The following is a 63,584-nucleotide window of genomic DNA, read 5'->3' on the forward strand; positions in this document are numbered from 1 at the left end:
CAAAAGCATAGGAATTTTCAGGCTGTGGAGTAGCACATATTTGCCTTAGAGGAGGTGGACTGACAAGCTCTTTCCCTAAAGAAATCTGTGGGTGGGCTAGAAGCCTATCTCTCTAGGCTGATTTGGGACAAAGGGCCTGGAGGAGGGACTGCGATAAGGAGAAAGTTCCCTTCCTCCACTCCCAGAGTCTGGCTTCTGGGGGACTGGGGTGACAGCTACTGGCCCTGCCTCTTTAAGGGAACACATCTCAGCTTCTGTAGCAGGTCAGCTGCCTGTTTTCCTGGTGCCAGTCCCCAAACTCTGCCTCCACAGGCTTGCTAAGTGTCCATCAGACCCCTAAAGCAAAGAGACAATAGTACCGAGAGCTCCAGCCACCAAACCCCTGCAGGTCCCCAGCAGGGAGCCCAAATGCTTGGTGGGGGTGGGGGTGGGGGGGGCGGTGGTTATTGTATCTGTTAAGACCACAACAAGCACAGCTGGGTTAGAATCCCAACTGGATGACCTTTGGCAAATTAAATCTCTGCATCTCAATTTCTTTATCGGAAAACAGAGAGGGCAATCCCCACCTTGAAGGAAGAGGAGTTCCTCAGGACTGTGTGTAGGTTATGGCTAGACACACAGTGGATTGTCCAAACCTAGCAGCCTGCTGACCCTGCTTCCAGGGAGGACCTGTGCAACCGCCTTTGTTTTCTCATCCATAAAATGGGTAGACTAATTCCTGGCCTTTCAGCAGGACCCAGACACCCAGATACTGGTTAGTGGGGCCAGGCTGGCAAATGGTCCAGCACTTCCAGAACACGCTGAGTTGACTGGCATTGGCTGGGCACAGGGGAGGGCGTGGGAACTCACCATGTACTCCATGTTGGCCGCGGGTGGGTGCACACTGGCCCGGATGTGGTTGTGAAAATCCAGTAGGGCACTCATGTCCCCGGCAGAGATGTGCCGCTTCCGCCGGTACCGGGGCACCCCCAGGCCACTCAGGGGCCGCACTGCTGTGCCCTCGGTCCAGGCCAGTGCCACGGTGGCATTGGGCATCAAGGCATTCACTGTCTGGCCTGCCCAGAAAAGCAGGCCTGCCAGGCCCACGGTGCTGGGCAGCAGGGACATAGCTGGCTGGAAGGGTCACACGTCACCTTGTGCAGTCAGAGCTGGCTGCCTGGAGGGGGTGGGCATGAGGGCACCAAACCCTGAATGTTCAGCATTGCCACCCCAAGGATGCTTACCCCTGGGAACTTGGCAAAGATCTCCTGACTCAGCTCTAGTCCTAGTGCCCAACACCCCATCCTTCCCGCCCCGGTGCGCTTAGTGAATTGGGTGATGGAAGGAAATGCCTGGACAGTAACTAATCCGGATCAGGCCATGGGATGCAGATGGGGCCACCACTTCAAAGCCAGGACGCCCTCCCACCAGCCCAGGAGACAGACACCAGTCCTCTCCAGCTTGGGCACTCTCTTCTGCAAGCGGGCTCTGTCGATGCCCTCAGAGGGGCAGGGCCAACCTTCCCTGGGGCGGAGTGCAGCGCCCTCTGGTCCCTGAGTTGCTGCGTTTTGGGGGTTGAGAGTGAGACACAGGAAGAGCCAGATGGCAGAGGATGAAAGAGGAAAAGAAGAAGAGAAGCAGAGAGGAAGTAATGAGAGAGACCAAAAAGTCATCTGAATAAAAAGGTACAGAGCACAGGGATGATGGAAACGGAAAGGTGGAAAGATAAGGAAAGAATGGGAGACAGTGAAGGGGAGAAAGAAGGAATGTGGGAGAGACAGAGGCAGAGGGAGAGAGGAAAAAAAAAAAAAAAAACCAGGGGAGGGAAGGACACCAGGGGAAGAGAAGACAGGGAGAAACGAGCTGAAGAGAAGAGAGCCAGGGACCAGAGTGCAGGAGACCAGACAGCCGCTTCCCTTCCCGGGGGCGCGTACCCAGGCCGGGCTGCCCAGGTGGGTGGCAGCAGGCTCCGAGGACCCGGGGAACGAGGCAGACACCCTGGCCTGCCTGGCAGCGCAGCGACTTTAATGGTCCCCTGGGAGCTGATGGCATCTGCCCCCTCCCCTTGCATCCAGGCCAGACTTGGACCGAGGCTCCGCCTGCCCATCTGTGGGCTTTCCCCGCCCACCCTCTGGCACCTCTGCCGGTCCCTCTTCCACCCGGGGTGCGCGGGGCTGGGGCTGAGCCTCTGGCTGGGGTAGGGATATGGCAATGGCAGGGACTCCAGGAGGAAATACCACCCCTCCACCTCGGACACCCCAGAGGCAGAGGCTTTTCTCTGCCTTCCAGAGCCCAGCAGGGAGGCCCCCTTGCTTCTGGAGAATATTCTTGGACTGTTTTCCCTATAAAGCCGTCCAGCCTCAGAGTAGGTGATTAACTTGGCCCCATCTAACGAGCACCTATTATGTGCCAGGCCTGGGCTGAGTGCTTCACACACACACACAAGCTCAGCCAACCCTGAGGAAGCAGATACGATAGCTCCCCATTGAACAGATGAGAAAACTGAGCCTGGGAGATGAAGGGACAAGCCCCCAGCCAAGTCAGCTTGTCTGCAATAGAGACAGGATTCAAATACAAGTCTGACCTCCGAGCACTGTTAGTATGTTAAAAAGGTGCTGTTTTCATGACCAAACCAGTATTGATGCAAAGGGGAGAAGCCTAGGAGGGTAGTCACGACCCTGTTGCTCAAACACAGCACCCGGTAGCCTAATCAATTAAGTGCCAGATCTGGGTTCAAGTCCCCATGATTTCACTGGATAACTGGGTGCCCTTGAACAAGTTACTCAGTCATTCTCTGTCTCATCTGTAAAATGGAAGTAATAATGGTACCTATCTCAGAGCACTGTTAGGATTAAACAAAGTAACATTTGTGGAGCCCATACAACCGTGCCTGGCACTCAGTGTGTGTAATTGTATGTGTGCATGTGCGTGTGTGTGTCTGTACAGATACACGCACGGGAGCACTCAGTGTGTGTAATTGTAGGTGTGTGCGTGCGTGTCTGTACAGATACACGCATGAGCCTGCAGGTGTCTGTACGTGTGTTTGTGCATTGTGTGTTGTTAATACCCCTTCGGTCTCTGAGCTGCTTGTTTCTAGGTTAAGAAAGACTGTATCTCTTGTCTGATTACTTGCATTCTTCACAAGCAACAAGCGATACTTCTGTAACAGAAATGGTAGACTTAGAACGATGTTATATAAAAATCCGGAAGTGAAAGCATTGGTAAGCCTTCAGCTTCCTCTTCCAGTGACCCCTGAGAATCCCCAGGCAGCACCCAGCCTTGGGTGCCAATGAGCCAGGGGTCCGTGAAGGGCTGCAGGCTGGGGTTCTCCCCAGACACATGGAATTCCCGCCCTGGGCAGCCACCCAACCTCAGCCTCCCGGCACAGACAGTGCTGGCTGCCAAAGCACACACCATCCTGCTGGACGCCGGGGAAAGGGGGGCAGGCAGAGGCAGTGAGGGGTGGGGTGCCAAACCTGACCTGGACAGGCCTTTACCACCATGCCAGAAGGACAAGGATGCTTGGCTCCAGAGTGCTGGGTGTCCAGAGGTAAGGCCCTATCCCTCTCTGGGCATCAGATGTCCCAGGAGAGAAACTGGCCTCAGGGCTTCTGTGCCTACGGCAGGCTGGGACCTGCGGCACCCAGAGGGAACTCTGCAGCCCAAGGGGAGGCACACACGAACAGTCTGGGCTCTTACAAACCCAGAAGTGCCCACAATTATGCCCCACTCTGTCAGCAAGCTCAGCGGAGCTTCCCCCACTTGTACAGGCGCAGACTTCCCATCCGTGGAAGTGGTTCAGTGGTTTTCACGGCCGCCTGTGAGGTAGTAACCCCACCCACTGCACAGCTGGGGATACTGAGGCACAGGGAGCCTCAGGGACTTGTTCTGGGGCTGGGAGCTTGTTGGTGTGGCCACTGGGGTCCACAGTGAACAACCTCACGCGCTTACAGAATGCATGTACCTCGTGTGTGCACACACCACGCACCCGTACACGGACGCCCTCACACAAGCACATCTTCCTCCTACAAAGCACAGAAACGGCTCCTTCTGCCAGCCCCGTAGATCCCTTCTACCATGCACCCTCGGGTGCCCTCACAGGCATATACAGGAACTCACCCTTTACACATTTAATCCTCTGAAAACATGGAAGCCGGACGGATTTGCTCCTATCTCTGCGCCCAGTGCTATTTTAAGCCCTTACCTGGAGGAGCTCACTGAATCTTCAGGAAACCTCTATCAGGTTGGGACTATGATTGTCATCCTATCCATTTTCACATACATGAGGGAACTAAGGGGCAAACAGATGAGTCATTTTCTGGGGTCACATAGCCAGTGGGGTGGGGACCGGTGGGATGTGCACCCAGGCAGGCTGGTCATGCTGCCTCTGCCCAGAGACAGACAGACAGACAGACAGCTCTACACACAAAATCCCCATCTCCTAGTGCACAGGTTCACACATCCACAGAGACCCAGACAATGGCCCCGGGGTAGGTATGCAGCAACACCACGGGCCGCTCCACCGGTGGGAGCTCCTCTGCCATCCTGCTTATCTACACCCGTTCCCAGGTTCACTTGAGCAGGTTACCAGCAGATTGGAAGGGTCAGGGGGGTGGGGCAGGAAATAACCAGGGATGGCTCAGATTCACGCCCTGAGCTGGAACCTCACTTTAGGGTAGGGACACCGTCTCACCCCTGGATTTTATCACGCTGGATTCAGCTGTTGCTCCATCCTCACCCCTGCTGGAATTTTCTCTGGGCTTGGACAAGCAAAAGGGAAATTCTTCTAGGGAGTAGAAGCATTGAGGCAGGATCGCTCAGCTTTGGATCTAGACAGCCGAAGGTTCACAGCTGACTGTGTGGCGGTGGGCAAAGTCTTTAACTTTTCTGTGCCTCAGTTTCCTCATTTATAAAATGGGGCTTCCTCATGGCACTGTTGGGAGGATTAAATGAGTTAGTACATCTTCGGACACTGGACACAGGGCCTGGTACAGAGTAAGCAGTCCATGTATGGTAGCCTTAACAATAGCTAACAACAATAGCAGTAACAGTCAATGATTGTAAGGCCTGGCACGTACAAGGAGCCAGGTGTTAAATGCTTTACGGGCATGATCTTATGTAAGTCTTGCTCCAGTTTCATGGGTTAGGTACCAGAATCCCCATGCTATTGATGAAGAAGAGGAAACTCAGAGAGATTAAGTAATTTGCCCAAGTTCACAGGGCTCGTTCACAGGGCTCGTTCTGGAGGCTGGGTTCCAGAACCACGTCTCTCTGATCCTTACCCTGTAAAGTCGCTTTAGAGTAGAAACTACAGAGCAAAAGCCTGGTGTTTGAGGGAGGAGACTGAGAAAGCTGGAAGCTTTTGGGTGATCTGCCAGTTAAGGAAAGAAGTTCAGAGAGGTTAAGTGACTTATCTAAGGTCACATAGCAACTGGCAGACTGGGGAGCCCACATCTGTGTCATTCCACATCCAAGGAGGGGAGGAGGGAGCTGAAGGGAGGGGAGCCCACGTGAAAAATAAATGCTCCAGATTCTTCCAAAAGATAAACCAAGAAAATGCAAGGGATGAAGAGGGAATCAGTAGAAACTTAAAACTTAAAAGATACACATTGTATTTTTGTATACAGAGAAGACTAAACTATAGGGTCTAGGGATATGTCCTTGGGCAGTAAAACTGTAAGGAAACACAAAGAAATACTGTAAGTCAGGCTGTGACCAGGGTGGGACATTTGAGGGGTTCCTATTTTTTTTAATTTTCTATTTTTAGAGAGGGAGAATAGAGGGGAGGGACCTAAAGAGAATCTTAAGCAAGACACATGTCTGACCTGAAGCCCCCTGATGCAGAGACCCCCATCATGGAGCCCAATCTTACAACCTTGAGATCATGACTTGAGCCAACACCAAGATTCAGATGTTTAACTGACAGAGCCACCCAGGCACCCCAAGGGGCTCCTATTTCTTGATCTGACTGGTCGTTACAAGAGGTTTGCCTTATAGGGTCCCCATTGTTTTGTGGGACTTTCTGTACTTGTTCTATTTTACAATAAAAAGGTTTTCTAAAAAAATAATAGCCGTAGTCATCTACACATACACAGTGGCATCTCCTATCTGTTACCTACTTCATTAACCATGCATGAGGATTTTAATCTCCTTTAAACAATTGAAGATGTGAGGTTCAAAGGGGGAGGCGACTTGCCCCCAGTCACACAGTAAATAAGTCTGGGACCCGGGACTCGACCCCTGTGGCGTGGTGTGTCTCCGCAGCTCAGCGGTGGCTGGACGGCCGGTGGTAATTTCTGGCCCAGCAAGAATTGCAGACTTCTCATGACAGACACTGAGAAAGTGACTCCTTGGAAAATAAAGCACACTTGGGGCACCGGGGTGGCTCAGTTGTTAAGTATCTGCCTTCAGCTCAGGTCATGATCCCAGGATCCTGGGATCAAGCACCCCATCAGGCATACAGTGTGGCAGGAAGCCTGGTTCTCCCTCTCCCACTTCCCTCTGCTTGTGTTCTTCTCTCGCTGTCTCTCTTTGTCAAATAAATAAATAAAATCTTTAAAATAAATTAATTAATTAAGCACACTCCCCAGCACCTCTGGTCTCCCTCTTTTGCTCCCTCTGCACCAGACGACAGAGTCTCCCTGTTGGCACGTTACCCAGAAGGAGGCAGGATGGTCTAGTAGTGAGTGAGGCACAGATCCATGGTGTCAGGTGACCAGGCTCGAACGCTCTCTGAGCCTCAGTCTCCTTCTCTGTAAAATGGGAACAATGAAGAGGTGCTGCCTTATTTGGCTATTATGAGGAATTCAATGAGATATATGTTAGCACACAAAGCAAAATTTGTTCAGTGTTAGCTGTTAACCTCCCCCAACACAAACACTGTGAGTGCATTGCCAATCTGCTCATGAACAAGTAAAATGAATTTAAGGTAACAGAAGCTAGAAGTGGCTAGCATGTGCGGTACGGATGGGAGCTTCTGCTGAGGGGCTGTATCTGCCTTATATTTTGATCCAAGACACAGGGCGAATGTGTGTCAGAATTCATCTAGTTGCATACTTGAGATGTCAGCACTTAAACTTAAGTTACACCTTAATAAAAAAATTTAGAGTTATATGTGCTTTAAAAAAAAAAAAACTTTGTTTAAAAGAGTTCTTTCAACAAGTATAAAATGAAATCCTATAGAAGAAAAAACACACACCAGCAGAAATATAACATTCTTGTCTCCCCAATAACACATACTTCCTCCGCAGTACACAGGAATAACCCTGCATCCACCCACCCAAACCCCAACACTCTACACATGTAGCCAAAGACCCCAACACCAACACAGACAGACGTCACCATCCAACAGAGCAGACACGTTTGCATTTCACTCAACCTCACAGCACATCCATCTTCAAATATAGATGTTTTTCTACTTTGGGTGAGCGGAAACACACCCTCCACGCAAACACACAAACTGAGACACACATAAGCCAAACCCACAGACCAAACTGACTCAATGAGTAAATTCGTGTGTCATACAGACAACACCACTTCCTCACTAGTGGGACCTGTAATTCCTCTGAGGTCATGTAATTCCTCTGATCCTCAGTCTCCTCATCTGCAAAATGGGCCCAATGAGGTCTTCCTCTCATGAAATGAAATCAAATAAAAAGGAAGATGATGAGCAAATCCGCTTTGAGGAAGGAGTTGTGTGATTTGTGTCTCTATCTTCAGTGACTCGCATCACATCATTTTTAATGAACTTGGATGCGTTGCCAGTTCTCACCAGATTAATCTTTAGATTCAATACAGTCTTAACCAAAATTCCAAGTTTTCTGGAGGAAGTTGGCAAGCTGCTTCTAACCCTCATGCAGAAGAGTCATGGCCCAAGAACGTGTAAGACCCGCCACAAGCGGTAATGACAGACATGATAATGGAGCAGAAGCAGGAACATGAGCGGAGGGTGAAGCTGGGACCGAGGGGTGGGGGTGGGGGACAACAGCACAAGGCAGTGGACAGTAGTGCGAGCTGGGAGACAGCAGCGCAAGACGGGAGACAGCAGTGCAAGGCGGGAGACAGCAGTGCAAGGCGGGAGGACAGTATGAGCAAAGGCTCTGAGGCAGGCGGGAATTTGGTCCATGGGAAGTGAAGAAAAGGCAGGATAGGGAAGACTCTGGGGATAAGAGAGTGTAAGAAGGAGGTTGAGAGATGGGATCAGAGGTAAGCAGAGGCTTTTTCTTGCTGAGGGGGAGGCCTTGGATGCCACACCAGCTGCAGGGCGGGGGAGGACCTGAGATCAGCCTTTGTGCTTCGCCCTCTGTCCAGTCCTGCCAGGGGGTTGGGGACTGGGGTGTGGGGGTTGGGGACTGGGAGGGAGAGCAGACCAGGACTCAGCCCTTTAGGGAAGGGGTTCATCCCAGTCCAACCTTCTAGGAGCTGATTTCCCACAGACCCCCAGAACCCTGAAACCAAAAGGATGCCCTTGAAGTTCCCTCCTGGTCCTCTCCCTCCCACTAAAGATTCTAAACAGGTTCACAGGGGCTGAGCCGAGAAGCCCCTCACCACCTGGGTGTCGGAGAGGACTTGTCCCACCCAAAAAAAAGTGGGGGGAAACTGGAGGCTGGGACTGGCCAGGCAAGCTTTAGCCCAGGGGGGCACCCCATGCTCCTGTGCCCTGGCCCACAGTCCCAGCGTGAAGCCTCCTGTCTGAGAAGAGAGTGAGGCCACTAGAGGCCAAGGCCATGCCCTCGGGGAGCCTGCGGCCCCAGGACTGGGCAATCGTGCTCAGGGTCCAGTCTGAACAGCTGCACGACCAGGTGTGGTCACGGAATTTGCTGTGTCGCCGGCCAGCGCAGCTGGAGCGGAAAAGCCTCAGTGTCAGCGCCCGTCGCCTGGCCACCACCGCCGAGGCGCCCCACATTCCTGTGCAGGGCGGGAGTCCAGCCCCGCGGCCACTTCCGGGCTGCTGCTGGACCTTAAGAGTTCAGCAGTGTAAGGAAGGGAAGGGACCAGGGGGAACCTCTGGGCCTCCTGGCTCCTCCATGGCCTGAGAACAGAGTCAGACTTCTTATCTGTTCAGTCGGGACGGTGACCCTTTGCTGTGTCTGTCTCGAAAGTTACTGAGCAGACATAGATGAGCATCTTTATTTCAAAGGTGAGCGCCTATTGTGTGCCTCCTGTATGCACCACACCCAGCACAGTCAGTTTTCGCTTATTTATCTGGGCAACAAAGCTGGCACTATAGGGATCTCATTTTTCAGACGAAGAAACAGAGAGGTAAGTGACTCATCCTAGAGGCATATACTGACCCTGGTCTGAAACCCGGTCGGATGGATTGCCAGCTGTGTGACCTTGGCTAAGTTTCTTAGCTTCTCTGTGCCAGCATTTGCAAAATGAAGTAATAGCAGTACTTGCCTTAGTTGTGAGAAGAAAGAGCCAAATTCAATAAAGCACTTAGCACAGTGCCGGACACTTAATTAAGGCTCAGTAACCGGTTCTCCTTAGAACCTAGGTATTTTATTCTCAGTTAGGTGTTCTTTTTAAAAATATATACCATCTCATATATTGTGAAATGTAATAAGTGTACTCGATTTATAACATATAAATATATAGTTTAATCAATTTTTTTAAAGAAAACATCTGACTACCCCCCAGGTAAAGAACTAGAACTTTGTCTATACTCCTTCCGTTCCCAGTGCCCTCCCTTCATCTACCACACTGGGATACCCAGTGCCTGGCCTTTCTTTCCAGTTTTACCAGCGTTTTTTCCGGACAGCAAAACCTCAGCCCCAAAGCCTGAGATCAGAGGGTCTCGGTTGAGAGAGACTGTGCGTGGGGGTGGAGGAGGGAGCAGGATTGGTGAGGTTGGGGTAGGGTCCAAGGGAGCCCCTCCTGCGGCTTTCCCTGGGGCCCTCAGATGAGCGAGACCTGGTCCCTGGACCTCCTCCCCCAGCCCTTCTGCCTCAGTGCCCACATGCTGAGCAGCCTGGCTAGTGTGTGCTGGGACACCCCCACCACCCCCAGCCAGAGGACACAGCCCCCTCCCACTCAGCAGGCAGGGAGCCTGGCCTCTGGCAGACACAGGCTTTGATCAGCTGCCTCACCCCAGGGAGTGGCTCGTTGTCCCCTCCAGCCAGAAAGAGGTATCCAGAGGTTAAGAATGGGGGAGGCATTGAAGAAAGAGCTCAGGAGGAAGGGATTGGTGCCAGCAGGCCAGGAGTGGTGGACAGAGCGGGCTGCCCATGGGGAGAATTACTGGGCTGCCTGCCCCCGCCCTATCCCACAGTGAATTATTTCACCCACATCAGCCAACAAAAGGACACCTGCTGGTCACTCTTCCTGGAACGTCGGCTTCCCACTGTTCTTCTGGACAACCCCTGAGCCCACTTAGAAATCATCTCCTCCAAGAACTCTTCTCTGATCCTTTCTTGGTCCTATGGAGTCTTCTCCTCAGTGGCCCCAAGCATTCTCGATCTAAACCACTGTCACTCGACTGCAGCATCATTCCCACTTTATGGACCAGAAAATCCCTTTCCTGGTGATTTACAATCTTGGAAACCCCTGCATATTAAAAAAATAATAATTTCATAATTATTATTCTGTCATCCCTTCAGTTTATTTTTTAAAAGCCACTTTAGGGGCACCTGGGTGGCTCAGTTGTTAAGCATCTGCCTTCAGGTCAGGTCATGATTCCAGGGTCCTGGGATGGAGCCCCGCATCTGGCTCCTTGCTCTGCGGGAAGCCTGCTTTGCCCTGTCCCCTTCCCCCTGCTTGTGTTCCCTCTCTCGCTGTGTCTATCTCTGTCAAATAAATAAATGAAATTTTTTTTAAAAGCCATTTTAATTTTAAATAACTTCCTTTACATCAGCATATTAATGATGATTCATAAATTTATTTAACAACATCCAAAGAGAGTGCTTAGTAGATGCCAGCCACGGTTCTAGACACTTGGGATGCATCCATGAACGAGAAAAGTAATGTTCCCTGCCCTCTGGAGTCGACATTCAAGTAGGGGAGACAGAAATAAACAAACAAGTAAATTATAAAGTGTATTTTATTTTGTATTTTTTAAAGTGCATTTTATTTTTAAACATTTTTTTAGTTTTTTAAAGATTTATTTATTTTTACTTGAGAGAGAGAGAGAGAGCTGGGGCTGGGCACGAGGTGGTGCTAGCAGAGGCAGAGGGTGAGGGAGAGTCCCAAGCAGACTCCACACTGAGCATGGAGCCCAGCACAGGACTCAACCTCATGACCCCGAGATGACAACCCCAGTGGAAACCAAGAGTCGGATGCCTAACCCACTGCACCAGCCAGACACCCCTAAAATGTATTTTATAAAGGACCTTTAACGATACTCCTAATTCATAAAGACCTCTTATTCTCTGCCATTTAGTCAAGTGATTCAGGCCAATATACTTGAAAACAGACCAAAATCATTGTCAAAATAAAGACCTCTTTTCCAATGGAAACAAACACTCAAGACTTTTATGTATTCTATTCTGGCAGAATGTAATCTCCTTATAAATCAGTGGCACTATAGTGTAATGTGGTTATAAAAAAGAAAAATTCTTTCCGAGAAGGCAGCACAAACTTACATTTCCTTTTATTTAACGCTTAGCTTATATATGTGCATGTCCAACCTGGCCAAAGGCACTATGGTGACCTCAGATGATTTCCATGCAACCATTCCACAGACTTAGTGAGTCTGCCTCCAACGAGGGAAACTGTGGTTTTAAAGGGGGATAAAATATCAGTTATTAAGGAAACTCACCTACTCAACACTTTGGAAGTCCTAACATCTAGCCCAATGCTTGATGCATAGCAAATTAATAAATGTTGCTTGGCTGAGTAAATGAATGATTATCACCTTCACTAGATTTTAAATGCTTTGAGACCCACTTGTAACAACAGTTGCTGAATAAAGGAGGCATGAAACTAGCCACTAGGTGGTACCAGGGAAGGTTCAGGCGGACAGAATGCTGGTTTCTGTGGTCTTGTATCACCCTCTGGTGGGAAAGGGAAGAGCACGGTCCTTAAAATCGCGTGATTTTCAAACTACAGATCCCCCCCACCCATTCTTGAGTTGTAAAATCAGTTCAGCGGGTCATGACCAGCATTTCTAAAAATTTATAATGAAACAGAAAATATCAGAGCATCTCATGCATAGCAGAGGTATATTCTGTCACGAACTATCATAAAGCTCTGTTTACAGGTATGTCTATGTATCTATTAGCATGCACATTCGCTCATATGCTACAGGTATATATATATATTTTTAAAGATTTTATTTATTTATTTGACAGAGAGAAATCACAAGTAGATGGAGAGGCAGGCAGAGAGAGAGAGGGAAGCAGGCTCCCTGCTGAGCAGAGAGCCCGATGCGGGCCTCGATCCCAGGACCCTGAGATCATGACCCAAGCCGAAGGCAGCGGCCCAACCCACTGAGCCACCCAGGTGCCCAACTACAGGTATATTTTTAAGTGTATGCTAGACTACAGTGTGATTTATCAATACATGTTCAACAATGAGCTCTCTAAGACAATGTATAAGTATATATGTGCACAGGTTTATCATAAGGGTTTCTTTTTTATTTTTTTTTAAAGATTTTATTTATTTATTTGACAGAGAGAGATCACAAATAGGCAGAGAGGCAGACAGAGAGAGAGAGGAGGAAGCAGGATCCCTGCTGAGCAGAGAGCCCGATGCGGGGCTCGATCCCAGGACCCTGAGATCATGACCTGAGCCGAAGGCAGCGGCTTAACCCACTGAGCCACCCAGGCGCCCCTATCATAAGGGTTTCTTAACACACAGTGTGTAGCACAGATTTTACAAATCACGACATGCACAAATATTTTTTACTATAAATTTCAGATAGTAAATTGATTCCCATAGGTTGCTTTCACTGATTTTTGCTGGACTCTTGTATCTATAAACACCTTAGAGTGTCAGTTCAATCGTGACAAATGAAATTGCATCTCTATCTAGACAATCAACAAACCAGACAAAGCCCCGGTTTATCGTGATTGCCAGTTTCTCTGGTGTAGACTTCCATTGCAGCTGGTTTTAAGCTCCCCGTGTGGTGTTGCTGAACCCACAGCTGGGAAAACCGGCCTGGAACATACCATACAGATACAGTGGGTGCAAGTCATTCTAAGAGCAAAGGTAAATAAGGACATATAGTAAACTAAGTAGAAAATAATGAGTTTTGAATATTTATGTTGAGTTTAGTTGTTCGTTTATATAATGTAATTTTAAATAATGGCCGTGTTTAATGATCAGCTTGCAAAAGCCGTGAAAACCTAATGCTCTGCTCTCACAGGCCTGAATGGGTTGGCTCCAGCACACTGTTGGACTCAGGACAGAAACACGGATTTTTCTAATATGGGTTGAAGTAGAAGGAAAGGAAAGAAAAAAGAAAAGAAAGAAGGAAGGAAGGAAGGAGGAAAGGGAGGGAAAGAAAGAAAGAAAGAAAGAAAGAAAAAAGGAAGGAAGGAGGGAGGAAGGAAGAAAAGAAACTTCTCTAGAGACAATTTTTCAGGTCTGGGTTTAACCTCATCTTCCAAATTCTCCAGGGATGAAGCTGCACGGGTCTTAAGTAGATCAAACCAAAATCCTTTCTTTTCTTTTTTTTTTTCCCCTAAAGATTTTATTTATTTGACAGAGAGATCACAAGTAGGCAGAGAGGCAGGCAGAGAGAGAGAGAGAGGGAAGCAGGCTCCCTGCTGAGCAGAGAGCCCGATGCGGGGCTCAATCCCAGGACCCTGAGATCATGACCTGAGCTGAAGGCAGAGGCTTAACCCACTGAGCCACCCAGGCGCCCCAAACCCAAATCCTTTCTACAGAAATACAGATCCTGGGCGCCTGGGTGGCTTAGTTGGTTAAGTGCCTGTCTTCAGCTCAGATCATGATCTCGGGATCCTGGGATTGAGCCCCACATCTCTTCCCTCTCTCCTCCCTCTTCCTCTGCCTGCTGCTCCCCCTGCTTGCACTCTCTTTCAATATAAATAAATAAAATCTTAAAAAAAAAAAAAGAAATACAAACTCTGAAAGTTTCAGGAGGTACATTTTTGAAAGTTTGGTTAGGATGATGTCTAGAATTTTTGTTCACCCAGCACCCTTTTCCCTTTTCTTGGGGTGGGGGTCAGCATCTGTATTTTCACTGATGAAACATTTTAACAATGTCCAGTGTACCTCCCTGTTCTTAACCGTTGTGCAGTTTGCTATGGGAAGTAACAATAACTGAGCACCTGCCAACCTTCAGAAGCTAGAGATGGTTTCAGGTATTATCCACAAGCTGCCTTCACAAATAACATCTTTCTAGCTATGTCGTTTTTATTACCAATCATGAAGAACCAAACTGGTGTGATTGCCACTATATTTTCTTTTTTAAATGTAACTTTTTGAGGGCCCAGAGGCATCTTGCTATGGAAGAACCCTGATTAGGTAAATACAAATTAACAGATATGAAGATCATCTTGAGGTGGTTAAGGGATTAATGCTTTTATTCTCATTAGCTTATTAATTCTCTGCACGAGAGACTTTAAACATCAGCCCATTCTAGGCATAAATCAGGCCAGTGTTCCCCGAAGTTTGGTAGCTATCCTTGATTTAAGTGCGTGAAATTATTTTAGGCGGCTGGTGATGATGAATATTTCAATATAAATGTTTTATTTGTAATAGAATAAATACAACTGGCACACAGAATCCATGATTTCAAGGATATTTTTGGCTTGAGAGGCTGTTTGGGAGGTATTTAAGTTTGAAGCATGTGCTGTTTAAAGAAAAGCTTTAAGTAAATAATAGTATTTGGTGGTGTATGGACATAGAACAATCAGTTAAGGTGTTTATAATGGCTTGAAGAGTGACCTCTAAAAAGATGTGTCTTAACCCCTGGAACCTGGGAATGCGACCTTATTTGGAAATAGGGTCTTTGCTGACATAACTAAGGATTGTCTCAAGATAATTCTGGATTTAGGGTAGATCCGAAATCCAAGGACTATTGTCCTGATAAGAGACAGAAGGAGAAAGACACACAGAGGGGAGAAGACCACGTGCTGCTGTTGGAGGCAGAGACCCGAGCTATAAAGTTACAAGCCAAAAACCACCAAAAATTGCCCACAGGCACCAGAAGTGGGGAGAGAGGCATGGGCAGGAGTGTCTCCAGAGCCTCTAGAAGGAACTGATCCTGCCAATCCCTTGGGATTTCTGGCTTCCAGAACAGTGAAAAAATAAATATCTGGTGTTCTAAGCCAAAAAGTAGCCGGGGCTCCTGGGTGGCTCAGTCGGTTAAGCAGCTGCCTTCAGCTCAGGTCATGATCTCAGGACATAATCAAGCCCCACACCCAGCTCCCTGCTCAGTGGGGAGCTGGCTTCTCCCTCTCCTTCCCACCTATGCTCTCTTGCTATCTCTGTCCCTTTCTCTCAAATAAATAAATAAATAAAAATTTTAAAAAAGAACATTAGAGACACCTGGGCGGCTCAGTCCACCCGGAGTCATGATCTCAGGGGCCTGGGGTAGAGCCCTGCTTCAGGCTCCCTGCTCAGCAGGAAGTCTGCTTCTCCCTCTCTCTCCCTCTTGCTCATGCCCTCGCTCTCTCAAGTAAATAAAATCTTTATAAATAAATAAATAAATAAATAAATGAAATTTAAAAAGAAGTTTGTAGTAATTTGTTATGGCAGTCCTATGAGACTGATACAATGCGGGGAGGGGGAGGTGAGGAGCCTGAAATTTGGGAAACACTGAGTTAGGAACCCAGCCACGATGGGGGGGGGGGGGGTCAGAGGGTTTAGCTCTGTGATAAACCGAGTGACTGAGTCACCACACCGTTATCTGATCCTAACCCCCAGAGTCCAGCATTTTCACTCAGGACAATAGTTGTTTTAAAAGCTTTCTTTAAAAATCTAATAACTAAACATTTAAATTGAGTGATTATTTTGTGCACTTCTTTTCTAATAAAATTAAATCTCATCTCCCTATACCTGGATCACCCTGATGACCTCGGGTTCATTCGCTAACTCTTGCGAAGGGTTGAGCTCCTCCTGTCTCCCCATTTTACAGAGGAGAAAACTAAGGCGCGGATGGAGGCGGTGTCTCCAAGCTTTTAGGAGAGACTAAATGGTGCTATGACCGCTTCTCTAATTCCCACAGCACTGCATTTACCCTTCCCCATCTCCAGCAAATACTCCCCCGAGAGCTTCTCCCCAGACCCAGAACAAGACTCCTCGCCTGCCGCCTGGCGGCGGGACTGCAAGGAGAAGAGGGCCGGCGTTCGGGAGTGGACGCGCTGCAGAGGCCGCCAGTGGCCGGGAGGGGGAGCGCGAGCGCGGGCGCTCCGGGAGGGGTGGGGCTCGCGGGCGGCGCGCATGCGTCCAAAGGGACGCCGCGGCTTCTTCCGAGCGCAGGGCACGACGGTGGCCGAGAGGATTCGGGGAGGCGGACGGTGGCCGACGAGGTCGGGCATGGAGCGTCTGGAGTGCTGCGCGAGGCTCCTCCGGGGAACGCTGGTGCACGCGGCCGTGCGGCGCTACCTGCCCTGGGCGCTGGCGGCCGGCATGCTGGCGGGCTCCCTCCTCAAGGAGCTCTCCCCGCTGCCCGAGAGCTACCTCAGCAACAAGCGCAACGTCTTCAACGTGTGAGTACGCCCCGGGTCCTCTCCTGTCCCTGCCCTAGCCGACCCCCCCGTCGTCTCGTCCATAGAGCAGGGGCTTAGCTGCCCTGATGGACGAGCCATGGGACCGGGAGGCCCTCTTCATTGTGACAGCTGCATCTGCACGCGTGTCGCGCCCGAGGAACCCCGAATGGCTGTGTCACTAGCAGTTGATGTCTGCACGCCCAGACGAGCCGGCTTGAGTTGACTGGGCAGGGAGTGCCGGGCAGGGCTGTGTGTGTTGCGCGCGCGCGTGCGGGGCTCGGGGGGGTGGGGATGGGGCGTTGAATTAACCTCTGTCGCGGCGCCCCCCACCTCCCCTTGGAGTTAGGAGTAAGCCCCGGACCTGCTTGGAGATGCCACCTTCCTCCTGCCTGTCTGCGTCAGACCCCGCGCGGAGTCCGACCCCATGCCCACCTCGCCCCTATCCCCGGCTTGTGACAGAATCCCGTCACCACCTGTGCCGTCTCGCCCTGACACCCCCTGACCTTTGCGAGCCTCCCCCCCGCCTATGATGGGACCCCCGCTCCGAGATAGCCCCCGGGGAGCGGAGTCCTCCAGCCTCTGACCTTTACCCTGGATCTCCTTGGACCTTCTCAGCCACTCAAAGTTCGTGGCAGTGGCCCAGGGAAGCAAGCCCGGTTGTGCTCTTTGAGACACCTCCTTAACTCCACCCACTCGCGCCTTTTTTCTTTATTGTTTTTAACTCCTGGATTTCAAGGGTTTTGCACAAAAACACTTGCAGTAGTAAAGTAGTAAAATTTTATCTGAAGGATAAAACTTCTGCCTTGAAGTGAGCTTAGATTCTTTAGAACTAGAGTGTCAGCAAGATCTCCCCAAAAAATCAGCCCAACTTTGGTTATCTACTTAAAACCCTGGTTTCTCTCCCCAGCAGGGACAGATCATGCATGTCAGTTCCCGGGGAAGATGTGAATGACAGGCTGTTGGGTGGTGACTGAGTGGCCCTGGGAACCCAGGAAAAAGTCATCCTGTCCTTGGCCCCCCCCTTCCTTCCTCACCCATCGGTGGTGGCTGGGCTAAGAATAGATGGTGATGAGTGTGGTTGTAGCCCCAAGCCTCTTGCATGTGTGTTTCCCATGGCTGGTCCCCAGGTCAGCCACCTTTGACGAAGGAGGGGAGGCAGACAGGCAGCTGCTGCTTTATCTACTGCTTTATCTACTGCTGCTTTATTTACCCCGGGTGGGCTGGGAGCCAAGTGGCCTGGCAGACAAGCCCCTGTTGTTTGTGGGTAACCATGACCATGGATTCTGACATTTTGTTCCAAACCTCTGTGTTAATTGGAGGGAACAGCGGAATCGTTGGCTCTGGGAGGGATTTTAAAACTCATTTGTTGGGGTGCCTGGATGGTGGCTCAGTGGGTTAATGCCTCTGCCTTTGGCTGGGGCCGTGATCTCAGGGTCCTGGGATCGGGCCCTGCATCGGGCTCTCTGCTCGGCAGGGAGCCTGCTTCCCTCTCTCTCTGCCTGCCTCTTTGCCTACTTGTGATCTCTGTCTGTCAAATAAATAAACAAAATCTTTATAAAAAAAAAAAACAAAACCTCATTTGTTCTTCTCAGCTCTATTTTACAGCTGGGGAAACTGAGGCCTGGAGACGTGTGGTAACAGGTTGAGTCAGAGTCAGGATTTGAACCTGGTCTTCTAGCTTGAACTCAAACTGTTCTGAGATCATTGCTGCCATGGAGGAAGGAGCCACGATGTAGAAAAAACACGCACTTTGGGGCTGGCCAAACCTTGATTTACTCTGGGCTCGCTGATAGTGTGATTGTGACACTGGGCAAGTTACGGAACTTTTCTGAGCCTTGCATTCTCTATGAAATGGAGCAAATGAGACCTTCTTCCCAGGGTCACCATGAGTGTTCTCTGTGTCGACTTTCCCAGGCCCTGGATCACAGATTAAGATCACAGGCTTTGTGGGATTTGAATCCCAGCTCCACCACTTAGGACCTCTACTTTGGGCATGATACTTCTATACCTCAGTTTTCTTATCTGTAAAATGGGGATAATAATAAGGATTTAGGAGTTATTCCATTTGAAATTTAGTAAGTGAAGTTGTTATCTGTAGCTTTTTATCAACTTTGCTTGTTTCCCCTCCCTTGAGAGTCTAGAGACCCGAGTCATGACCTTGTCTCCTCTCCGCCATGTCCCCTGTCTTCACTTCCACTTTCATCTTCTGCCAGGTATTTTGTCAAACTGGCCTGGGCCTGGACCTTCTGTCTCCTCCTGCCTTTCATTGCCCTCACCAACTACCACCTGACAGGCAAGGCCGGCCTGGTCCTGCGGCGGCTGAGTACCCTGCTGGTGGGCACGGCCATCTGGTATGTCTGCACAGCCCTCTTCTCTAACATCGAACACTACACAGGCAGCTGCTACCAGTCGCCCTCCCTGGAGGGGGTCAGAAAGGAGCACCAGAATAAGCAGCAGTGCCACGGGGGAGGAGGCTTTTGGCATGGCTTTGACATCTCAGGCCACTCCTTCCTGCTGACCTTCTGCGCCCTTATGATTGTGGAGGAGATGGCCGTGCTGCACGAGGTGAAGACGGACCGGAGCCACTGCCTGCACACGGCCATCACCAGCCTGGTGGTGGCCCTGGGCTGCCTGACCTTCATCTGGGTGTGTATGTTTCTGTGCACAGCCGTTTACTTCCACAACTTGAGCCAGAAGGTGTTCGGCACCCTGTTTGGTCTGCTGAGCTGGTATGGGACCTATGGATTTTGGTATCTGAAGGCTTTTTCCCCAGGACTGCCTCCCCAGAGCTCTAGTTTGAATTTGAAGCGAGACAGTTACAAGGAATAAAAGAGAAACAAAAGGGGTGATGGCAGGACAATGGCTAATGTATTTTTTCATTGTTTTTCTTAGTTATTTAACTAAATTATTGACTGTACTTCAAAGAGGAAGCTTACCAGGAAGCTTTGGTGAGTGGTGGTGGAGTCTGGGGACTGAGTTTAATCCCCACACTTCTTGTCACAAGCACCGCCATTCCCAGTCGGGCACTTTTTGTCCCTGGCAAGGCTTGACCTTAATCTGTAATGTTCCTTTTGTCCCTGGAGGGCAGGGCTAACGCTCAGTGAGAGTACAGAACTAGGAAAGCCTCTGTTGTGTGGCTGAAGGGGAGGCCCGGGCCTCGGGACCCTTCTCTGCTGCCATCATTCTCTCCCTGGTCCTGGAGTCTGGTATTGTTAATGCTGTGGTTGAACAGTATTACCCTCGGGTCAGTTTTGCATAAGCGTTTATTTCCAGCAGGGTTCTTTATAAACCAGCCAAATGCCTGAAAGACGCTCTCTGGTGGAGATATTTGCTTATCCTCCAAATGTTATATATTGCAACTGACTTGTGATTAGCTACCAAAACAGTGACACTGGAGTGCCTCTCTGGCTGAGTGTTGCTGGAGTGCCTCTCTGGCTGAGTGTTGGATAATATTTATGTAATGAACATTGCTAGTTTTCTGTGTGTATTGTCTATTATGTATTGGTTTTTAGAGCAATAAGGTTGCCTTTTTTTCCTACAGTTTTGAGCAAATGCTTTATTGTTTTTAATAACAACTATGGCATTTGTTTTTTGCTGACAAAACCCCCCAAAATAACCCAGAACTTCAATGCTGCCCTTTGGTACGTGTGTAGATAGCTTTGAGGTTTGTTTGGGTTTTTTGCTTTTTATTTTTTTTAGAACACTGATTTACTTTTTATAATCAAAACTCTTGGCTTATAGTATTAAATTCCACCTCACTTCAGGGGTTGTTTTCTCTATAAAGAATAAAATCCGAAAGCAGACGTTTTCATGACAACTGAATGAATTTTAAGCTGAGTCAGAGTAATTTTGCAAAATACATTCTTGGCACTGAAACTTTCCTGACCACGCATCGGCGGTTAATCTAAACAGCATGTTAGTAAGTACATCGATCAGTCTGCTCTGGCCCAAGGGACTTTTACATTTTGGATGAGATTTGGATAAATCAGAAGTGAAGGAAAATGCTTCCATTGCCTCTGATGGCAAGAAGCCAACCTGTTTGCAAAAATGTCCTTATTAAATATCGGAGTGACTTTCGCCCCATCCTCCTACTTGTACCAGCACCAGACCAACCCTGGGCCTGTTCAGCTGGCCTTGAAATCCATCTTTTCTTTCCCCATTGCACACTGCCCGATGTCTGACCTTGTCCTTCTGTGGCTTGTCACCTCCACCCACGAAGGTGCGGTTCCAGCTCTGTGACAGGACACCCTCCCACCCCCCATGTCCCTGCAGGCTGCGTCCTGTACCCAGCCCCTTGCACTTTGTATAATCATTCTGGAAGCTTCCTTGATGATCCTCCTCTCCCCCCAAGTTAAGCCTGATAATAGCATTAACCGACAAGCACTACACTTGACTGCCTTAACTCAAGCTTAGATTGTTAAGAGCTTGAGGCCCAGAAAATCTTCAGGGTAAACTGTCTTTCCTATAAAGTTGTATTTAAAACCTGTAGCTGGTATCCCATCCGGCTGCATGTTAATTCGTATCCATGAAAATGGGAGTTGTGACCCACTGTACCCAGAGGTGGCAGAAACACTGGCGCTGAGATCCCAGAGGTGTCACCGGGCTGCTCTAGGAGCCTTGGCCAGATGTCACAGGCCCCGTTAGAAATTTTTTGCCCTCTGGAGTTTCCGTCTGTGAATGGAGAGTGGAAGAGGCTGGTTGAAGGGGTTGGGTGGGCTCTCTCCTAAGTTCGTGTTCAGCACCAAAAGGCAGCAGGCACTAGGTGACTCCACATGTTCATTGGCCGCATGTAAATCTCCAGCCGTTTCTCTTTCGCGGTTGGAATTCAGGCTCAGCATTAAGTTAACTCTGTGCAAAGTGTCCGTGACTGACCCTCGTGTATCGAGTGGTCGTTCACCACTTCCTGTTCGGTCTTAGCACCCTCACCTTTCTCCTGGGGACATGCCCTGTATCCCCGAGTGAGAGTGCCTGGCGTAGCTGAGAGTGTGGGCTTCGGGAAACCCAAGATGTGGGTTCCAGTGTTGGCACCGCCGCTTCGTGGCCACATCTCGACCACGGAGGAGATGAAACTAGGAGGATTACGGGCAGGGATGTAGGTAAAATGCCCCGCACCTGTGCTCAGCAGACGAAAATCCCTTGTCTCCCTTTTTGCCCTGCAAGCCTTTAAACTTCTTGGCTCCTCGGGGAAGGCAGGGAAACAAGCATCTACTTTTGAGTACCATTTGGGGTCTGGGTCTCCCATTGAAATAGTCGTGCATCATCTTCTGGAAAGTGTCTGTTGTCTCCAGGTGCTGAACAGGAAGCTTTTAAGGGCATCTGGGACCCCAGAACTCTGCCATGCTTGCTTTGCCTCACTTGCTGAGGTTCATTCACTGACGCCTCATTTTCCATGTGCCTCTGTCGTCATCTGAGCAGCAGATTGTATTTAGAGAATGGCTTTTGCCACTGTTATGCACACACAGATCATGTGTGTAAACAAGCAAATTCAGTAAACTGGAGATAATGAAATTCCACATTCCATGTCTCGTGTGTTCTTTTCTAAAACCCTTAAGAAGCCCAGAACCGGGGAAGCTCAGCCTACCTGAGGACAGTGGTGTAGTTCTTATGGGAGCTGCTCGCTGTGTAGGGTGTTTACTCTTTTTATTTCCTCCCACATCCTATAAGCTAAGTTTGGTTTATGCCCAGTCACATATTTCCTAACTCGAGTGACTCCTTCCCTCTGTGCCATATCCTGGGGTCTGGATTGAGCAGATTGGGGAGTTTTCCTGGCAGAAAGAGAAGAGCTGAGCCTCACGGGAGTTGTGCTGGAGAGTGGTTACAGAGTTCACTCCCATGAGGTCACCTGGGAGAGTGCCCTGTGCCCTATGCCCTGTGCCCTGGAGACCTGGACACATATGAGGGCTTTCTGTGCCTTCTCGTGCCCACTCATTTGTCAGCCTGACCTGCTTGGCACCACCAGGCAGTGTCTGTCGAAAGCGCCACAGCTCCAGGATTAGAAGCTCCTCATACTGCAAAACTTCCTTCAGCGGCACCAAACTCCTACGGGGAGCCAGGAGCTGATGGGGTAGGATAAACTCCCTCCCCGCCTGCGTTGGTGGTCCAAAGTCCGTGCCCTTGGAGCTAACGGTGTGTGCTGGGGAGAATTTGATCCATCTGTGCGCTCAAGGAATGGAAGATCTTGTGGAGAAGACATGAAAGGAGCCAGTAAGCACCGTCCAGTGTTCTGAGCCCTGGGGCAAGGTCACGGCCTGCAACCAGAGAGTGGAGGACAAGCGGCTGCCCTGGGGAGTGAGGGGGTGTTTTCACTAAACATAACCAGTTAGGCAGAGAAGGGAACCCCCAGGAGGGGAGAACAGGATGCACAAAAGCACAGATATGCTATGGGGATTTTTATCCAGACATTCCCTTTTCAAGAAACCTGCCGTTCTGCCCATTTTTAGGAGCAACAGAGCATGAAGAAAGCTAGACTTAAAGAAGGACCCTCAGCAGAGGTGATGGACGGGCCCTGCTCTGATAGGAAGAGCTCCCAGCTAGAAGTCAGGCCGCCTGGCTCCGAGCGGGATTCTGCCATTGCTTCTGTTCCTTTCCCGTGTTCCTTTGAATTCCTCGCTCACCAGCGCGGGCTCTCACTTTCCTTATCTGATAAATGATAGCAGTGGACTGAGTAATCTCACCAAATCTTCTGGTCTGTTCCTCCGTTCTGCTGGGCGAAGCTTCCCAAGCTGGTTACGACTCCTATTTTAGGAAACCACATGAAAAGAAACTCCTACTCAGAGCCTAGGTGGCAGCTGGTTTTCTAGCGAGTGACGGAGGAACGTACCTCTGCATGCTCCTTATCGCCCCTCCCCCCGCCTTTAGTCTGCATTAGTAGCCTAGTGCACCTCGGTCCTGACGGCACGTGTTTAATGGACTTGTGGGACGTTGGGAGCTGAGCCTTATTCCCAGAGGGGTGAGCTGCAGAAGGCTTTTAAAAAAAAGTCTCAATACCCAAGCCATTTCTGACACCTGTCCAGGAGAAGGGAGGTTCTGTTAAGAGAAATCCTGTGCACCTTCAGAACTTGTCCCAGAAACCCCTCATACGGTCCCTGAAGGGTTTTTAAAGTTGAACACACACAGCACAGAAAGCAGGGACTCTTGTAGCCTGGGGAGACAGGAGATGGTAAATTGGGGCCGCGTGTTGAGAAAGTAACCTAGTAGTGTCCAGACTTAAAATGTGCAGACCCAATGATCCCAGCCTAGGACTGCGGGCTGAGGAAGTGGGCAAACAAGTCAAAAGACTTCCTTGCAGCTCCTTGTAATAGTGAAAGGTTGTCAAGTTTTGTTTAACTGATGCCAATCAGTTAATATAATGCCCTCACTACAGTATAACGCCCTCACTACTAAAGAATCAGTGCTGTAGGGCACCTGAGTGGCTCAGTGGGTTAAGCCGCTGCCTTCGGCTCAGGTCATGATCTCAGGGTCCTGGGATCGAGGCCCACATCGGGCTCCCTGCTCAGCAGGGAGCCTGCTTCCCTCCCTCCCTCTCTGCCTGCCTCTCTGTCTACTTGTGATCTCTCTCTGTCAAATAAATAAATAAAATATTAAAAAAAAAAAAAAAAGAATCAGTGCTGTAGTATTTGGCGTGGAGGCCCTTGGATGCCCGGTGACCAGAACTTACAGCGTGGCCTCAATCACCTCTGTCTGAGCCCCTGTTCCTGAAGCAGAGGGTCAGGATGCTGCTACCTTTCCTCCCTCAACATTCACGGCTCCCATATTCCAGGAGCACCGGGGGAACCAGGCACTGTGGCCGGCACAGTGTTCATTCAGAGACATGAGCCTTTCGGGGGTTCATCTAGCTGGGTGCAGGCGATGAGTAGAGCAACTCCAGACTGTGCTGAACATCTAACACGGGGTGTGCCCCCCACCTACGCTGACCAGCCACAGCTCAGGCAGAGATGGTTTGCAGAAAGCACTTAGAGGAGCAAAGGAGGAAGGAGACTGGCCTCCGGCCAGACAGCCTGGGTTCAAATTCTGGCTCTGACACGCGCTCAAGCACACACACACACACACACACTCACACCCACATTGGCTTTGTGACCTTGAACAAGTTCCTTAACCTCTGGCCTCAATTTCCTCATTTGTAAAATGGAGATAATAGGAGTACCCACCTCATAGGGTTGTTGTGAGGATTAAGTGAATTGATGCTTGCAAAGTGCTTAGACCAGGACCTAATATGTGGGAATTCTGGACGAATGCGTTCAAGTGCACAGAGTCTCTCCTGCACCATCGTCACCATGACTTACTTTACAACCAGGAGAAACCCCGTACATGTCAGTGTTTTCATTTTGATCAACTCAGAAGTAATTAAAATGTACAGTTAATGAATGTAGAAGGCCTTGTGCCGGTGACCTAGCATGGGAATGGAGTCTCTGAGTCTAACACCTGCTTTCAAGTTGGGGGGGTGGTGATTGAGGGAAAACAAGAGAGGTGTTCTCTGTTTATCTGGGGGGCTTGGGGGCAAGGTAAAGTAGGTCTCCCCGTTTGAGGCGCTGTCCACACACAGGCAAGCCAAAGTCTGGCTCACCCCGGTATCCAGGCAGCTGATTTTGGGGAACTGGGCTGGATGCCTTATCAGGGAGCCCTGTTGCATGGCTTGTCTTCTCTGCCAGGGTGTGGCCACCTGGGGTGTGTGTGGCTGAGATGGGCTGAGTGCTTGGGAGATCAATAGGTAGAGAAGCCTGGGCGCAGCCCCTGATTAGCATCTAAGTTTCTGGAGCAAAGTTGTTCGGGCCCTGCCCAAACAGGCTGCTGTCCTCCATTGCCCACAGCCCCCTCTTTCCATCTCTTTTTGACTTCTGCTTGCATTTCCTGAGCACTCTATGTCTGCCAGATACTACCATGCTCCTGGGGACTAATGCAGGGGTGAATGGCTAACTCTGATCCAGAGTTATTAGAAGCTTTGGATTGGAGCAAGCAGGCTCCGTTCAAATCCTGCCTGTCCACGCCTCAGTTTGGGTGATCTTAGGCAAGTCACTTAGCCCCTCTGGGCTTATTACTCATCTGTGAGGTGGGGATAATACTTTTTTTTTCTACCTCTCTAGTCTTTGATTGGTGTAATGAAATCATGGATGGGAAGATATTTTAGAAGTTTTAAAATATCAGGCCCCTTTGAGGGCTGCTCGTTACTGAAGACATTTACCTTTGTCTAGTCGATGTCTGTCTCAGAAGCCTGGGCACTGTGACTCCTACACGTCCCCAGCAACCCTGAAATGACTCAGCGTCATCAATGTACTCTTGAAAATGCAACATTGAATACAATGAATAACAAGTAGCATTTGTTCTGAATATTTTAATCTGACACCTGACATTTTTATTATAGGATCTCAACTGTAATTCCCAGTGACCTTGGTCCTGGAGAAAACAGGAAGGCCTCTGGTTTCTAGGGTCTTTGGCTTCCAGTCCCAGCTCTGCCACTGTATCAGTCAATGACTGCTGTAATAATGCTTTGTAACAAACCTCCCCCAACATGACGGCTTCTGACCACAGATGCTCACAGGTCACAGACAGGGGCCGGCCTGAACACATAAGCTCCGTTCTAGGCCACAAGCTGGGCTCAGGTCCGTTCTACTTTCATTCTGGGGCCCAGACGAAAAGGCCAGCAACGACCTGGGACGTGGTTTTCTTGTGATGATCACCAGGGCACAAAAGCTAAGACAAACAGAACAGGACATTAAAACCTCTGCTTGTGTCCAATCCTTCCACCAACATTCCACTGCTCCAAGGTGGTAGCAGGGGCCAGCCCGGCACCATGGCACAGGGAGCGAGCTCCGCGCACAGTGGGACCTGCTCGAGTCGCACAGCAAGGGCTGTGGACGTAGCATCCTGTGAGAGAGTCCAGTAACCCAAATTGCCCCTTGTACCTTGGGTAGTTAACTCTCTGAGCCTCTGTCTCTTCATCATTGTAACACAAAAATCGATGTTTTGCAGAGTTAAGAATAATTCATGTGAATTTCCTAAGGCATAGTTAGTGTTTACTGGATGGCAGCTAGCAGTATCATCAGCTCCATTTTAGAGATGGGAAAACTGAGGCCTTTAGCCAATATGGGCCCAGGTTGCGGGGGGACGACCAGACAGGTCTTCGGGGATGTGCTGGAGTGACCTGGACAGGTGATTCTGTGCCTTTGGTAGTGAAAAGCCAGTGAGCGGAAGAAAGTCTGACCTTAACTGTGCTCCCCACCACAGATCTTTCTGTGGAACGGTGGAAATTCGGGGAAGCCCATTCCCACAGTGCAGGGGGTGGTGCTGAGAGCCCCACATCAGCTTCATCCCTTCATCCCTCCATGGCACTGCACAGAAAGTTCGGCAGCTGACGGATTCTGAGCAAATGTCTGCATGTTCTCTCTTCCTGTCCTCCTCCCTAGGTTCTCTCCCTGGCGTTCCAAGACACAGGATGGGACCAGGGAAAGGACTCTTGGCTCTAGCTCACTCATAGTGGGAGCCTGACATGACCCAACCGGACACCAGTCTATGTAGGGCCTCAGTTTCCCCATATGTGGAATAAGTGAGTGGAGGTTCACGGCATCTTCCGGTCCAGACTTGGAGTCTGATTTTCTCCAGCCGTCTGCCTGTGCCTCTCCTCATTCAGTTATCCCTCGGGTGAGAGGCTGCTAGCTGTTCGCCAACTTCTGCTCTCTCCTTCCTCAGCAATAGGCTGCCCAACCAGATGGCATTTCCCAGCCATTAAATTCATACCCATGGAATGTGAGTGGACGTTCCGTGACCCTCTGCCCAGTGTAGGTCTTAAACTACTGGACGCATGCCCTTCCATCCTCTCTTCCCCTTCCGAGCAGATAAAACCAGGGTATCAAGGGCCCTGTGGATGAAAACAATGTCCCAGAGGAAGGTGGGGCAACAGCATGGAAGGAGTCTAGGTCCTTGAAACATTCCGGGGCAGTTTCTACCACTCACCTCGCGAATGGGAGAACACTGAACACCCACGCTCCGGAGTCCTTGATGTCTCTCCCCTCTTATTAAAAACCGCTTGGTATGCACCGTAGCAATTCTTCATTCCTCACCTGCTATACTCCTTCTCCTTCTTTATTCCCACTTCTCCAGGCCTGACTTCCTTGCCGTCCAGCCAGCTGCCCTGGGAAAAGCTGGAATGTGTTAGGCATTGGGTGGAGACACAGCTCGGCTGGGCATCAGTCTCCCTGCAGGTGCTAAGCAGAGCTGCCAGCTCTCGTAACAGCCGAGGACCCTCCCTGTCTCCAAACTGAGACTGGCTTGGCTGTCTTTGCCATGGGCAGGCACCTCAGAGTCTCAGCAGCCCCAGACAGACCTCCGCCTCCTGCGGCTGGTCAGTCACCCTCTTCTCCGGTCCCCAGTAATCCAGGCTAAGCCTCCACTTAGCTCCTGGGCCAAAGTTGTGTGTTAAGCCCATCCCAGCATTCCTGTCTCCCTATTTAGGTAGAAGGGCTATTTGGATAGATGAAGGGAAGGCTCCTAGAACTCGCCACCGCGCCCACACACTAGACTAGTTTCCACACTGTACAGTGGACAGGACCTGGAGAATGTTTTGTTGAACTCCATGGGGTGGTGACTCAGACCGCTGCGTTTCCAGATGTGGTTTCTTCACTAAAGCAAATCGATGCAGCGTGTGTCTTTGAGTTCAGCTTCTGGGCCGGAGTGTTGCTTTCTGTGTCGTTTAGTAAGGACCGCCAAAAGCCATTTGCTTCCAGTTGGCAGGGCAGCAGTTCTTTTTTTTTTTTTTTTTTTTTAAGATTTTATTTATTTATTTGACAGGGAGAGAGATCACGTAGGCAGAGAGGCAGGCAGAGAGAGAGGGGGAAGCAGGCTCTCTGCTGAGCAGAGAGCCCGACACGGGGCTCGATCCCAGGACCCTGAGATCCTGACCTGAGCTGAAGGCAGAGGTTTTAACCCACTGAGCCGCCCAGGCGCCCCGGCAGCAGTTCTTAACATGGGGCTATGTCAGCTTTTTTGTTCTCCATCATAGCTTGACCTGTAGAGACCTTTAATCTGTATAACAGAACGCTGATGCACAACGCTGATGACATCGGGCTGTGCCCAGTGAACAGGAAATAACGAGTGCACCAGATGCCTTGGCGAGACCTGTGCCCACCATAGGGTGTGGTCTAAACCCCAGGGACATTCAGGGCCTGTAACCGGGGTGAAATTTGTAGGGCCGCAGGGTTTAGGAAATGTCAGGCTGTCCCCTGCAAGTGAAAGACAGGTTGCTACGCCTACTGCTAAGATCGAAGCAGTGCAGTTGGTGACCCCCTTCGGATTTGAGAGCAGCGTGGGCTGCTCCAGACCGTTCGCTGAGTCAGCTCTAGACTGCTGGGTTTGGACGGCTCCCAAAGCAGATTCGGGCTGCAGTGCAAGGTGCTCTGCCCGTCGAGACTCATGTTCCAAGCCCTCATGTTCCAGGCCCAACAGTGTTTAAATAGTCTGGGATTTAGACATGGTGTGTGGAGCCTCCCGCCAGCCCTAGTGCACGATCTCACTGCACACTCCTAGCACCCGGAACAAAGTCATGCTCGTCTGCAAATAACAGTTTACAACTGGAAAACTAGTTTCTGGTCTGCTCCTGGGCCCTGGTAGAACTGAACACAGCCATGAGACACCCAGTGACGAGGCAGCCTGAGCTGCGTGTCCTGAACCGGGTGGGATCCATTCAGCCGCAGAGCTAGGTATGTTCAGCCCCATTCTATCAGGTGGAAGTGAAATAGCTCAGACTCTGCCAGCTCTTCCTGCCACACTGTCACCTCTCCCTCACCCAACACCTAAGGCCCTGTGACGAACTCCCTAGGATCCAATGATGGAAGAAGAAAAACCTCCGTCCTGGTACCAGCTGGGAGTGGGTGGCCGCAGCACCACGGGACAGCCTCAGAGACATCGGAGAAGGAAAACCTCTTGGCAGACAGGACTTCAAGCAGTGCCTGTGGTTGTCCGCTCTATCGAGATGGACACAGAAGTCCAGAAATGCGGATCTGCACGTACTCATGGGGTGGCTGGTTTGGCTGGATGCTCAAGAATGCAAACGGAAGATTGGTAACAAGGAGACCTGTGAGGGAGAGGCTGCGGCCGGACCTGTAACAAGGGGCACGGAGAGAGAGGATGTCTGTATTCTCTGCGGATATCCCCGCCAGAAGGACTCACTGTAGAGGAGACTCTCAACACATAGACGGACATGACTTGTTCTGTAGACATAAGCCCTTCCCTCCCCCAGCTACCCTAGTGCTTGCTCAACGGGCTCAAATACAAAAAGGGGCAGATGGAGGGGCACAAATTTTGTATTCTATGTATGGATTTGCCGCCTTTGACCTTCACGCCCATGGACACCTTGGATCCAGTCTTGGTATTCCATACAACATTGCTTCTGGCCAAGGAGTTGATATCACAGCAGAAGAATGTGGCAGTACAATTATACCTATGGGACCTTCTGGTCTTACTAGGTCTGTTATCTAGAAGCAGCCAGACTTCTAGAGCATTGAAATGGCCTCCTGCACCAGGCAGGATCACCAGGGGGTGATGTCCTGCAGGATGTAGTCTACACTTTGCACAGACTACGGTGCTGTTTCTCCCACACCCAGAACACACAGATCCAGCAATGCTGAGGTGCAAATGGAAGACTAGCCCTCACTCCTGCACGTAATAACCCATTCACAAAAATGCTACTTCCCATCCCTGAATCTTTGCACTTTGATGGGTAGAGATTATGGTTCCTAAGGAAGGAATGCTTTTGTTGGGGAATACATCAGTGGCTCAGCTGAATTAGAAGTTGAGGTTGCCATTTAGCCATTTTGATCTCATACCATTGAAACTAGAGGCAAAAAAGGGTCCTCTACAGACTACGGGGATTGGTCCTGATCACCGAGGGTACGTGGGCTTGCTTCTGCAATGGTGGCCTGGGACACTGTATAGGAAGTTGAGGATTCTCCGGGATGCCCCACAGTATTTCCATGGCCAGTAGTAAAAGAGTAATGGGAAACCACAGCAGCGAAAGGACCACCAAAGTCTGAGTCCTTTCACCAGATAAAATACCCCAACCACGAATTGTTGGTTGAGGACAAAGAGAATCTAGAATAGCTAGTGGGGAAGAGAGAAATGATCAATATCAACAATGGCCTTGGGATCAGTTACAGAAATGAGGACTCTGGCAGCTCTGTGGACTTCCTTCCTTGCTTATCATGTGTGTATACATTGTGCATCAGGAATGCCAGTGATGGCTGAACTGATGTTTTAATCTGTAGGTTATAATCTATCAAGGAGTGCCTGTGACCTCTAGAAGTAGAGGAACAAGAAGAGAATCCAACATCATCCAGAATGGTGTTATTGATGAGGCATTTTGAGTCTCATTTTGGAGAGAGGGTGAGAGCAGGAGACCAGTCAACCCCATCGGGGTGAAGCATGATGTTTCTGTTCTTGAGGGGAGTTTAATTATGAGTGGAGAGTCTGCGTGGATGTTTGACCAGCCCAAGGAGGGAACAGCGCCAGATGGTGACTCTGCTGTCATGTTCTGTGCTTGCCCTATCTGGGCCCTGGCTATTTTTTTTCTTTCCATCTTGATGAACAAAACAAAACAGAACAAAACAAAACAAAGGTAAATTATTATACATTTTTGCAAAAATCAATAAACTGTGCTTTATGTTCTACAAGTTATATCCCTGGTTTAATGTTCTTTAGACATCTTAGCCCATTTTTCCCTCTGAGGGACCGTGGGGCATGTGCCCTGGGTGTACCACAGGGAGGACCACATCTAGGTTAACATGAGCAGATGGCTGTGAGCATGCTTTATAAACTGGGAAGCCCTGTGTCCAAGTGAGGTGGGTGTAGGCCAAGGTCAGAGCATTGCAAAGTCCATCCAGAAGCCATCCCCACAACCAGAAACCTGAGCTCTGGACTCAACTCTGAGTCTGAACCTCATGTCTCTGCATCTCCGGCCCCAGACTCTGGAAATGAGAGATGGATGGAAAACACATGTTTAGAAATGAAAAGCAAATGCTCCTCCTGAATGCTTTATTGGGGGCTTTCAGTGGTTTCTAAGCATGAGCGGCAGTGACACCCAGACCCTCTCCCAACATGCAAAAGGCACAGGAAAGTGAGACACGACCAGGGAGGGCAGCAGGGATGCAGGCACCTCCCCTTCTCCACGTGGTGTGTTGGAGCACGGGTGGGCCCACAAGAGATGGGGAAGGTGAGCATTAAACGAGGTGGCTTTGGCATAGGCAGAGAGAGACGGACCCTAGTCCATCCACCTCCAGACCCACCCCTGCACTCAGGCCAGGACTGACCTTCTGAAGAAGGTCAAACGGGGCCCTCGCTGAAAGGCCACCTCCCGTGTTGGGAAATGTCAACCCCAGGTGTGAAAAGGATGACGGATGGTCGCTGCCTCCAGGGACTTCTGGTTAGTGTCAAAGCAAACCCACTGGCCAAATCAGGAGGGGAACGAGAGGGTGTGCTCATGGGGTCGGTCCCAGGCATGACCTGGTGGTTGGCTGCCACTGCCTTGGCTGGAGCCAGTGCTGTCTCCGTCCATGTACAGGAGAGTGGAGCCCCTTCGGGTCTTCAGGGGCCTCCCCGGGGTCTGCGGTCTCCAGCCCCACCCGGAGGCACCGCTTAGAAAAGTCAGTGTTGATGTTGGCTTTGTCCTGTGGAAGAATTCCCTGGGCAAGAGGGAAGGGGAGGCGCGGGGTCAGGCCCTCCGAGCCCCAAGCACCTCCCAGAATCTGGGCCCTGGTGGACGAAACAGCCTGGGACTCACCTCAGATCCTAACCAGTCCCCACAGTTCCATCTTGAGACCTTGAATTAAAAGAAAAGGCATTCGTGTTTCGTTTCTGTTCTCTCTCCCTCTCTCTCTCTCTCTCTTTCTCTCTCACACTCACTCTTTCTCTCCTTCAGTAGAGCCGTGGCCTCAACTCACGGCATTGGCAACGTCTACTTCTAAACTATGGAATGTTTTCACATTGACGATAGAATTACTCCAAACGGGGCAGGGAGTGGCTGTCCGAGTGTTCATGAGACAGTGTCTGACTGAGAGCTTGCTGGGAGTCACACAGTACAGAGACACCGACAGGCACCAAGCCTGGGCCTGGCTCTAGATGTATTTTTTCTTGAGGTACCAGTAGGCAAAGTAGCCCATCCCCCCCAGAGAGCCCATGAGGAAGGACGCCCCAAAGAAAGATGGGGGTTTCCGCTTGACCAGCCGGAACGCATTGGGGATGACAGCCGACAGCAGGGTGGTGTGGATGTCGCCGAGGACTTTCCGGAAGGCCAGGCGCTTCTGGACTCTCTCGAAGAAGGACTGCAGGTTGGGCCGGCTGCCGTCTTCCCAGTACTTCTTGGACAGTCCCAGGAACTTGAGGCGGTGCAGGGTGGCTCCCAGGAGGACGTCGGCGAGGGTGAAGGCACAGCCGCAGAGCCACAGCTCACACTTCTGCCCTGGAGAGGAAGGGAGAGGAGATGGGGGTGGTGGGACTCACATCTCCGCCACTGACACCTCTGGCCTCTGCCGGCTCCCACGGCCGCCGGGCCGCCCGCTCCTACTGCTTGAATCACTTCTGCCCAAGGCTTATACTACCTCTGTTAGTACTTCTTCTTTAAATCAACTGACTTTGAAGTGCAAATACACGTGTCTAACGTCCAGCCTCCCGTGTCTAACTGCCCGCTCGTTCAGCAGCCTCCGCTCGGATATCCACCGTGCACTTCAAACCCGGTATGTCCAAAACCGAGTTCCTGATTGTCACCCCTAAACCCACCACGCTCATCCCCAACGTCTGCTACCCCGTGTCCACCCTGTCGGTTGCTTGGGCCGAAGCCCCATGTCACGGCGAGTCCTTTTCCTTCCATCCTCCACATGTAGTGTGTCTGCAATTCCTGTCAGCTTCTCTTCCAAACACAGCCAGAATGTGAGGTCACCTCTGCGGCTACCAGCCCGGTCCAAACCATCCTCTCTCACTGGAATTTTCAGAATGTCCCCTTGATGATTTCCCATCTCTACCCTTGACTTCCTTGAGTCGGCTCTCAACACAGCAGCCGGAGGGACTGGAAATGGGCATGGCTTGCCTGGGGGTGCCCAGGGAGCAGGGAGTGATTCATGAAAAGTCAAGATTAGAGAAGTAGATGGAGACACACTGGGAAAAATCTTAGAAGTTCCACAAAGGAGTATGGACATGACATGGTCAGTGGGGAAGAACTTCAGGGTTTTGAACCAAGACATGATGTAGGAGACCAAAGGAGCTCCATGTCCACCTCTGGGCCTTTGCCCCTGCTGGGTCTCATGCCTGGAATGCACCCCCCGCTGCCCACTTCCTGTGAGGTCTGCTGTCCCGGGAGGCTGGCTTCTGCATCTTTGAGCCAGGGTTCCTTTCAACTCAGAGATGTCCTGAATCTGATGCCCTCCAGCATCAAAGCCTGAGCCCCTCCATCCCTCTCACTCTGCGGCTTCTTGTTCATTCATTTATTCATTCACCCAACACATGTTTATCTAGTATGTGCTGGGCATGAAGACCTGACAGGACAAGACAGACAGAGTGTCCTCAGAGGCTCGTGCTTTCACAGGACAGGGAAGTAAAGTGCAAGGAATGCTCTAATCCAGAGTTTGTTCTTGACACATAACCTTCAAGATGCCTGTTGGATCTCCAAGGGAGATGGTGAATCAGCAGTTAGAGGTACGTATATCTAGTTCAAGTGTGCATCATCAGCATGGAGTTGGGAGGACATTAGCAAGGGTCGTCTACACTCAGATCTGAGTGTAGACAGATCTGAGAATAGGACCAGGGACTGAGCTTTGCGGCTTCGGAGAGTCAGATGTTGGGCAACAGGAAGAAACCAGCAGAGGAGCATGAGAAGGAGCACCCATGAGATAAGAGATGAACCACGAGAGGGCGTGATCCTGGAAGCCAAGATAAGAAAGTGTTTCAAGGAGAAGCAGGGAGGTATTCGAATGCTGCAGAAAGGTCAAGTAGGAGCCAGAGAACTATGGTGGCATTAGGTGACTGGTGACCTTGACAAGAGCAGTGGGAGTGGATGCTGATGCTGAACTCCTGATTGGAGGGTGTCCAAGAGAGAAAGGAAGGAGAGGAACTGGAGACCGTGAGCGAGAATCCCTCTGTCAAGGAGTTTGCTGTGATGGGAAGGACACGCCAATAATGCGAGACAGGCCAAGGGTGTCTTTGCAAGCGGGGAGGGAAAACCCAGCATGCTGATGGGGATGACCCTGCAGAGAGGGGGAAATGATGCTACCGAGGACAGTGGAGAGAATTACCACCACAAGTGCTTGAGCAGATGGACGTCTAGTACACAAGGGCAGGGGTTGCTGGTTCAAGGACAGCTCAGGCTCTGGAATTCGAGGGAGTGTACGGCACTCTATCTGGAATGGAAGACAGCCACCCCGCAGAGAACAAGTGGTGCCAATTCGACTTTGTGAGAAACATTCCAATTTCAGAGATGTTACGATGTGCTGTAACAAAAAAAACCTGGTAAAATGTGTGCATAGGACGGATGGGTACAGCACAGAGGCTGGTAGGGGGGCGCTGTGGGGTTCGAGCACTGTGGTGTCCTCAGTGAGTGAGGGGAGGGCTGGGGACAGCGGGGGGAAGTTGAGGAGGAAGGAGAAGGTATTAAGCAGTCACCTGGAAAGGGGACCAGGATGGGGTTGGGGGGGACCCTCGGGCAGCAGGAGAGCCATCTAAGCCTCATGGTCATGAATTCAAAGTGAGACCAGCCGGCACATGTGTGTTTCTCCAGCCACACTTGGGTCCACGGGCGCAGGAACTACTAGGCAGAGAGCGGAGGTAACCACTTAAGGTTTTGTGAAATGTGATAAAGCCAGAGGCGGGCAAGGAAGCCAACGGTGCAGGCAAAAAAAGAGTGTTCTTCCTCGTGGAGGGGGGAGTTACTGCCAGCTCTGGAGCAAGATGAGGTCAGGATGGGGGTGAGGGGCTGTGAAAAAAGGCAGGATTGGGGCCCGTGGTCCCCAGCGACAGATTAGAGAAGACAGATTTGAGAATAGGACCAAGGACTGAGCCCCGGGCAGGACAAGGTTTAGGTGATGGACAAGGAGAAACCAGCAGAGGTGCAGGGGAGGGAACAGTCTGTGGGGTGGGAGAGGCACCCAAATGTGAGGTGTCATCCCCCCACTCCTCACAACAACCCTGTCTGGTAGGTGCTATTATTATCCCCACATTACACATGAGGACACTGAAGCACAGAAAGGTTAAGTAACTCAGCCAAAGCCACGCAGGTAGGACGTGTCCGAGCAGATCCTGGATTTGAGCCCAGGTTCCAGAGTCTGTGCGTAACCTCTAGAGAACACGGCCCCGTCCCCATGCAGAGGCGCATGCGAACAGGCATCGATCGCCACAGACGCTCGGGCCCCTTTCGGTAAGCGCGTTTTCTGTAGGGTGTGCAGATCTGTGTGTCTGCCTCATGCGTGCTGTGTCTGTTTGCCCCTGTGTGCGCCTGCTCAAGTCCATGCACCAACTGTGTTTACACACGTGGCTATCCGCACGTGGGCACTGCGTCCATGTGTGGAACCCCAGATGCATTAAGTGCAGTGATGCCCACGTCCACTGGGCTGTTTGGCTGCAGACAGACATTCCCAAGCTTGTATGCATATGTCGTTGTCTGAGTGTGTCCACGCCTATATTTCTGTCTGTGGGCAGATGCCGAGAGCCACAACCATCATGTACCCGGACATGTGTGGCTGCCTGGCGGGTCGCCCTTCCGTTTGCCCCTCTCCTCCAGCTTTGTGTATATAGGAAAACAGTAACACTTATCTTAACACTTTTATCACTGTTTATAATGCTGTTTTTACTTTGAAAAGCCCCCAGCCCTGGACAAACTCTATCTTTTGCCTCCCCTGAGTCTGCCAGCTCAGTGTGCTGGAGACACTTACACGGACCAGTTAGTAGGCTTCAAGTTCATGAGTACAAAGCCCAAGAGGGTACTCAGCCACGCCCGGGCATCTGTGAGTCCCAGAGTAGGCTGGCTTCCCCACGGCCTGCGGACACAGCCACACAGCTTTCGCCTCTCCTCACACCGGGTCCCTAGGCCTCACTCAGCCTGGGACACCACCCCGTGCGGCATTCAGAAAACAGGAGCTTTCAGGCAGAAAAGACTTCACTCTGGCCATGAACCCTGCAAAGCCGAGCACACGCACCCTGCCTTCGGCCACCTCCTCTCAAGGCCGGACCCCTGCCGTTCTCTGCACCATCCAAGGCTGCACGTCTCCCCTTTGCCTTCTAGATCCGCCCTCCTCCCTTCTCCATGCTGCTCTGTGCCCCAGGAGGACAACTGGACAGATTCCCACCCCAGTGGGGCTCCATCCAGCCCTCAGGCTCCAGTCGGGTCCGGCCGTTGGGGAGCAGAGGCAGGAGGTAGGAGGGTGGGTGGGTGAGAGTGAGGTGGGAGTCCTCTCTGCGGGTCGCCATGGGCTCCTGCCTGGCCGTCCCCCCCGCACACACAGCCTCTTTGTCCCGGCTCCTGCCACGGCTCCCACCCCTCACAACCTCAGACCCCGGCCACCCCGTCTTTCCTTGTGCTCTCCCCACGTCCTGCCCACACATTTGTGAATGGTCCCTTGATGAAGTCCTCTTTAACCTACCCCATTTGAAGGTGCCTTGTTTCCCTTGGGGCCCTGGCCGGTAGGACGCCTCTCGCGTCCTCTCCCGGACTCCAGGACTCAGTCTGAAAACCCGCTTGTATCTCCCGTCTTCACCCCGCATTCGTCCTCGGGCAACATCCCATCTCTCTACTCCCTTCCACGGCTAAAGGTCTCCCAAGAGGGGCCCACACCTGCTGCCTTCCTCCCTCACCGGCCGTCCACCCCCGCATTCCAGTGAAACTGCCCTCGGCAAGGTCACCGACAGTCGTGAGACAATGTCCAGGGGACGCCTTTCTGTCCTTGCTTCTCTGACTCCCAGCAGCATTTGACACTGTTCTCTCCTTAAAGCACAATCCTTTCTAAATCTCATGGACACAAGGGTCCTCCTGCTGCCCTGGTGACTCTCTGCCGGCTTTGCTGGCGCCTCCGCCTCTACCGCCCCCCCTACATGGGGGGACCTCAGGGCAGGGAGGCAGTTTTAAAATGCACTCACCAGCCACTCAGTACATCTCTGATGGAGCCCGATCTCCCTCCCCTTGAATACGGACTGTATTTTGTCCCTTGCTTCCAGTGAACAGAATGTGGCAGAAGTGACAATGGCCTCCAGCAGCAGGCTGGAGGAAATCACTGTGGAGGAAGTAACAGTGGCCTCCAGCAGCAGGCTGTGGAAATCACTGTGGCCGCCTCTCTCACTCTCCGCCGCACTGGTTCCAGGAAGAGCCGGCAGCCATGTTGTGAGGACACTCAAGCGGCGCCATTGAGAAGCGCAGGTCGTGAGCAACTGGGGCCTCCTGCCAACCGCCAGCAGGGGCCAGAGACTTCCAGTCACCAACGGTGTGAACGAGCCGTCTTGGCTGTGGATTCTCCAGCTCAAACGACTGCAGCTCCAGCCGACAGCTTGAGCGCAGCCCGCATCATACAACCCTAAATTAGAAGCACCCAGCCCCCCCCTCCAGAAGTCGTGAGCCACAGAAGATGTGTGATGTAATCAATGTGCATTTTGTTGCAGCTTCAGCCGCTAATTCATGGGCAATTTGCTGTGCAGCAAGAGGACACATCAGGCCTGACTCTGTTTTGTTCCCCCCCTTGATGAATCACCCAGTTCTGTGGCTTTAAATACCACATAGAGATGCTGGAGACTCACACATCTCTCTCCAAAGTCTGACCTCTCCTTTACAAGGCAGACTAGAATACCTAGTAACTTATATGACACCCCTTCTTGGGTGTCTGAAAGGTCTTTTGAACACACTGAGTCCCCAATCAAACACTCGCACCTGCCACCCATCCATATCAGGAAATGGCACACCCAATAACTCAGACCAAAACCCAGTAGGCATCTTGGATTCCATTCCCTTACTCTTCCCTCCTCATAAGACCACTCCGGAAGTACCGATCCATTCTGTCTCCAAAATGCCTCTCGAGTCCCTCCATGCCTTCCCATCTTCCCTGCCACCTCCTCGGCCCAAGTCAGCATCATCCCTCCTGGGCTGCTGTGACAGCCTCCACTCTGTCTCCCTTGAAGTCCATTCTCACTGCAACCAAAGTGCTCCTAAGATCAGAACATCTCACCCTGGGTGGACCCAATGCCTCCCAGTCCTGTGTGCATGTGGCTTTGCTGCTTCTGCCAACAGGTGGTGAATGTCAATTATCACCCCTTTAACCCAGACTTGCTTTAGCTAATGGGACTCTAGTAGACTCCACACAAATAAAAGCTTGAAAGGTGTTTGCCTTGAAAATTCTTTGCTCCCTTGCTGTTCTCAGAGACCCTGTAGCCACCACCATATGAATGAGCATGGGTTAGCCTGCTGGATGATGACCAACATGTGGCCCACTGGCCAGGCTGATGGAGAGCCATCTGCTGGACATGCCAGTGAGGTCTACCAGCTGGTTACAGATACCTGAGTGATGCCACCACCAGCATGTGGGACAGAGAGAAGCTCCCAGCTGAGCCCAGCCCAAACTGCCAAACCACAAATCATGAACAGATAAAAGGTTCTTTTAAGTGACTCAGAATTAGAGTTTATTTGTTATATGGCAAAAGCTAACTGATGCAATCCCTTTCTCGCAATCCTCCAAGGAGTTCCCATTGGATGGATTGTACATAGGACAGAATCTAAATTCTAAATATAGACTAGATTTAACTCTTAATAAAATATAAATACGGGAAGAATGGAACTCGACCATTCTCTTACACTATACACAAAGATAAACTCAAAATGGATAAAAGACCTCAACATGATACAGGAATCCATCAGAATCCTAGAGGAGAACATAGGATTTAAGATAAATCTTAAATACAGGTCCATGAGCTTGCATCTCTCTGGCTCTGTCCAACCTCACTTACGCCACTTTTGCCATTACTGACCACACAGTAGCCAGTTACCAAAGAGTTCCCAGCTATGCCCTCACCGTGGTGTCCCCTCAGCCTAGGACACACCCGTCCTGGTTCTTCACTAGGCTGGCCCTTCCATATCCTTCAGGTCTCATTTGAAACATCACTTCTTCAGAGAAGCTTTATCAAATTTGCCAGACTCTTTTTACTATCAGTCTTAACCCGTATCACTGTTTATAATTCTGTTTTTACTGATGGGATTATTTGACTAATGTCTTTCTTCTCTACCAGACTATAAACTACATGAGAGCAAGAACAACGTCTTGTTTTTACTTAATTTTATCCTCAGGACCTGGCACACAATCGGTGTCCAAGAAATATTTCAATAAATGAATGAAGAAGAATGGTAATGGTTATTATTTTGAAAGCGCTATTTCTAGAACATTCTACCTTTAGCCAGGTACTGTGGAGAGTGACCAACACCCATTATCTTTATGAACCCTTGCAACCTAGAATCTAACCTCACAAGTGAGAGTCTATTATTATCCACATTTTGATGAGCTCACCGAAGTGAAGTGAATTCTACAAGGTCACAGAACTAGGAGGTAGCTGACCAAGAATCCATGTCCGTGTCATCTGGCTCCATTCTAGAGGTCTTAACTGTGACATTGTAACACTTCCCAACCCTGGGTTCTGCCTCAGAAGGGGACAAGTGCAGGGTGTAAGCACTACTCCCAGGAAAGTTTCGGGGTGCCCCAGTGGGTGAATGAGATCATGTGGGCCCAGCCACCTCCCCAGACCTCCGCTGCCTCCCACAGCCATGGAGGGACACAAGGATCTCCATCTGGAACAATCCCAGTCATCTTGCCTTGGGACACTGCAATGCTGCCTCCTCTTGGAAGAGCTCAGGACCAAAACAGAGCCTGAGGTCAGGAGGCTCCCTATCTACAGATCACATGAGGAATGAGCATTCACAGCTGTTCTCCAGGACCTTCAACTCTGCCCTCCATCTAGGTCACACTCTGTGTCTCCCTTGATCGTATCAGCAGCTAATATGTGTGGACATTTCCATACCGTGTGCCAGGTCATGTGCTTATTCCCTTACCCTCACTTTCTCACTGAGCCTCACAACAGCCCTGTGAAGTGGGCTTTCACTTTATCACCCCTTTACAGAACGGAAGAAGCAGCAGAGCTAGCACTTAAAAACTGAAGACTCTGGGAGCCAGGGTTTGAATCTAGCCTTCACCATTTCTATCTGTGTGACCTTGGGAAGGTTACTGAACCTCTCTGTGCCTTAGTTTCCTCATCTGTTTAAATAGGATTACTCATATTACTTACGTCCTAGAGTTGCTAGGGGCATTAAATGCATTAAACTATGTGAAACACTTAGTTGTGCCTGGCCCACAGGAAGTGTTGTTAAAAGATATGTTGTCTAGGCTGAATTGTGTCCTTCCAAATTTCGTATGTTGAAGCCCTAATCTCTAGTATCTCAAATGTGACTATATTTTGACAAAGGGCCTTTAAAGAGGTAAGTAAGTTAAAATGAGGTCATCAGGGTGGGCCCTAACTAATCTAGTGTCCTTATACGGAGAGGACATTTTGCCACACAGACACCAGGAGCATGCACTCAGAGCAAAGCATGCATGGAGACACAGCAAGAATGCAGCCTAGTGAGCCCAAGAGAGATCTTGAAAGAACCAAACCTGCCAACACTTTGATCTTTGACTCCAGACTCCAGAACTGTGAGAAGATAAATCTCTGTGGGTTAAGACATCTAGTCTGTGGTATTTTCTCAGGGCAGCTGAGCAAATTAATCCATAAGTACGTAAGATGTGCCTGATAATGAAGGTCAACCAATGAGAAAATGGCTGAGCTGGGACTCTGACCCCAGAGGCAACCTTGGAAACACCACGCCTTCTGGCCTCTGAGCACTCTTCTTCAACGTCTCTCCTAGGCACCTTCTCTGACAGAAAGGAGAAAGTTCCTGCTTAAGGTGTATACTATTTTTATTACTAAGCCTTGCCATGTTTTTTTTCTACAGCTCATGACAATGTTCTATTCAGGCCTTTAGGTATCTATGCATACTTTATGCTTGCCTCAGTTGTGAGATGCTGGAAGAGCGCTGCGTCTGTCAGGGGCAAACCTGCCTTTGCCCCAACCATGCCATTTACGAGCCACATGACCTTGAGCAAGTCCCTGTATCTCTCTGAGCCTCAGTTTTCTCAAACAGAGAATGTGCATGCCTTTAGCTGTCATATGTTTAAACTAGCATGTTCCAGGCAGTGGGCAAAGTACTTCGACTTTTTATAAGAGTCCAAAAAGATGGCATTAAGTTGTATTATTACCATCTCATTCTACAGGTGAAGAAACTGAGGATCCAATAGGGGAAGCAACTTCCAAGTCACATAGTATAGACAGCGAAGCTGGAACTCTAACTCAAACCCCTGTCTGACTCAAAAACCATCTTTTTTTTTTTTTTTTTTTAAGATTTTAAGTAATCTCTACACCCCAGTTTGGGGCTTGAACTCACAACCCCAAGATCAAGAATTGCATGCTCTACCAACTGAGCCAGCCTGGGGCTCCTAAACCCATCTTTTCAAACACTGTGCTCCATGGCTTTCCCATACAGATGGTGTGTGTGTGTGTGTGTGTGTGTGTGTGTGATGCTGTGAGTGTAGCAGTGCCTATCATGCAGGCTCTGTAAATTAGCATAACTGAGGAGACAAGACCGACCACCTAAAACAGAGCAAGATGAGAAGACCCAGAATCAAACTCGAAGAGGACTGGTGGCAAAGACAGCACATAAAAGGAAAAAGGAGCAGAGTGGCATGGAGAGGATACTCCCAGCTAGAAGAGCTGCAGGAGCAAAGGTGTGGAGATGGGAATGAAGCTGGCATGCTCAGGGTCAGAGAGCCGCTCAAGGACAGAAAGAGTCAAGGTCAAAGAGAGTCATAATACATCCCTGAGCAGGGAAAGGTGAGATGGTATGGTGGGTCCTGGTCATCACCATCACCGCCGTCATCATCTTCACCAACCTCAATTAAACACCTACTGTGTGCAAAGCGCTGACCCAATACCTACATGTATTATTTCATGCAACGTCTCAGCACCTTTCTGGAGTGGGTCTTATTATTATTCCTAGTTTACAGATGAGAAAATGAGGTCCAGTGAGGTGAAGTTCCTGACCCATGGTCACTTAACTAGTAAGTGGTCAAGCTACGACTTATATCTAGTCTGTCTGCCTCCATGATCCATGACCCTAACCACCTGGGAGGTCCTCTGAGATCTTTGAGATAAAGGGGATGGAAGTGGGCAGGGGCAGGTGGACTGGATGGGCTCCACCACCCACCTACCCCAGAACTGGCACCCACCCTCATTCTCCAGCTTCCTCTTCTCCAGCTCCGCCTCGATCTGGTCCAGCACCATGGCCAGCTCCCCGAGGATCTTCTTCAGGTAGCTCACATCATCGTGCTCCAGGATCTTGGCCTGGGAACAGGACAGGCAGGAAGGAACCAGGGGAGTTGAGCTGGCTTCCAAGGGGCTTGGATAACCAAGGCTGGAAGGAGCTTGACCCAAACCTCCTTCAGCAAACCCAGCCTCCAAATATCCCTCCCAGCATAGAGAGGGCTCCACTGTTACAAAGCCCGCTCATCTGGTGCCCACAGCACTCCCGTGAACTTGGCTATCCTGGCCAGACCTGGCACTATCATACGCCAACTGCTCTGAGGATCTGCTTATAGCTGTTCATTGCTGCCTCTTCTCCAGAGTTACTCTCAGCCAACAAGAGCTGCTTGGAAATACTCCGGAGGGTCTCTCATCCCTCATGCCCCCACCAGGCAATCTGTAACCAATGAATGACTGACACAGGGCTATACCTGTCTTGCCCCTTGCCTCCATGAGGATCGACTTTGTGGTGACGCTTACGCTGCAGAACTCTCTGTGGGATCAGGTGAACTTGGCCTCTTACTGGGTTCTCCTTAGAACACTCCCTCAATGCACTGTTACCCAAGAACCTCTGTCTAATGCTCTGCTCTTAGGGACACAACCTAAGATGTCATGAGACCAAGATCTAGTGGGACAGTGGTTTGCCCAAAAAACCAGTAAGTGACAGAGGAGACAGGATTGGAAAAGTGAGCAGTGTTTTCATTTTAGGTCATCAGCTGATCCTCTGTATAAAACCAGCTTCTCCCATTGGAACTGTTTCATGGGAAAGGTGATGGGGAAGGGAACTGGGCAGGCCTGGAAGCACTCACCATGAGCTTCTTCTGTTTGGAAAGGTAGGGCTCAGAGAGCTGGGGCTCCTCTTCATGGTCCAACTTCATGAGGTCTGTGGTGGCATTGGCTAAATGTCCTGGGAAGAGAATAAGGAAAACCTCACCTTTCTGATACCCAGGACCACTCCCACCCCCTCTTCCACAAGTTTGCGGGTACAGTCCCACTCAAGCATTGGTCTGGGAAGTAACAATATCAACAGCCAACACCTAGTAGGTACAAGAGGCTGCGACGTAGGGTTGGATGACATGCCATCCTGTTCTAGGCTCAGGCTAGTGGGAAAGACAGACCCATAGAGAAATCTCTGATGCAGCAATGATCAATCTGTGATGGAGAGTGAACGCTGTGGGACACAAAGGGCCACGTGCTTGGGCCACAAGGCATCAAGAAACCTCAATGAGGAGGAGACTACTCGGGGATGGGAGTTTGCCAGAAACGGAGAGGTTATAAACCTGGACAAAGTCATACTTCAGTGCATGTCTCCCCCTACCCTTTCCTGTGGTAACAGGTAAAGGTAACAGAAAAAGAAAAGGAAAGGGTTCAGAGAGGCTAAATGATATCCCACACTAGCGAAGGATAAGCAGGTTTCAGGCCTGGGTCCATCTGATTCTTAGTTTGGTGCTCACTCACTGTAGCTCACAAGGAAAAACTTGCTTAATTCAAGAAAAACTGTAAGAGACTTTTGCTGTGTCTTGAAACTTCCCATTCTGGTGAGGCAATTTTTGTGAGGATTTAGGAACACCCTAACCCATATTTCCTGGGAAAAGTGGCCTTTTAAAGATGCTAAAAAGGGAAGGGTGATGGAACCGTGGGTCCATGATGGAACTCAAGGCAGCACCTTGAGAATCATTCTTAATGAGAGAAAAGAAGTATCCATAATCTAACTTAGAGAATCTAACTGTAAACTGTGGGAGTTTTAAAAGGAGGTTAAAATATCATGCAGGATAAGATTCTGGGGTCTGTTCCATGATTTCTCCAGAATTCTTGGCCAGGAAGTCTGGGATGTGGTGAGTCAGGTAGATGGTGGTGCCCAATCCTACTCTCCCCTTTCCCTGTGTCCCAACTCCACTTAGAGATCCCTTAGGCTCCTTGAACTCATCATGGCCCCCCTGATGTCATCGTCCCTGCTCCACGTGCTCCTCACCTGCACTCTCCACTGCCTGCAGCACCCTTCCCCACACTGAGCCAAGCCAGTTGACTGCAGGAGTGCCCTCAATTCCTCCTTCACCTGCTCCCTGAAACAAATCAGTCCCAGGTCCTTCTGATTCCTCCTTCTTATTCTTCTCATACTCAACTTCTTCCTTTCAATCCTCCGCCTCCCATAGTTCAAATCCCCTCATTGATCTCGCTCTGGATGATTCTGACCCAGCCCGAGGCACCGGCCCTCTCTCTTTCCATGCCTTTTTCCCCACTCAGAGGTCTTCCTCAAACACATACTTGATCATGCCACTTCCTGCTTAAAACCCATCCTTGGCTTCCACCGACCTCAGATAACATCCAAGCTCTTCTTTTGTCTTAAACAAAACAAAACAAAACAAAACAAAACAAAAAACCACAGCAGGATCCTCTCTTCTTACCAGCTCCATCTTTCACTGAGTTGACCCACCTGTCCCTGTCCCTAGGTGGTAATATTTCAGCCACTCCAAATGCTTGGCATTCCCTGAATGTTCCAGACCATCCCAAACCTCTGGGTCTCTGCTCACACTACTTCTGCCTCCTGGAATATCTTTCTCCTGAATTCCTGAAAATCCCCTTCCAAATCTAGTTCAAGATCACCTCCTCCATGAAGTCTGTCCTGATCCTCTAGGAGGTCTGACCATTCAATGCCTTTGTCCTCCGGTGTACACTGTACAGATTTCTGACAGAAAATGCAAATACAGTAATCAGAGCTGCCCCTACACAAACCCATTCACATTGCAATCTATGTGAAAAGTGACCCCTGGACTTGTGCAGTGCACAACCTGTCCTGCCATACGTGGAGATTCTGATGTACTTATCTCTGGATATATATGTCTCCCACCATTACTTGAATTTCTGGAGACCAGTGGCTATGTCAGATTTGTCTCTGTTTCCTTAAAACCCAGTGCAGGCCTGGCAGAGAACAAGAGCTTAGTGAGAGTTATATGAATGAATGAATAGAATGACCAAGTAAATGAGTAACCGCAGATGTTCAACTTCTGCCCTCTGATGTCTCACCATCTACCACCCCATCTCCTGGCCTGACACAAAACTCAGTAAACACACTCCTAGACCTTTCAGCTTTGGGGCTATATTAAGTGTCATTGATATTTTATGAATGTGAAGGTAAAGTATAGCATTTTCTCTCTTGCCAGTAACCCAGGGATGCACATGTGGCTCTCTTTAGACTCCAGGAGGGCAAACCAAGCCCAGAAAAGAACTTGGGCTGATTGGAGGGATCATTGCAGGATCCCTTCTGCATCCTGTGAGATTCCCCTTCCTTCCCCCAGTGGAGCTGGAGCCCTCAGATGTCTCTCCTCAAAGGAGGAGCAGGTTGGGCCTTCTCTGGACCCCTCACTGCCTTCTAGGCTCTTTCAGGTAGCTCATGGACAAATGAAGAAGGGTCTCCAGCCCCCAGAAGCATTTAGGAACTGCCTCCACCCAGTCCAGGCCACCATCATTGCTCACCTAGGTGACAGCAGGACCTCCTATTCTATCCTGTCCCACCCATTCTCTTAGGGGAGGGAGTGCTGTAGCATACACATCGGATCATGTTCATTTCCATCCATGTTCATTTCCATCCCGTTTTCCATCATGCTCATTTCCATCTCCACTGCTCTTTGGACAAGATTCCAATTCTGTCAGACCTACTCTCCAGACTCGCACCACGGCCACTCATACTCCCCTGGGGCTATGCATCATCCACATGGAACTTCCTTCAGTTCCCCCAATACACCACACCCTCTCCTACCCCTGAAGCTGGAGGGATTCTCTCTCTCCTTCCCCTTCTACCCCCTGGTCATCCTTGGGTGTTGCCTTATTTCAGAAGCCCCCCAGGCCCCCAAGGCTGGGATGGGCACCTTCTCTTAACACTCATTGGTTCTAGGGTTAACATTTTTAAAATCAGTTAATGTTTGAACAGGTTATACATACATCCTTATTTAAAAATGCAAACAATATTAAAAGAATGCAGAGTGAAAAGTAAATCTCTCTCCCCTCAATCTGTGGTCTCTTAGTTCTGCTCCCCAAAAGCCAATAGCTTCTCGTATATCCCTCCCGAAACCCTCTGTGTTTGCAAGCACCTGCGTGTCCATTTAACACCCTTTTAAATATATTAATGATAGCACGCTAGATACAGTTTTTGCCCTTCATTCCTACTTACTAATATATCTTAGAGAGCATCCCATATGCTTATATTTTTAGATTTTATTTAAATTCAAGTTAGTTAACATATAGTGTATTATTAGTTGCAGTGGTAGAATTTAGTGATTCATCAGTTACATGTAACACCCAGTGTCATAGGCTTATCTTTTTTTTTTTTTAATAGCTGTGCTGAGGTCCATTGTATGGGAAGACTTGAAGTGTTCCAGTGTAGAGAATGACTAGAATGTATTTGCCCAGTTTCCAACTCATGCACAACAGGGTTGTTTCCAGCTTCTTGCTATTACCACCTAGGCAGCAATGAAAATCCTTGTACGTGATTCTTGGTGCACACATCCAGGTGTAACTGTGGGATCATCTCTGAGCTGCGGGCCTTTCTGTGTTTGATCTAGATGCCAGTCTGCCCTCCTGAAGGCTGTGCAAATGTATTTAGTCCTGCACTGCAATTACACACTCACTTGTCATTCTGCTTCCCTGGGATGGAACCGTGACTGGGACAGTAGAAGCTGTGTCTGTCCCCATCCGTCCTCAGCCCCCTGCCCAAGGCCTGTGTCATAGGAGACCTCATCAGTGTTGCTGACTGAATGGAGATAGGATGATACTGATAAATTCCGAGTCTTGTTCAAGGGTGCTCTAAGGGACGAGATCAAGTTCCACAACCTGCTCCATCCCACTTACAAACATCAGCTCTCTCCTTCAAGAGGGAGGAAGTGACCATTTTCTAGGCACCTAGTATCTACTTAGAATCACCACACTTCATCTGTGTATAGGACCCCCATGGTGTCTTCACAGAGCCTGGACCAAAGTCTGTAAACAGTGGCTGATGAGTAGTCGGATTTAATCTAACCCCCGTTTACCGGGAGCTGGAAACTAGAGGATGAGCCGGGCTATGGGCGTGTCCGAGCTAGCGGTTAGGACAGGACACGTGATGCTTAAATCAGAAACCAGAGACCCCAAAGGGGGCCTTGCACATCTGGGCAGCCTTCCTTGGCGGCACCAACCCTGATGTCACTCAGCGCCCTGGATCACCAACCACAGTCCTGACCTCCCTGGGCCCCCGACTCCGGGTGTCTGGGGCTGGGACTCCACCATGGCGGTGCCCCAGCTCCCCCGGGACAAGACAAGCCTCCGGGGGCCACAGAGCCCTGCAGCCTTTGCATGGGATGGCAGGACTAGAAGAGGGGCAGGAGAGGGGAAGGAAGATAGCCAGAGAGGGAAAGACATTTCAGTTTGAAAGGGAGTGAATGAGCTGCAAATGCCAGGGAGAGCAGCGGGGAGAAAGCCAGAGGAGGGAGGGCAGGAGCGGAGGCAGGGGGGGTGGGTATCGAGCCAGAGACACCCAGAGGGATTAACAGAGACAGAGAGAAAGAGGTGGAGAGAGAGGCAGAGAGGGATGAGGGAGATCAGGAGGAGGAAGGGGACTAGAGATGAGCAGGAGGACTCCTGTCGAAAGCACACGGGTGGGCCAGCGGGGGTAGCGCGGCACTCACTGCGGATCTCGGCCGTGGCATACTTGGGGATCATGGAGTCGGTGGTGAGCTCGGGGTGCAGGATGCAGCCGTGCGTGTAGGCGTCCATGGGCAACGCGTCCAGCAGCTCCCGGTACTGCATCACCCTCGCGTGCTGAGCGCTGCCCGCCTCGGGCATCAGGGCCACCACGTGCTCTGCAGGGCACGGCCAGGGCTGGGCTGGGGGTGGCGGTCCTGCCCTGCCCACCTACCCTTCCCTACCTCCGATTTGGACAGGCCAGGCTCTAGGACCCCATCCCTCCATGTCAGCCTCCTGGAACCCTGATATGTCGAGGCCCACAGGGACCAGCCCTTTTCCCAGGCTCTTGAGACAAAGTGTCCCCCTGCTGACAGGGGATCCTACTGGTCTACCCAGCCTGTCTCTTAGGGGCAGCTCCTCACCACTCCAGGCTTGTAGCCTGATGGGGGTGTCGGCCCAGCGTGACCAGGCTGGAGAAGCCAGAAATCTGGATGCTTAAAACGGAACTTTCTTTGGTTTTTAATTGTCGGCAACTCATTCATATTCTTTCTACACAGTACCCATCTGGGCCCTGGCCCCACTCGCCTGGATTTGCGCCTGGATCTGCCATGGGCAGTGGGCTTTTGAACCTGAAGAGGGTCGGAGGGAGGGAGGGAGACACAGGGTCCTGCAGGGCTCTGGGGTGTCTGGGCCACGCTCGTATCGGCAGTGTTCGAGGGTACCTGGGCCCGTGTCTATGGGGTACCTAGGGGGCCCACGGCCCTGACTGTACTTATAGAGATTCAGGGGGCTAGGCCCTGCCCATGTGCTGGCGTTGTTGGAAGGTCTGGGCCCCATCTGTGGTGACTAGGAGGGCCTGAGTCCTGCGGGGGGGCTCTGAGGACCTGTGGCCGTGCCTCTGACGCCAGAGCTCCTGGGGAAGGAGGCTGCAGCCCCAGTGCTCCTAGGGGCATGTCTGGACTAGCTAGCCCTTTCCCTGGAGTGCCGGGGAGAGGGTTTGTGGCATCCCAAGGACCGTGGCCATGCCTGTAGCTCTGTGATTCCTGGGGAGCATCTGAGCCCTGTCTGCAGCCCCATTGTTCCTTGCAGGGGAGACTGGGCCATGTCCGCACCCTGGGGGGCTTCCTCAGCTTCCCCAAGGTTCTGGGAGCCCGTCTGAGCCTGTGGGGTCCCCGAGGTCTGTGGCTGAGCCCCTGGTGGAAATGGCAGCCGTACCTCCTGTGAAGGTCCGTTCCACATAGTCGATGATCTGGTCATAGTCGCTGATGATATTGTCTCGGTGGATGACGACGGGCACCTCTTCCCCCAGGTTGAGCCGCATGAACCAGGGCTCCTTGTGCTCGCTCTGCGGCAGGCTCACGTCCCGCTCCTCACACGCCAGGCCCTTCTCGGCAATCACCAGCCGCACCTGCAGGCGCCAGGGTCAGAGCGGGGCAGGCGGGCAGGCGTGGGGGACACTCTGCCCAGGGGGCGGGGCATGTGGGAGGGAGGTCAGAAGTCACACACAGGAGGTGACATGGTTGCTTCCAGTTCATTCTTGGGCTCCTGGCAGGGGTGGGGGCTGAAATCTCTCAGGGGCCTGGAGCCTCTTGGTTGGAGGAACACAGCCCTACCCTACTCTGGGGCAAAGGGGCAGTGCTCCCTGGTGGTGATGGGCCTGGGATATGATTCCTGGCTCTGCTGTGTGTGTTTGGGCAGATTTCTTAAACTTTCTGAGCCTCGGTTTCTTTATTTGCAGAAGGGAAGTAGTGTTAATAGTACCACCCCAGTGTCTGGGACATGGGTGGCACTCAATTCATGATTTCTTTATCTGATTAGACACTCAGCCTGGCCTCCAGGGGTAGATCTGGCCAGGAAATTCACAGAAACTCTTATCAACATAATCAATTATCAATAGCTAAATTTCTCAAATTATTTGGGAAACAAAACAAGGTGCAAACTAATTTGCCAGGGCACCTGGGTGCCTCAGTGAGTTAAAGCCTCTGCCTTCGGCTCAGGTCATGATCTCAGGGTCCTGGGATCAAGCCCCACATCGGGCTCTCTGCTCGGCAGGGAGTCTGCTTCCCCCTCTCTCTGCCTGCCTCTCTGCCTACTTGTGATCTCTGTCAAATAAATAAATAAAATCTTTAAAAAATAATAATAATTTGCCAACATCAGTTGGGTCTTTCATTGCCCCACACAGTTTCCCATCTGGACGTTGGATACTCACAATAGCCTTGCAGAGTGGGGGTAGAACAGGAACTATCCCCCATGTTTTTCTTGATGAGAAAACTAAAGCCTAGAGAGAGCAAGTAACTTACCCAGAGCCACACAGCAAGGTAGCAACAGACCTGAAACTCCCAGCCCAGCGTTCTCTGCCCTGCGGGCATCTTCAGGAAGTCCTGGGCCTGTCCCTCCTTAGTTTTCCCCTGTGTCTCTAAGGGGTCCCAGACAAACATTTGAGCTGGTAGAACCTAATGGACAGCCTTGAAGCTGGGGTCTGCTCCTGACCCAGCCCAACATTTCTGAGCTGGGAGGCAATTAGAGATCACCCGGTCCAACTGCCCCTTGCCTATGGATTGAGCTTCAGAAAGAAGTCAACTTGTCCAAGGTCTCCCAGCAAAAAGATGGTTCCACTCCTCTCCATTAATGGCTCCAGTTCAGGGGGAAGGGAAGGCATCCCTGAGGCCAGGAAGAGAGGATATCCTGGGGCGTCAATGTCCCCATGCACCTGGTAGCTGCTGGGACTGGGCATTCCCAGCTTCCCTCCCGGGTGCCAGGAGTTAAACACTCAGGGGGAGGCAGCATGGTATCATCGTCAGACCTTGGGCTGGGGGCCAGACCATCCATTCAAATCCAAGATCTAGCACCTACTTGCTGGGTGACTTGGCTTTACATCCGTGTGCCTCCGTTTCCTCACCTGTCCAGTGAGAGTCCCACTGGTGATGCCCGGAGAGGGCTGCTGTGGGGGTGAGATGCTGTAGTCCCTGTGGAACAGTGCCTGGCACACCGTAGGCATAACGTGTCTTAGCCACTTGTACGAGACCAGGTTTTGGAAGCAGACAGATCTGGACTTGAAGCCTGGCTCTGCTGCTTGTTTACTTTGTGATCTTGGACAAGTCACTTGACTTCTCTGGCCTTAGGTTCTATGAAATGAGGAATGTAATCCACTGTTTCAAGCGTGGCATGAGTTAGGACAGGATGACATGGGTGGAGACCCAGCGCAGGAGGTTAATACAGGGGTTCTATCTTCATTAGCTTGCGCTCTCTCTCTCTCTCTCTCTCTCTCTCACACACACACACACACACACACGGACACACAGACTACCTCACACCCATCGCTGATGTGCTAGAGCAGTGCTTCCTGCCCCCACCCTCAGAGCCAACATGGACACCCCTTTCCTCGTGGGGAGGGAGAGGCAATGAGCCCTTGAGCCCCAACCCTTATTCACAGATTCATTTGCACCAGTAGCCAAAACCAGGCCCTGCAGATGGGGCTGGGAGGTCCTCACGTTGGCTCTGCCCCAGCAATGTGATGTGATCTGAGAGCCATCACTGTCCCTTTCTGAGCCTCCTTTCAGTCATTGGTAGAACGAGGGCTGAACTCCGAGTTCAAGGCACGCCCCGCAGCCCTGCTGCAAGCCGACACTACATTCAGACCACACAGGAGACAGTGGGAGGGAACTGCTGCTTTTGTCTAAGAGAGGGGGAGGAAATGTGCCAGAGTGAGCGCTGGGGGTGGCAACTGTTTGGTCTGGGGATGTGAGCGTATGAGAGCATGAGCCTGAATGTGAGTGGCAACTGTGTAAATAAGTGTGTGTGTGTGTGTGTGTGCGCGCGCGCACGCACATGCATGTGTGCATGAGCGTGGGTGTGTATGGAAGAGTGTGTGTGCATATGTGTGCACAAGTGTGTGTGTGTATGGAAGAGTGTCTGAGTAACTGTTAAAGTAGTGTGTGAGTGCATGTGCGTTAGTGTGGGGATGAGTGTGTATAGGCACGTGTGTGTGTCCTCGCGAGTGTGTATAGGCGAGCATGCACGAGCAGGAGAGTATGTGCATGTATGCATTTAAAGTCCTGGGTGGTGCCGGTGCCCTGGAGAAGCCCCGGAGCAGTCAAGGCCGGAGTTTGCCTGGAGCCGAACTGTCTACTCCCTTCCTCCTGCCCATCCTGGCACCCCCGACCCTGGGCGACCAGGCCCTGCCCAGCCATCCAGCCTCCGGCCAAGCTGGGACCACTGAATGGATGGAAACAGAAACCAAAACAGGCCTTTGCCCTTGGCGGGTCCAGACACTTGGCCTTGCCTCCTGGCAGGGCACCTGCCCCCAGGGACCACCCCCAGGCCCTGCCCTGGGACTCTAGTGAGGGCGCCAGGCAGGGCTAGTGCCTGGGGAAGGGACTGTCTTTATGGGTGTAACAGTTTTGCTTGGAGCTGCCTCAGGGTCATGCCGGCAGGCAGCCAAGGAGACTTTCTCCTTTAGCTGAGCTGTAGGCCAGAACCATGTGCCATCCTGCAGGGGAGGGGAGGTGGGAGAAAGCCAGGCCCAGGTGAAGGGCACGCAGTCACCAAGGCCATCTGCCATCTCTGCATCTGGGAGACTGGACCAGACTTAGGTGGTCACCACTCAGTGCGACCAGACATCAAGCACCCCCAGGCAGACTATCTTCCCCATGAGTGGAAAGAATTAGCTCCTAGTGCTTCACTGTCATAGCTGGGCACTGTCCCTCTTCAGCAAGGCCCTTTTGTTGTTGTTTTTTTTTTAAAGATTTTATTTATTTATTTGACAGGGAGAGAGATCACAAGTAGGCAGAGAGGCAGGCAGAGAGAGAGAGAGAGGAGGAAGCAGGCTTCCCGCTGAGCAGAGAGCCCCATTCAGGGCTTGATCTCAGGACCCTGGGATCATGACCTGAGCCGAAGGCAGAGGCTTAACCCACTGAGCCACCCAGGCGCCCCAAGCAAGGCCCTTGTTTATGAGGCAACTGCAAAGTGCTGGGTTGGCATCTCTACCCAACCATTTAGTTGCTGTTTGACTTTGGAAAAGACACTTAGAGTCTCTGAACCTCAGGGTATTTCTCTCAAATACTTTTTTTTCTTTTTAATTAATCAAGGTGAGGGAGTGGCCCACACAGAGATCTGAGGAATAGAGTTGCCAGTGGAGGGAACAGCAGCACAAAAGTCCCAAGGCAGGGGCGTGTCTGGCATATCTGAAACACAGCGAGGAGGCTAGTGTGGCTAGAACAGGGGGACAAGACGAGACGAGAGGAGGTCACGCGCAGGGCCTTGTAATCGAGACTCCCAGATTCAGGGGACCATGAATCAACCCAGGGCCTCCTTGAACTAGGATGGGAAAATTACATGTTTATTTTCAGTACTCTCATACTGACAGTTAGCATTTTCTACAATTATGAGTGTAGGCGACAAGCAGGGTAGTGTTAGCAGTGCCTGAAATATTGTCACCACAAGAAATCACTTTCATCACTCCCCATTGCTACAGCTACACTCATTGTGACTTTGACATTACAGGGCTCCGTCCTGCCACGAGGTCAGGTTATAATGGGTTAATACAGAAACATATGTTAATATATAATGAATTTGTTTTAAAAGTCTGTCAGTAGCTGAACTTTGACAGGCTTACCTTTCAGTAATGCTATGTATCTTACTTTATTCCATTAAAAGCATTATTGTGAGAAAGATCCACAGGTTGTCCCCCCTGCCCCACCCCGCATTGATGAGGGGTCCATGACCCAGGCATGGTTAGGATCCTACAGTAGAGCCTAAGGCCCTTAGGAGGATTCTGGCTCTTTCCTGGAAGGACCTGGTGAGCACTGCAGGCTTCTGAGAAGAGTGGTGAAATCTACAGCTGTCACCTGAGTTTCTGGGGGTGGGGGTAGGGTAAAGGGTCAAGTGCAGCATGGACAGGGCTGGGGACCAGTACCCAAGAGCTTGAAAAGCAAGGCCAGGGCGGGGGGTAGCGATCACCTTCCACCTCTTGCTTCCTCCTGCCATGTCTGAGAGGGGCCTCTAGAAGACCTGCTCAGTCTTGGGTGTTGTGACTGTCTTCTGACAGGACCCAGATCTGGGCTCTTATTCCCGGGGGCAGAAGGCTGGGCCAGGTTCTCGCCACAGGTATATCCAAGACAAGGGCCACCCCTGAGAGGGTGGGGTCAGGGAACCTTGAACAGGCTTGTTGCAGGAAGCCAAGGATGGCTCTCAGAGACTCACCTTGGTGATAATAATAAGGACAGCTCTCATATAGCACTTTCTCTGAGCCAGGCACTGCTCTAAGACATTTACATGGGTTACAAAAACCTAATGAGGTAGGTACTAGTATCGTGCTCCTTTTACAAAAGAGGAAATAGACACAGAGACAGCACCAAATTGACCAAAGTCACAAAGCTGGTAAATAGTAATCTTGGTTTTTTAAAAAACACTGGCTGGTGTGAGGACAGAAGGATGCTCTGGGGGCTAGGGACACACAAGAGACGGGGAAGTGCTTCCTGCCTGGGAAGGGAGGGATGCAGATTGTATCAAGCATCTAGTCCATTTCCATGTTGAAAAGCTGAGGACCAAAGAGGGTCAGGACCTACTTGACGTCACAAGCTAGTGGGTGGGAATGCCAACAACAAGAATGTCTGCATGTTTGCCCCTCCCAGTCTCACCCCTCTGCCCACCACCCCCACTCCCAGTCAAGGAGAAGGAGGCTGGAGGCAGGAACAGCTTCAGAAACAAGCTAACTTCTATACTTCGCATTTTGAATGCCCTAGGAACCCTGCAGCCCTAGATGATCACTTAGGATGGTACCTGAGAGTCCACTGTTAGCATGCAATCTTTAAGGCTTTGTGCTAACTGTGTGGCCATGCATGGTATCATTCAATCTTCACAACCCTCTGAGATAGGTATCATTCCTCCTGCACGGAGGAGGAAGAGGAAACCTGCAGAAGTGAAGACACGTGCACGAAGTCACACAGTGGGAAGTGGCACAGTCAGGCTTTGATCTCCAGTCTGGCAAACGTAAGTCCGCTTACTGGGCACTTCCAGTGAGCCAGGTGCTGCTCTAGGTGATTTAATGGAAACCTTTGCTGAATCCTCACAATGGCCCTATCCTGGAGGTGCTGTTATTATTCTCAATTTACAGACATGAGGCTTGAGGCATGAGAGGCTAAGCAACGTGCCCAGAATTACCCAGCTGGTAAGTGGCAGAGTTAAGACTGAACCCTGGGCAGTCTGGTCCCAGAGTCTGGACTCTGGATCCCCTCACTGTCCTGCTGCCCTCCAGCTCTGGGATAGTCCCCGGACATTCCACAAAGCCACCACCACCACTCCTGGGAGTAGGCTATTTTCTGCTGTTCATGAACCATTAAGGACAGACCTCTCATATGCTCTACCAAGGGGAAATGCTCCCTGAATGAAGGTAGGGCTTTTCAGGACTGAAAAGAAGGAAACTCACCTACTAAATTCCTACTATGTGCCAGACACTTAACATATCTCCATGTCCTCTTAATCCCCCAGGAATTTTGCAGGGTTGGATGCAAAAGTTTTTTTTTTGTTGTTTTTCTTTTTGCCAGATGAGGATATTGGGGCACAGAGAGGTTAAGTGATTTGTTCAGGGTCACAGAGCCAGTAAGCACTTACGATGAGAATGGAACCCAAGACCATCCGACTGCACAGCCCAGGCCCTTTCCACCAGGTTACACTGCCTCTGGAACCCACCATGGGCCCCCTAGGCAAGGGGAAGGTCATGAGGGGAGGCAGGATACCCAGGCTGGCCTGGTCACAAATGAGGTTGCAGTGGGTAGTCCTATCCCTGACTAATGGGCCACTTCAGCCCTGAGTGCAGACTGAATAGGATATATTCCACAGGGAGCAAAGGGAAGAGCAAGAAGCTCCCTTGGGGAATGGTGATGGGAGGTACCTTCCCTTTGCCCACTGTCCAGTCCCAGCCACTGAGGCCTGGCTCCTGAGGTTCTGAGTGGGAACGTATTCTGAAATCTGGAGGTCAGTGTGATTCATCTCCAAACTGCCAGCAACTTGCATAGAGCCTGGCATGTAGTAGGTGCTCAGCATGCACGTGTAGAATTTATAGATGAGGGGCGCCTGGGTGGCTCAGTGGGTTAAAGCCTCTGCTTTCGGCTCAGGTCATGATCCCAGGGTCTTGGGATCGAGCCCCACTTCGGGCTCTCTGCTCAGCAGGGAACCTGCTTCCCTTCCTCTCTCCCTGCCTGCCTCTCTGCCTCCTTGTGATCTCTGTTTATCAAATAAATAAATAAAATCTTTAAAAAAAAAAAAGAATTTATAGGTGAGTCCCAGAGTGGCCCTGGCTAACCCATCCCTCCTTCCCCTAGCACTTTAGTGATATCATAACACCTATAATTATCAGAGCCTTGACCCTGTGCCAGGCACTGCTATCAGTATTTTTGTGTGTCACCTCATTTCGCCCTCAAAATAACCCTCTGAGAAAGGTAATGCCATTAGCTCCATTCTACAGATTATAAAACCAAGGATTTGGAGAGGCAAGGTGATGTGTCCAAAGCTTTACAGTGAATTATTGGGGAAGATGGCTGTTTCGCTGGGGATTGCCTGGGCTCAGACTCTATTCTCTAAACTGGAGCTAGTCAGAGAGTCTGTGGGACAGCTTCACCAGTATCACGTACCTACTTGGAAATGCAGGCTCTTGAGCCCTACTCCAGACCTGCTGAATCAAAATATCTGGGGTGGGACCCAGCAGTCTGTTTCAACCAGGATCATGCAATCTAATGTATGCTCAAGTTTGGGCAGTGCCAGGTAGCACACTAAGTTATACTGCCTCTTCAACAACCCTCTCAGCAGCTCTGAGAAGGGGTGGGAATCAGAAGTAGCTGTTACTATTATTATCGTTGTTGTTGTTATTACTATCATCATTATTATTATTATTACTACTGTTACTACTACCATCATCATCATCTGATTTTCCAGATGATGAACTGCGCCTGGACCAAGACTCAAACACAACTCCTTTGGTTCCAAGGCCCTTTCTCATTATGGACTCTGTTTCTCTATCTGAAAAATGAGTGAAAGAAACAAAAGGATCTTCCAGGAAGAAGAGCAATCCCAGGGTCTGACAAAGGGCGCCACTTAGAGATCAACAATAGTTGCTGTTGGGCCCTGGCCATGGTGCTGAATTCGTGCCCCACTGACGGACAGCTGCCCAGGGTGGGAGATTGCGCCCCTAGAGGCGCCCCTGTCTTACAGGCTCAGTGTCTGACCCTCACCCCCCAGGAAGCGGGAACCCGGAAAACTCAGCACCAGGCTGGATTCCTAAACAGCCCTCCCCCCACCCCCACCGCCCCAGCGCGTCTGGGTCTGAGAAGGGGCGGAGCGGCCGTCTGTGTCTTTAAGAGCAAAACACAGATTTTAGGGGCCAAACCGAGCTGGTCTAAGGAGATGGGTTAACTCCTTCCTTCTCGGCTCAAGGTAAGTGTGGATGCGGGAGAGGACTAGGGACAGACGTTCCAAACCCCAGCCAGAGGAAGGCTCCCAGCCAGGCAGGAGCTGTAACCTGGAGGGCCTGTAGTATCCAGGACAGCAGCTCGGAGGGAGGCCCACCAACGACTACTGGGGCTGGAGACTGGATCCCGGGAAGCGCTCCTCCTCCCTCCCCGCAGCAGCCGCCTCCTCTAACAGGCCGCCTTCCCAGCAGTGTCCATTCGCTTCCCCTTGCCTTTGTCTCTCTTCTCACCCCTCCAAGAGACTGGGTCTTTCTGGGAGGGAGAGAGGCATAATGGATGTTCCCAGAACTGGGGACGATGCTCCTGGGGCCCAAGACAGGGCCAGCCATCTCCGGGAGAGCAACCCAGCATTCTCCACCCTCCCGACCCCGAAACACCTTCCACCCTCCAGCCTCTCGCCGGGGTCCTCAGACCCCTTCCTCCCTCCTGGATCCCCTCCCCCACGCCTCCTGGCCACCGGGTGCATTCTGCTCCCCTGCTCCCTTGGGCTGTACCTTCTGTGAGCTGAAGGACTGGGTCCAGTGGTACAGAACCAGGCTCTCCTTGGGCCAATGGGCGGGGCTGGATGCCTCGGGCGCGTCGGGGTCCTCCACCGGCTTGGCCGCATCGCTCTCCAGCGCCGAGATGGGCCACCAGCTGCAGTTGGTGGGGGTCAGGTTGTTGGGGGTCGCCATGACAGCCCGGAATCAGAGGGAGGAAAGAAGGAGGCTCCGCGGCGGCGGCTCTCTCTCTCGCCCAGCATCACATGGCCTCGCGGAGCCTGCCCCTCTGCTTCGCTCCCTCCCTCCCCTCTTCGTGAATGTCATTACTCGCTGGGCGAGTGGGGGAGGGGCGTGGGGGATCCCGGGAGCTCCTTCCCTCCTCCTCCCCTTGGCACGCCCCTGCCCCCTGCCAGAGAAACCACCAGCTCTCTCGGGTCCCGCTCCATGGAAGGGTTCAAGGAGCCACAGGGGAGTGGGCCATGCCCCCCAGATAGCTCGCATCTGGCCAGTCATTTGCGGAGACTCCACCATTGTTAACGCATTCTGACTCTCTGTCTTCCAGGAAGCAAATACCTCTTAGGACAATTGTTGTTATAGAGACCCATTCCCTTTATAAATCAGTGTCTGGAAATAGCTTGTCTCTCTTAGGGTTTGTCATTTTTAGCATTTCTCCTGAAGGACCTCTTAAGGGCAAAAGGAAGCAAACTATGAATTTTGGAGCAAATGCTTACACAGCACTAGCTGTGCGCCCTGGCTTTTCAACCATCAACTCACTGAGCACTCAATAATCCTATGAGCCTTGTTTCTGAGGAGAAAATTGAGGCACAGAGAGGTTAAGCGACCTTGGCCAAGGTCCCCTGGCTAGTAAGTGGTGGAGTCAAGATTCGAACCCAGCCTGTCCGGCTCCAGAGTCTATGCTCTTAATGCTAAGGTCATGATACCATGATAATGATACAAACAACAGCACAGCAAGTATTTATCAACCCAAGCACTTTACACGCATCATCTCATTCATCTGCACAACAATCATTTTTATTAGAGGAGGAAGGTGAGGCTCGGAGATGTCAAGTCATTGGTCCAAGGTCACATCTTCACCTCAGAGGCACAGGCACAACCAGCGGAGCCCAAGAAAGCTCCTAATGCTCCGCTGTCACTCAGTTTATCCTAAATATTCATGGGAGCTTTCCATAAGGTTCCTTAATATACCCTTGCTTCCCTTGCTCTAAATATTGTTTTAATTTATTTACCATTGAGCAAATGGATGCACTAAGATAAGCCTCTGAATTTGCCCTCCCTCTGGCATGTGATGCTGTCAAAAACTCCTGAGCACATCACCCTTTCAGAATGATAAGCATGGCTCTTGAGGAATCAATGTCCTTCCTTTTACCTTTTACCTTTTTTCCTTTTACCAGATGCAAAAGTTCTCTGGCCCATGGGCTTCCCTTTTTTGCTTTGGCTGCCAGGAAGCTTGGAGCTACATTTTCTACTAAGTCCCAGTTGCCACGCTAGCCTCCCTGATTCAGCAAATTCTTTATCACTCTTCCATGAAAAATTTTTAAAAAGGTTTTATTCATCTGAGAGAGTGAGAGAGAGCAAGAGAGACAGAGAGCACAAGGGGGGTGGGCAAAGGGAGAGGGAAAAGCAGACTCCTCACTTAGTGGTTGGTTGGGGGGGGGCAGTGCTAGATCCCAGGACCCTGAGATCACAACCTGAGCTGAAGGCAGATGCTTAACTGGCTGAGCCACCCAGGAGTCCCTTCATGAAATTTTTAGTTCTTCTTTTTCCTCAAAGTGTCTTGTTGTTCACGATTTGATTTTACAAAGCAGGATCTGATGTGTCCTGAGGGAAGATTCAAATGTCTGAATTCAGGGAAGTAAGCTCTTAGAAATTTGATCGGGGTGGAAAAATCTGGTCCCTGTAGAGGCCCCTTTTAGGCAACAGCCTCAACTGAGCAGTGGAAACCCGAGCAAGGCAAAGGGGCCCACGGCAACCACCTAGCTGACACAAAAAGCTCATGAGGAGACCCAACTCGAAAGAGCCATCAGCCCTAACTGACCAGTTACAACCAAGCACAGGTCCCAAAATTACGAAAAAAAAAAATACAATTCCATATATCCCCATACTCCCTTTCTTCACCCTGTAACTGTAGCTCTTCAGCACGGTCTCGTGGCAGACAATCTCTCCTGTACTGTCCTGCTGCTGCTCCCTTGCCTATCACTTTGGTTTTGCCTTGGGTGAATCTTTCACCCCTGGCACTGCCCGTCCCCACCCAACTGGGATGCCCAAAAGTCCCTGTCTGTCTTCAACCTAAAGGCATCCAGGGAGCCCATGTCGCAGCAGCTTCACTCAAATGTGCAGTCATTCCCTCGACAAACATTAATTGTGCACCTACTGCATGCTAGGTCCTTTGATGGCATCAGAAATACGGTGATAAATATGACAGACATTGACTTGCTCTCTGCATTTTTCACTTATTGATACATCTGGGAAAGACTTATAACTATACTTGTAACAGTCTACATTGTATGGATGCACTGTAACAAATTCAACAACTCCAATTAAGAGACATATATGCTGTTTCTAATGATGTAGCAAACAATGATGTAGCAAAAATCCTTATTCATACAGATTTGCACATGTTTGAGTATAATTTGTACGATAAATTCCTAGCAGTGGAGTTGCTGGATCGAAGAATACATCTCTGCCCAAGTTCCCTCTAAAGAGGCTGTTCCAAGTTACACTCCCCATTAGCAATCTACAAAACATTTCCCTGCACCCTTGCCAACTCAGCATATTTTAAACATATATATATATATATTTTTTTCATTTTGAATCTCTGGGTGAGAAATGTATATTGTGTTTCTTTATCTGCTTCTCTGAGTTTTTACGATAAAGAAATTTTCACACATATGACAGCAAACAAAACAGCTCAATGAACACCCATATATCCTTCAATGAAATACAATCATTGGTTAACCTTTGCCATGTTTGTTTAATTTGGAAGGAGGGTTTAAAGTATTTTGAAACAAATTAAAGGCATCATGATACTTCATCCATGATATGCTTCAGTATTAAGTACTTTATATCTAATAAAAGTCATTTTCTTGCATAAATGCACTTTTCACATTTAAAAAATTAACGATAAAGCCCTGATTATCTAGGTCATATTCCCATTTCTCCAGTTGTATGAGAAATGTCTGCATAGCGAGTTTGAACCAGGATCCATCCACACAGGGACCATGCCATGAATTCTGTTGTTACCTCTCAAGTCTCTTTTATGGAGAATGGTCCTCATTCATTTATATTTTCTGCCCACGATATTAACTCACGGAGTTTTCCTGTACAATGTTCTGCTTGGGGGTCTGACCATTGCGGCACCTTTTAACTTGTTTTACTCTCCTCTGGGTTTTCTATAAACTAGTACTTAGGTCTAAAGGATAGTCTTGACTCAGGTAAAGCATTTGGGGGCAAGAATTTAATGAACCCTTTGTGGGTAGAGCTGTGTGCTTCATTTTGCCTTGAGTCTGGAGATCCACAATGTCTTGGGGTCCCACTATTAATGATGCCATGTGTGATTTGAGGTAGTGACCACCACTCTCCATGTTAAATGTCCATTTTCCTCTTCCTACCGGGACCTTAAGGATATCCAGTTTCTCATCCACCGATGGTCCTTGGCTGGACAAATTATCCGGGCTGTAAAATTATTTTCTGATTTTGCCCTTTTAGGTGCATTTATCAGCTGGTATTCTTTGAGTTTCATCTTTTAAACTATTTCAGATCCATTTTAATTTGTTTCCCAGCAAACAGTCTATGTTTCTGTGTGGACCTGGGCAGTTATACCCCAACGTGATGAGTGCTGTGCTGGGGTAAAGACAGGGACTGTGGCCGAGCTGGGAAGGGGCATGTGCCTGTCCCACCTGGGTGTTGGACATGCAGGGAAAGGCTCTCAGGAGCTGGTGGCTTTCAGTATGGGTTCCTCTGAAGCAGGTCCCAAGAATTCAAGGACAAGCAGTTAATTTGGGAGAAGGCAATTCTGGGAGGCAAGTGGGGGAATAACACAGACAAGAAAGGCAGCCTGGGAAGGTGTACTGTCAGGCAAGTGAGCACCATGGGTGCCTGGGGCTTAATCCCACAGGGAAATTCTGAGGCTGGTGTAAAGCACTTAGAGGAGGAAGAAAGCCGGGGTATTTATACACCAAGTCTTGTCAGTCATTGTTGGAAGGCTGCTCCTGGTAGGGAGTGCTAATTCCTCAGCATTTCAAGCCTGCTCTGAGGTTGGCAGTGGCTTCCAGTCACTAAAAGGCCCTCAGGCAATAAATGTGGGTGCTGCTTGCTGGGGGTCAGCCGGTGTGCACAGACATGGTAAAAGTAGGGGACAGGTAGGGTACTGTCAGTATCTGCTCAGGGACCTCTGAGCAGAAACTTTAAGAATGAAGAGGAATTAGCCAGATGAAGAGTAGACAGGAAAGGATGCATACTCCAGGCAGAGGACGGAGCAGGCACAGAGCACAGAGGTGACAGCGAGGGTACGATATTTCAGGGACCCACTGCTGTTCACCTGGCTGGAGACAGAGGGAGAGATGAGGCTCCGTGGTCATGCCGGGCCTGTTAAATCACCTTTGGGAGTTACCACATCATGCTGAGGGCACTGGGAAGTCACTGGAGACTCTTCATCAGGGAAATAACACCCAGTTTGGGTGCCAGAAGTCTGAAAATGCCTGAAACACATATACTGACATTCCAACCTATTAATTCACCCTGGAGACTAGCTGTTCCTTGCTGGTGATGGAATTTCTCCTGACCTCTGCATGTGAACCAGGGATGGACTCAGCCACCAAAAGCTTGCCTTGAATGTGAACTCAGTACACAGTGAAATGGAGAGCCTTGGGGAACTTCTCACTTGGGCCTTCTACTGGTGGATTATAATGCATATGTTATTACAATAACAGCTAGGAGGGTTTCCCATGTGCCAGACGCTGTGCTAAGCACTTTTTAGTCGTTATCTC

The 63,584-nt window shown here is 50.5% G+C and overlaps 3 protein-coding genes across 4 annotated transcripts in view; 1 reads left to right on the plus strand and 2 right to left on the minus strand.

Moving 5' to 3' along the window:
* Positions 1-1,107, minus strand: part of R3HDML (R3H domain containing like) — a 7,540-nt gene extending 6,433 nt beyond the window's left edge. The window contains exon 1 of the mRNA XM_032353730.1: positions 850-1,107. Coding sequence (XP_032209621.1) covers positions 850-1,107 — 258 coding nt within the window. The remainder of the gene's footprint in view (positions 1-849) is intronic.
* Positions 1,108-16,333: 15,226 nt separating this feature from the next.
* On the plus strand, positions 16,334-22,110 carry FITM2 (fat storage inducing transmembrane protein 2). Its single transcript, XM_032350590.1, has 2 exons — positions 16,334-16,595; positions 18,809-22,110. The coding sequence occupies exons 1-2, from the start codon at positions 16,423-16,425 to the stop codon at positions 19,422-19,424; spliced, it is 789 nt and encodes a 262-aa protein (XP_032206481.1). The 5' UTR covers positions 16,334-16,422; the 3' UTR covers positions 19,425-22,110.
* A 9,489-nt stretch (positions 22,111-31,599) lies between these two features.
* Positions 31,600-58,905, minus strand: GDAP1L1 (ganglioside induced differentiation associated protein 1 like 1). 2 transcript variants are annotated; one of them, XR_004287464.1, is made up of 7 exons: positions 58,591-58,905; positions 49,848-50,040; positions 48,635-48,808; positions 43,787-43,884; positions 42,905-43,019; positions 32,359-33,036; positions 31,600-32,260 (listed from the first exon to the last, which is right to left on the minus strand). XR_004287464.1 is itself a non-coding variant. In XM_032350601.1 (6 exons), exons 1-6 carry the CDS (start codon positions 58,768-58,770, stop codon positions 32,693-32,695), a joined length of 1,104 nt encoding a protein of 367 aa, XP_032206492.1. In that variant the 5' UTR covers positions 58,771-58,905; the 3' UTR covers positions 31,600-32,692. The 2 variants fall into 2 exon arrangements, 1 of the variants encoding a protein (XP_032206492.1); XM_032350601.1 differs by having other exon boundaries at positions 31,600-33,036.
* Between the last annotated feature and the right edge of the window lie 4,679 nt (positions 58,906-63,584).

The sequence above is a fragment of the Mustela erminea genome, chromosome 7, assembly GCF_009829155.1.
Source record: "Mustela erminea isolate mMusErm1 chromosome 7, mMusErm1.Pri, whole genome shotgun sequence".
Lineage (NCBI taxonomy): Eukaryota > Metazoa > Chordata > Mammalia > Carnivora > Mustelidae > Mustela > Mustela erminea.

Bases quoted from the DNA above. Each gene is read 5' to 3' on its own strand.
- FITM2 (XM_032350590.1), top strand. From the start codon at position 16,423: ATGGAGCGTCTGGAGTGCTGCGCGAGGCTCCTCCGGGGAACGCTGGTG. The intron at 16,596-18,808 runs GTGAGTACGCCC...ATCTTCTGCCAG, and splicing joins AAGCGCAACGTCTTCAACGT to GTATTTTGTCAAACTGGCCT.
- GDAP1L1 (XM_032350601.1), bottom strand. From the start codon at position 58,770: ATGGCGACCCCCAACAACCTGACCCCCACCAACTGCAGCTGGTGGCCC. The intron at 50,041-58,590 runs GTACAGCCCAAG...TGGCGCCTGCAG, and splicing joins AGTCCTTCAGCTCACAGAAG to GTGCGGCTGGTGATTGCCGA. The intron at 43,885-48,634 runs GTGAGTGCCGCG...TTCTCTTCCCAG, and splicing joins TGCCACGGCCGAGATCCGCA to GACATTTAGCCAATGCCACC.